The 67,904-nt window shown below is 43.7% G+C and overlaps 4 protein-coding genes across 5 annotated transcripts in view; 2 read left to right on the forward strand and 2 right to left on the reverse strand.

Annotated features, from left to right (window-relative positions):
• serpinf2a (serpin peptidase inhibitor, clade F (alpha-2 antiplasmin, pigment epithelium derived factor), member 2a) overlaps positions 1-8,907 on the forward strand; it is an 8,932-nt gene extending 25 nt beyond the window's left edge. Inside the window, exons 1-9 of the mRNA XM_071894702.2 lie at positions 1-52; positions 1,802-1,872; positions 3,242-3,503; positions 4,703-4,843; positions 5,053-5,095; positions 5,807-5,952; positions 6,417-6,559; positions 7,343-7,547; positions 8,378-8,907. The exon at positions 1-52 is cut by the window's left edge and continues 25 nt beyond it. Of these exons, the coding sequence (XP_071750803.2) occupies positions 1,816-1,872; positions 3,242-3,503; positions 4,703-4,843; positions 5,053-5,095; positions 5,807-5,952; positions 6,417-6,559; positions 7,343-7,547; positions 8,378-8,907 (1,527 nt within the window). The 5' untranslated portion in view covers positions 1-52; positions 1,802-1,815. The remainder of the gene's footprint in view (positions 53-1,801; positions 1,873-3,241; positions 3,504-4,702; positions 4,844-5,052; positions 5,096-5,806; positions 5,953-6,416; positions 6,560-7,342; positions 7,548-8,377) is intronic.
• Positions 8,908-11,151: 2,244 nt separating this feature from the next.
• On the forward strand, positions 11,152-19,897 carry serpinf1 (serpin peptidase inhibitor, clade F (alpha-2 antiplasmin, pigment epithelium derived factor), member 1). 2 transcript variants are annotated; one of them, XM_071894704.2, is made up of 8 exons: positions 11,152-11,244; positions 14,771-14,834; positions 15,093-15,282; positions 15,954-16,109; positions 16,607-16,807; positions 17,055-17,194; positions 17,359-17,569; positions 19,280-19,897. In XM_071894704.2, the coding sequence occupies exons 2-8, from the start codon at positions 14,772-14,774 to the stop codon at positions 19,528-19,530; spliced, it is 1,212 nt and encodes a 403-aa protein (XP_071750805.1). In that variant the 5' UTR covers positions 11,152-11,244; position 14,771; the 3' UTR covers positions 19,531-19,897. The 2 variants fall into 2 exon arrangements, with proteins under 2 accessions (XP_071750805.1, XP_071750806.1); XM_071894705.2 differs by lacking the exons at positions 11,152-11,244; positions 14,771-14,834 and adding an exon at positions 14,855-14,993.
• A 14,137-nt stretch (positions 19,898-34,034) lies between these two features.
• Positions 34,035-60,511, reverse strand: slco2b1 (solute carrier organic anion transporter family, member 2B1). The gene is made up of 10 exons (XM_078286671.1): positions 60,505-60,511; positions 59,790-59,920; positions 51,328-51,406; positions 50,341-50,505; positions 46,909-47,098; positions 46,218-46,365; positions 44,315-44,490; positions 39,604-39,668; positions 38,288-38,408; positions 34,035-36,343 (listed from the first exon to the last, which is right to left on the reverse strand). The coding sequence occupies exons 1-10, from the start codon at positions 60,509-60,511 to the stop codon at positions 36,148-36,150; spliced, it is 1,278 nt and encodes a 425-aa protein (XP_078142797.1). The 3' UTR covers positions 34,035-36,147.
• A 5,161-nt stretch (positions 60,512-65,672) lies between these two features.
• The window catches only part of LOC139908118 (olfactory receptor 1M1-like), an 8,707-nt gene continuing 6,475 nt past the window's right edge, over positions 65,673-67,904 (reverse strand). The window contains exon 5 of the mRNA XM_078286672.1: positions 65,673-65,790. Within this exon, the coding sequence (XP_078142798.1) occupies positions 65,673-65,790 (118 nt within the window). The remainder of the gene's footprint in view (positions 65,791-67,904) is intronic.

A 67,904-nucleotide genomic window follows, 5' to 3' on the forward strand; every position in this document is an offset into this window, starting at 1 on the left:
TTTTTCATCTCATTTTTCCTCATCATCTGCCTCCCCATCAAACGCAGGCCGGGTGAGTTGTGACCGTTTTTGTTTTCACTAAAACCTTCTTTGATCGCATTCTGTGTGTTTTGTTCTCAGGAGAAGAAAAACTGCAATTCTGGCGAGAGAATTTGTAATTCTCCCAGACGGAAAGTTTCTCGTTGCGTTTTGAATCCTGCTGAGAGGGAAGATGGTGTGGCTGCAGGTTCAGACCGCAGCAGAGAGAAGAGCCTCTTCTCTCAGACAGATATAGATTCAGTTCATATAGTTTAGTGTTTTGTGTTTGTGTGTTTTTGGAAATCTAGCTCAGCCAAAAAAAGCATCTGAACTTTAGCAGTGAAACAGTAACCTTTGTTCTGCTGGCAAACACACCGGCCGAGTCTGAAACCTCAGGTGACACTAAACATACTGGATAGATAGATAGATAGATAGATAGATAGATCGATAGATTGATCGATCGATCCCCATTGTGAGTATAATTTATTCACTGTATCCCTGCTTTAATGGAAAAGATGACAATTGTCCTGACAGTTTCCCCCTAAAACACAAAAGTCAGAGTGGAAACAAACTGCTTGATGTTTTTCTTGTTTTCTGTGGTATTGTAGTTGTGTCACATTTTTAGATATTAAAGGAAAATTCCCCCCTAAACCACTTTAACTCTGATGAAAAACAGATATCAGGGCGCCCCGGTGGCTCACTGAGTAGAGAGAGCGTACCGTAAGGCTCGGTCCTTCCCACAGCGACCCGGGTTTGAATCCATCCTGGTCATTTGCTGCATGTCCTCCTCTCTCTCTCTCTCTCCCATACCTTCCTGTCTCTCTCTCACTAACTGTCAAATAAATCTTAAAAAAAAAACAGATATTAGTGATGTACTTTCCATTCCTGGATCCATTTAGTAGTTTGTTGTGTTTTTCTTCTTGGTGGACAACTGGCCAATTGTAGACGAGGTGACGTCACCTCCAGATATTTCCAGCAGCTACGATGGAGTTTGATATGAGAAAGTGTTTCAGTGTAAACGTCAGGTTCGGGTGTCAGTCCTTCAGAAACACAGTGCAGGATTCAGACCTCTCATACAGAGCAGGAGCTACAGTAAAAACTAAAGATACCACTCTACTTCTGAAGAAAAGCCTGTGGAGAGAATCAGGTGAAGCTGTTGAGCCGCAATGAGAAAACGATGAAAATACCATGATGGTTACAACAAACACAAACTATTTTGGTTGCAGTAATTATTAGCAACACTTCCCTCTAACTCTCTTTTCTCCTCCCTCTCTCTCTCTCTCTCTCTCTCTCTAACTCCACAGTGATCCAGCCTCTATCAGTTCATAAATCTTCTCCTCTGTCTGTTCTAAACAGCCGGAGTCTGGTCGCTCTTTCCTGCAGCACAGGAAGTGATGCGTTTTACGTTTTTTCCGGTTTGTTTGGAATCAACAGAAGAAGAACTGGGTAGTTAGCATGAGCAGTGATAGCCACCATGGCTGAACAGACAGAGAGAAGAGAAACTCAAACTGCAGCAACAGAAAATCCAAGCTCCGCCCACACTGTTTGATTGACAGGTGATCTGTGGGAAGAGCAGTGCAGAAACACCACAGTGAGGCTGAGGGACAAAGATGGAGACTAAATTAAAAAAAATGAGGAACTGGATGATTACCTCTTTAAATTTATAGTATATCATGATTAGAATATTTCAACAAGAGCTATGTTTTAAACCTGAAGAGGAGCATGAAGAGACTCCTGGGCTCACCATGCAGCCTGGGTGACTGTCTGTGTCTGTGTGTTTCAGGCTGGTTGTTGGACATGAAGCTGTGTCTGCCTCTTCTCCTGTTGCTTGGTGTCTGCCGCCTGGGAATGACTGTAAGACCGACCCAACATGACATCACTAAAATGATTATTCTGCTCCGTCTTTCACGTGCTTTTTAATTGTATTTTGTACTTTTGTAGATTGGTGTATGTTGTTTGGTCTGCAGGTTTTATGTTTGTGTTGATGCTGCCAGGTTAAAGAAGGCCAACCACACCACTATCTATCTATCTATCTATCTATCTATCTATCTATCTATCTATCTATCTATCTATCTATCTATCTATCGATCGATCTATCACTGCATCCATGCATATCATTATTTTATTTATTTAACACAGAAAAGACAGAAAACAGAAAAGCCGAACACGGCCAATTAATGTCTGTTTTACATCTTAAAGGTCCACATCATGTAAACAGGACTCCCTCTCCTCTGTGATGATAAAGGAGTTGGATGTGTATCTAAACATGGTGAAAGTATCAAAACTAAATCCACACAATCCATATTAGAAAAGCGAGCCTCTAAACGAGCCGTTTGGACTTCCGTAACTTTGTGGCGTCACAAAGGTTCGCTCATTATCATTTCTGTAAGAAATAATAGACTAACAAAGTGTTTTTTTCAAAGCGGTCGAGCGGTCGTCATCGTTTATTACCGGAGAGTTTTCCCTACCTGTAGCCGCCGGGCCGCGGCGTCTCACGTTTCGCTCTCGAAACGGTTAGCCGATCGGAACGGAGGGTCGTGAATATTAATGAGCCTTAAAGACACGGCGACAGAAACGGCCTGTTCTTGGTAAGGCTCAGAGAGATGCTGGAAAATGAACGTGGAGAAATGGATTGAGAGTGTTTTTGGTTCATGACACCACACACACAGCTTTGAATGGAAAATAAAACACTGGGAAGTGGAGAATATGGGAACTTTAAAACATGAAATGCATGACATTTCCTGACCCATTTTCTATACAAACCAGTGCACACAAGGAAATATTATAATTGTATTTATTCCCTTCAAATAACAGCTTTTGGGTCTTCTCTTAGATCCCTAAAATCCACTGGCCTTTCTGCAATTTATTTTTTCCTTCATACCAGGAATCATTTTGCAAGAGCAGGCATCACATTTCCCCAACGATGAAGATCTCCTGTTTGCAAAACCTCTTCAGGTGTGAATCTAGAAGCTAACATCCTCTCCTCCAGCAGGAGAGGATGTTAGCTTCTAGATTCACACAAGGAATCTAATAGTTATAATTTTATTTGTATCCTTCAAAGGATGATTTCTGGTCTTTTCTTACGTCCCTAAAATCCACTGGCCTTTTTAGTGTTAATCAAGGACCTTGAGGTAGAAATCAACAATATTTTTACCTTTATGCAATGTTAAATGATGAATATGTCATGTTCAGAAAGCTAACATCTCGTCCTCCTGTCCTGCAGCAGGAGCCCAGTCTGGCTCCAGTCGCTCCTGATGGCTCCAGTCCCGGGGCGGAGGGGGCGGAGGGGGAGGAGGAGGAGGAGGAGGAGGTGGAGGACTGCAGAGGAGGCCGGGTGTTCGGCCCCGACGCCCGGCGGGCGGCAGGGGGCGCCGTGGAGCGGTTGGGCGTACAGATCCTGCAGAAGCTTCCTATTGGTCCGCAGCAGCCGAACGTCGTCCTATCACCTCTCAGCCTGGCCCTCGCTCTGGCTCAGCTCACCTTAGGTCCGTCTGTCCAGGTGTTTTCTCTTCATGATAATCATATATTCAGGTAGATAATGTATATCAGAGACAGGAAACCAGATCCTCTCTGGCTGAAGGTTCGTCAGTGAAATCAATCAGCAGAGTGTGGATGAAAAGCTGCAGACTCAGCGCTGCATGGCTCATGGTGCATATTCCAGATCTGTATAATAATAAAGCAGTAAAACATCTACATCCCAACACACTTATGCATATATGTATGGGCAGTCTGTAGTTCTAGTTCTACAAACATTTCTGGAGGCAGAGCTGCTCTGGAGGCAGAAATAATCTGATTGGTTGAGTTAAACCTCAGTGGGCGGAGCCAAACAATCAGTTTTTCAGAGCGCAGGTTAGCTAACTGGCAAACTTGAAAGGCAAAGAAGGAACTCTGGTCAAAATATAAATAAAATAAAAATAGCAATGCCTTGTTTATTTCATTCCTTGATGATCATGTCATCATGATGTTGAAGGTCAGCAGCTAGCTAACTAGCTTACCTAGCTAGCTATAGGCTAGTATGGCTAGATGGAACTTGAAGGTCAGCTAGCTAACTAGCTAACTAGATAACTTAGTATAGTAGATTGTATTTTTTCAGTTAGCAGCAGAGCGCTAGGCTTCATAATATTAGCTTCCTCCTCTCTTACCTCTTGTCTTTTTCACTGAGCTTCAGTCTAATGTTACTTAGCCAGAAAAACTGTGGTTCTTTGGCTCCGCCCACTGAGGTTTAACTCAACCAATCAGATTATTTCTGTCTCCGAAAAATGTTAACTAAAACTCCAATCTGTATGGAGTGAATATGGTGCAAATACTATTTATACTTTTTCTAATATTCACAAATGTGAATAAAGTCACGGATCTGCATTTATGCATTAGTCAGTTTCATCCTGTGGATACAAACTGATGCAGAGACACAAATCCTTTTTGCACTATATTATTATCGTGCACTAGTATTCTATTATACACGTGCACAAACCAATCAACACGTGAATTTTGTTTGCTGTGCGCAAATCTTCAGTCACAAGTGTATGAACTTTTTTTTTTCACCTCACAAAAGTTTATTCACGTGTGAATCTTAGAAAACATGTAAATAGTGTTTACTCTACATTCACCCTGTGTGACGGAGGCTGATCGTACTGAAGCTGTTCGTCTTCAGGAAACTCTTTGTTGTGTTTGATTTTCCCGCCAGGCGCTCGCAACGAGACGGAGAAGCTGCTGCTGAACAGCCTTCACGCCCACAGCGTACCGTGTTACCATCACGTCCTGGGGAGCCTGGTGCCGCACAGCAACACGTCCCTGGAGGTGGCAACACGCATGTACCTGAGGCCAGGTGTGTGTGTATGTGTGTGTTTTCACTTGATGCAGCGATGAAGTCTTGAGCTGTAGGTAGAACATCAGAAGTTTGGGGTGCGATTGTAGGAAATACAACTTTTCTACAATCTTTCTCTCACCCCTTATACTTTCCCCTGTCTCTCTCTCTTTCTCTTGTTCTCTCTCTCTCTCTCTCTCTCTCTCTCTCTCTCTCTCTCTCTCTCTCAGGGTTTGAGGTTAAGTTGTCCTTCGTTGAAGACTCTCTGGCCAGGTACAGCTCATTCTGTGCTTGTTCCTCCTGTTTGATATCTGGTGTTTTGAAACTGCTTTCTCATACAGATTTGCATGCTATCTTGACTATCTTCAGTCGTCTATTCAGCATTTCTAGCATCATGTGCTTGACTTATCTGACGAGGTAAGCATCAGTCGTGGCAACCTCTCATATTAATATTAAAGGTTAAATGTGTAATATTTCTGCTTTCTTGAAGCATAATCTGATAATCTGATAATCTGAAAAGCACACATCGGAAAATATTTTGAGACTATTACTAATCGGTAGGGTGTTCTGGTAAATTCGGCATGTATATAATCCTCCAAACAGCTCGAATTTTAACAGACCGGAACATTTATGCTTCACACACAAAACAGCGACTCCTGACCTTCAATATGTTCCAACAGAGTCGTGGTGATGTCAGGGTCCTGATCACAGCAAGGGTCCATCCAATAAAAAAAAAAAAAAGTAAAACATGACAGAAGGTTGATTGTTGTTGGTTGTGAAACAGTCCAACCTGATGGTCTCGCTCTATGGAGGGCAGAGTGTTGTTGTCATGACAACGCTGAACGATAGAGGCCAGAGACCCTTTAATAAAAAAAGTAATAATACATGTATAGCTAAATTTCTCCTTTTGTTCAGTTCTCTAAATAACTGAAGCGCCGTGCGTACTGTGGAAGTGCAGAGTTGTGACAGGTTGTGTTTCCTCAGGTACCGCTCAGAGCCCGCCCCCCTGCTCTCTGTGGAGGAGGTCAACCAGTGGGTGGAGAACGCCACCGACGGCCACATCGCCAACTTCCTGGAAAGTATTTCGCATGACGTGGTGCTCATGCTCATCAACGCCATGTACTTTAAAGGTAAAGCCTTCCACCGATTTAGTTAGTCGTAACAATTATATATATATACAACCCTAACCCTAACCCTAACCCAAGTGAATAAAAATGAATTTATTGAACAATATTAGAGAGACAAACATCTTAACAGCCTAACCACAACCTAACCACACCCTAACTCAAACCTTAACCAAGTTGTTTAGTTTCCTAAAGTTAGCTGTTAGCCAACGTTTAGCTGAAAATGTCGTGTCCAATTTGTGTTTTTGTCACAGAATCCAGTTCATGGTGGAGGAACGTAATACTAAAATAGCACATAATTTGTGTCCACAGCATGTAAATCTGCTTTTCAGACTTAATGCTCAATTCGAAACTTCGTATGAGATCATGATGCATGCGGCTCAACCCCGACACAAACCCTGACTACACAGAGGAACGAGACAGGTCTAATGGCCTAAACTAATGATTTCTTCTTGTTCCCTCTGCGTCAGGTGAATGGCAGACCCGGTTTGACCCCCATGCCACCTCTAAAGGAGTGTTCTACCTGGACCAGCAGAACTCGGTGTCGGTGGACATGATGAAGTCTGCTCAGTACCCGCTCCGCCTGCTGGACGCCCCCGAGCTGGAGGCGCAGGTAACGCCAGCTTGTGGGATTTCAACCAATGAAAACAGTGTGGAAGTGGGGCAAGGTCGTGAAAGTTCACACAAATAGAGACATGGCGACTGATTTTTCAGACATCTGTCGCTTCGTGAGATGATGCACTTTGTCAGATGGCCTGTAGAGGGCGTCTTTGACTGTGAGATGCAGTGTTTCCCATACAGAGGCACAAAATCAAAAGTTGGTCAGTGTATAGAATTTAAGTCGATCTCTAATGCGCCAGATGCACACATCACGTCATGTTTGCCATGTGGAGAAGCACAGACAGCAGACCAGCAGCACTGAACCCAATCCAACAGAGTCTGCCAGTGTGAAAACAAAAGTGAAACTTAACATTCCACAATTTGCTCCAAACTCGCCTGTGTTAGTAACGGGATTTGTAAACAGTAACTCGTCTTCTGCTGCCCTACAAACTTTAATGGTATGTAACGTTATCACCTTGTGGTATTTAAGTAACGTTATGGAATTAGGTCATTTAACCGTGTCGCAGGGCTTCAGTGCAGAGAATTGAACAGACACACCGTGGGTCTGTACAGGATCTGTGCTTGTTTACTAGACAGAGACGTTGCTATTTATTGACACACTTCACTGCCATTTTTGTTTTTGTTTTCTCCCTTTTCCCTCTTTTACCTTTTACCAGTTATGAAGTCTTACAGTGTTGGCTTAATAAGTAGGAAAGAAAGAAAGAAACAAAGACAGAAAAAGAAACAAAGAAAGACCCAAACAAACAAACAACAAATTTGTTTTCTGTCTGTCCAGGTTGCCAGTTTTCCCTTCAAGGGCAACACCAGCTTCCTGGTGGTCATGCCGCTGCCCGGCAGAGGAAACGTGTCGTCGGTTCTTCCCAAGCTCAACATCTCAGACCTTTACAGCCGGCTGCCGCAGGAGAGGACAATGCAGGTCAACCTGCCCAAGGTGAAGCTGCAGTATCGCCAGGAGCTGCAGGAGGCGCTCAGCAGCCTGGGTGAGAAAATCAGCTTCACCGAGCGTTGCTCAAATCCACTGATAGAAAGAGCTTGGGGACAGCGTGCTATCATGTTACTCTGAAAACCTCCACAGGGCGTCAACTCACTAAACACTAAGTTATGGCAAAATCCCTGCATCTAATTTGCCTGGTGTCCAACTCCCATGAATCTCAGTCTTTAGCACTTTTTGAATTTGCATGGTGATTCTTAGTTGGTCTGGTCAAGCCTATCCACCGTCAGTTAATTCAGACAGATACTGCCCGATAAACCTGATTGGATGGTTGATGTAGGCAGGAAAAACCTCCTTATGATGAGCGTTACAACGACCAACATGGCAGCCGGCAAAGGAACTGCATGATAGCAAGCTAGACACTTGTCGTAGGAATTACATAAACTGTCAACTTGATCTTTTCTCACTATTAAAATGATAAAAACTACAAGGTCAATTCAGTCATTTCGACCCACTTAGGCTAAAGTATGGCAAGTGCACAATCTTTGCTCTGCATTAAAGCTGCTCTAGGAGATAACTCATTTTTGACACGCTGCTCTGCTGCAGCATCTCTTTGTGATTTAGACGGGTGAAACGGCTGCAATTTTACATAAAAATCTTGCCCAGTGCAGCTTTAAAATGCAAGTCCAAATGTAAACTCAGATATGGCGACTGCCACACCTTGCCATACCCAGCTGATGCTGCTACAAACCTTTTTCTCTCCCCCTTCACTCGGTCTGTAATGTCTGTCTCCACCCGGTCTACCCCCCCCCACCTCTCTCTCTCTCTCTCTCTCTCTCTCTCTCTCTCTCTCTCTCACTCTCTCTCTCTCTCTCTCAGGTCTGGGCTCTCTGTTTTCGGGGCCGGACCTGTCGGGGATCTCTGACCGGCCTCTGAAGGTGTCAGGCGTTCGTCACGCCAGCAGCGTGGAGCTGAGCGAGGAAGGCGCCGAGGCGTCCGCCACCACCGTCGTTACCACCATGCGCTCCGTCTCCCTCTTCTCCGTCAACTCCCCCTTCCTCTTCGCCCTGGTCGACGACGCCTCCCTGACCCCCCTCTTCCTGGGCGTGGTCACAAACCCCGCCCCCGACGACGACCCCATGCCTAACGACGATCCCCGCGTCAACGGCACCCAGGGCGACCAACCCGTTAAGGACAATGACGGGAAAGTAGAGGTAAATAAGGAACAGAGCGACGACGCGTTTAGCGGCACGGAGCCGATGGGGGAAAACAGAACGCAGGCGTGTGGCGCCGCCGCTGGTGAGAAGCAGCAACAGCAGTCTGTAAATGAACTGGGAGGGAGCAGCGGGACGGAGAAGCAGCAGGGAAACGAAACCTGTCCCAAACCTCCCAACTCAGTACCGGCCTGAAGATTAACAGTCTGACCTGATTCAGCTTCATAATAGATTCTGATGTGCAGCAGGAAGCACCTTGAAGTGTTTTCATTAGGGATGGGACGATATTTTATCTGACGATACGATTTGTTACGCGATATGGGGTTCAGGATTCAATACAACCAGGATACTGGTTGTATACAGGATTCTGTTTATTTCTGAGACACAAATCTTTCCAGCGATGCCATTGGCTGCTAGAATGTAAACAACAATTTAAAAATGTCGTTACAAAGTGACAATAATATAATTTGGATGGAGAGCTTGTGAAACTGTGATGGTCAAGAGTCTCATTAGTGATTACTACAGCAGAATAACATGGAGCTGATATCACCATTCATGTTCCTGACAGCAGAATAACATGGAGCTGATATCACCATTCATGTTCCTGACAGCAGAATAACATGGAGCTGATATCACCATTCATGTTCCTGACAGCAGAATAACATGGAGCTGATATCACCATTCATGTTCCTGACAGCAGAATAACATGGAGCTGATATCACCATTCATGTTCCTGACAGCAGAATAACATGGAGCTGATATCACCATTCATGTTCCTGACCTCCATACCGATTGTCACATTTTGTATTGTGATATATTGAATTTAGATATATCGTCCCATCCCTATTGTTCATAAGGCATTAAAGTGCATCATAGTCACATTAGAAACAAAATGAGTGCATTGTAATCATTGTAATCAGAATATGACATAATATGCAATAGTCTACAATGTGTAATAGTGAAACACTGTTTTATCACATTGATCATGTATTATAATAACTGTCAGGTTTCTGATGTGATGATCATGTTAAAATAAGGTGTTTAGTCGTCTTATAATGCGCCTGTGATGCCTCACAATGCATTTCAAGTTTTCCCGCTGATATAAAGTAAGCTCTGCTGAGTTTCTGTCTGTTCTGGACTCACTGACAGTTTTCTGTGGTTTTACAGCTCAGAGAAATGTTCCAACTATATAAAATATTCCCCAACATAAACCTATCAGACTGTTTCATACAAAAATAACCATATTCTTATAAAATTCTTTAAATTCCTACAGCTGTGCGTTATGTTCAATGTCTTGTGTTTTTTGTTTTGCTTTTTTTTTCTGAATTTTTATCGAAGATGTGAGTATTGTAATTTGATATTGGTCCGGGAAAGTAAAATGGTTAAACTTTTTATTTTTTTTATTTTGGAGTAAATAAGAATTAAGAATTAACCTTTCGTGCAGATTTTTTTCCAAAATAAAATCCCTATTTGCTTTGTACCCTTAATTCACCCTCGGCTGCTTTTACTTTTATTTTACATTTTTATCTTATGCAGAGTGACTTAACAATGAGTGAAACAATAGATTAAGCTTCATTTCCTTGTGTCTTGATAATATGAAATAAATAGAATAAGAGCTAAGGAGCGAGAAACACCCAAAGTGAGGGTTCTTCAAGGGCTCTTTGGTTAGGGTAGCGGTCCTGTATTGAACCATAACTCAAAAAACCTTCATATTTGTTAAAAATAAAAAAGTGTTAAATCAGAGTACAGAACCCAGTGTGGTTCTTAAAAAAGTTCTGCTAGTTTGGAGAACTTTGGAATCATTTCATGGATTCTTAAATGGTTATTTACAGCAACATAAAGGTCCTATGTGGAACCATTTTAGCATGGTTCTGTAGAGCAGTGGTTCTCAAAGTGGGGCCCTAGGGATCCTTGAGGGGGTTCCAGAGGTTCTTGAGGGGGTTCCGGGGGTTCTTGAGGGGTTTCAGGACGTCCCCAGCAAAATGAGGAATAGTTTAATTTCACTAGAATTTAATTCACTAGAAATTATCTAAATTAGAGAATGTATAATGACTATTATAATTTAGATTTCTCTCATACTGTCAGTTCTACAATTCTATACTAAACCAACCAACTACAACCAAAATCTTCCATATGGGATTACATCGTATCAAACGGGGTCACGGGGCTCTCTTTAGGGGGCCGTAGTTTTTACTAAAGAACCTTTCCAGCACCATAAAAGCTTCTGCGCTGGTAAAAGCCTAAATAACCATTTCCTGGTGCTCTACAGATCCCCTTTTATCCCATTTTATCAGGAGTGTAGAGGGAATCTTTTCCGTTTTTGGCTGCTTTGGTTTAATCATGATAGGTTCTGCCTGACTTGCGCGTCCCCGGGGCGCTTTTGGCAACCCGATGCGCGTCGCTGTCGAAGCGCAGCACCGCCAAAGCGCGTCAGAGGGGCGGAGGAGAGGAGAGGGGGGAGAGGAGAGGACAGGAGAGGAGACTCTGCATCTGACTGAAGATCCGAGCGACGTGGACCATCCGAGAGACAAGGTGAGTGCGGTTTGACGCTTTTGTGGGTCATTTTGCGCTTTTACGTGCACAGCTTCTGACTTTTGTTCTGTGAGAGCATCGGGACACGTTGCTCAACTTGCAGCCATACATGGAAATTGTGTTGATATTGTTGATATTGTAATTTACAGTTATAGAATGAATGTTTGAGTTGTTCAGACAGTTCCATGTTTGAGCGAAAGGGTTTTTGGCAGAAACAGAAAATAATAATGTGATGCTTCTCAGTTGGAGGCTCGATGTGAGATAGATTTGATCTGTTGGCATGTTAAGACAAATCCCCATGGCTTGTGCACTGGGCAATAAAAATAGTATTATAGCCTATATCATTTAATATTTTAGTAGTAGATCTATGAGTCTGTTCTATCTGTGGAGACCTGGAGTGGTTTTCCAGTCAGTAGATTCTTCTCTCAACAAACCAAACCTCCAATTCAACTTTTCCATCCCAGCCCTCCACACTGTGCCAAGAACACAGTGAAGCCTAAACCTTCAGTGGCTCAACAGCTTATGTAATTGTTCCAGTTTCTAGTAGGTCAGGGTTCTGCTGATCGATGTGTTGGCTCTACAGAATCAATTTTATTTTATTTTGTCCTGCTTCAAAACTGATTTCCATCCAGAGTTTCACTCTGAAGTGAAGGTGGACTTTAAAACCTGGTCTGATATCACAGAACTGACTCTGAGCCAGCTGTAATGCATACCAGTGAGACGGATCAGACTGGGACAAGTTGCTGCAGGATCCATCTGTTTTCTCTCTTGTTTCATGATGCATCTTTTTTTCCAATTAGCAAACTGCTGCATGAAGAGAGTTAGAGGGAGATTGGGCTTGTTCAGAAGTTATATATGTATATATATAATATGACTTTAACTGTATGAATTCAGAAGGTGAGACCCGGAGGACAGAAGACAGCAGCTGGACAGAATCCATTTGGGATTATTTCAAATTAGAGGAGAGGAATCTTTACTGATTCCTGTGGAGAAACCTTCTGGTGCCATGTGTGCATGTTTTACTCCTTATGACTGAGCTTCTCGTTCATAGTGATCACTTCCCAAGTTTAATGTACCACAGCATTCAAAAACAATGCTTGAATTACTTATGAAGAGTTTCATTCCAAAATAAAATATCCACCATTTAAACCTAAAAGTTATCCAAGTCGTCTGAAGAGTTTCACTTACAAAACAGTTTTAAGAGTTAGAAACATCTTTGTTTTGGAAATATTGACTGGTGAATTCCAGGTACCACATTTTTCCCCCAAATGGTTTTTATAACATTATGGAATAAAACCCTTCATATAGTTTCAGAACAACAGAACTACACATCTTTCCTTTTCTCAGTTATCTGGTGAACTGGGTGTTGCATCTCTCTTTGTTCTCTCTGAGCAGAACATCTGCGGTTTAGCAAAATGTTAGTTAGTGAGTTGTGAATTATTATAATTATAATATTTAACCCCAAAAGGTTCTTTTGACTGTAAACAAAAGAAAAACAAAAACAAAAAAATTATAAGATAGAACCTTATAATTCCAGGCTCAGCAGTTGTGTATTTATGTTTTGGAGACAGAGGGAAGATGGGAGGTTTGTCTGCCAGACGTTTCCCTCTGGACCTGAACTGTCCCGTAGTTTCCCTCTGGACCTGAACTGTCCCGTAGTTTCCCCCTGGACCTGAACTGTCCTGTAGTTTCCCTCTGGACCTGAACTGTCCTGTAGTTTCCCCCTGGACCTGAACTGTCCTGTAGTTTCCCCTCTGGACCTGAACTGTCCTGTAGTTTCCCTCTGGACCTGAACTGTCCTGTAGTTTCCCTCTGGACCTGAACTGTCCCGTAGTTTCCCTCTGGACCTGAACTGTCCTGTAGTTTCCCCCTGGACCTGAACTGTCCTGTAGTTTCCCCCTGGACCTGAACTGTCCTGTAGTTTCCCTCTGGACCTGAACTGTCCTGTAGTTTCCCTCTGGACCTGAACTGTCCTGTAGTTTCCCTCTGGACCTGAACTGTCCCGTAGTTTCCTTCTGGACCTGAACTGTCCTGTAGTTTCCCTCTGGACCTGAACTGTCCTGTAGTTTCCCTCTGGACCTGAACTGTCCTGTAGTTTCCCCCTGGACCTGAACTGTCCTGTAGTTTCCCCCTGGACCTGAACTGTCCTGTAGTTTCAGACAGGCGGTCCTGGTTCACCAAAACACCTCTCGGTCCAGTTTGGCAGACAGCAGGTCAGCCATTTAGAAAAGAAAAATTACACTTTAATTTGAGTTTTAGATGTTGCATTGCAAAATAAGAGATTTTTTTGCAAATTTCCAAATTTCCTTTCTTCTTGTAGGGTATTTTCTCTTGATTGTGTGTCTTGTCTTTTTGTCTTAAAGCACCCTGCCAACTCTGCTTTCAGATAAATAAAATGTATCATGAGTCAAACAACATGAACTCAAACCTGCGAGGCCACCAGAGCAGACAGACGGTTGAAAGACAATTTTATGAACCGCCATCTTGCCGTAACCGTCTCAAACATCAGTTACAGTTTCTTTTTCATGACTTCAGATGATTTTGAAACACTTTTGGAAGCCGATAGAAAAACAAAACAAAACAAAATCCATAATGACAGAGAATGTCCAGACTTGTCTCAGTGCAGAAGGGAAGAAGCGACGGCATCTGGTGAAATCCGAGCGTCTGGGTTTCCCATCAGGCATGAAGAGGGAGGGGGGTGGGGGGGGTGATGTGAGGTTCAAATGAAACGCAATGAAAACCAGATGTCTGTGAAGGAACAAAAGAAAGTGTGTGTGTGTGTGTGTAGGAGAGAGAGAGAGAGAGAGAGAGAGTGGGGTGGGAAAGACTGAACAAGTATGCAACGTGTTTGTGTACATATCTGCTTTAAAAGAAGGTCGAGTGAGGTAGAGAGAGAGAGAGAAAGAGAGAGAGAGAAATGGAAGATTGACATTTACATCTAATTTAATCTAAAGCACTATCTATATTTCATTTATTTTGCACGTTTTGCACCAAAATTACCATCGACCATTTGAAGAAAGTGACACACACTTCTGAAATTATGGTCGGTTTAAATCATTTGATGACAAAATCACATCACTTTTACAGAATGCTTCCATTTTTCTAAACAACTTTTTCTTTGTTTTCTGTCTCTTTTGACAACGTAGAATAAATCTTAGCCAATGATGCACTTTGAACTGAACTGAACTGGATCAGCTGCATGATTGTACAAAACTTGGAGCCTGAAACCAAAATTCACTTTCAATTCAATCCAAACTTTACATCTGCTATTGGCTGATCTTTGGTGCCAGGTGATGTCACCACCTGTTGTACTCAGAGATCAGCGGATGTCAGGCTTTACACAGATTTGGGTTTGGGGTTTAGTTCCTCTTTAAACTGCCAGATTTCTAACTAGTTTCTTTTGTTTCTAATGTCTTTCAGTTGATGTAGGAGGTGTGAGCTGCAGTTACATGTTCCTCTGTCCCAACATTGTTGGGAAAAGTCTGAAAAGTCTGTAAATATTCATAACCACATGTTTCTCTTCCAGGATGAAGCAAACAACTTTCCTGCTGTTTTTTGGAGCCATCTTGTGCTTTTGTCAGGCTCAGTTGGTGAGACCAAATATTTCAAATGTCTTAGACTAATGATTTAAAAAAAAAAAATTAGTTTAAATGAGTTTTAAGTTATTTGAAGTAGTCTCCCTGGTTTTCCGTGGAATTTTTTCGCGGAAAAAGGGGTCGCATCATCACCTGGGCTGACGCAGAAAAATAGTTAAGTCAAGGAATTCTGCAGAAAATCACCAAAAATGTTCAGCAAATCAGTACTGGTGTATTAACACACCGCGTGTTTGTGTCTATTTATCATTCCAGTCGGACACAGAAGAGACGGGAGCGGAGGAGGAACATGTGGAGCTCTTCACCACGCCCACAACAAAGATGGCCGCCGCCACTTCCGACTTCGGCTACAACCTGTTCCGCGCTCTGGCGGGGCGCGACGCCTCCGCTAACGTCTTCCTGGCCCCCATCAGTGTCTCTGCAGTGCTGACGCAGGTGTCCATGGGTCAGTTACTGTTACTCTTCAGGTTCATAATGAAGATTCAAATGAATTCAAATCCCTTTAAAGGCCAAATACAACAAATATGCAGGTTTTTGTCTGGGTGATTTTGGCCCTTTGCAGAAGCAATCCGTGTTGGAAGACTGACAAGTTTGGACCAACAACCAACATGAGCACATATTATATAAGCGCTATTTATAATAACATTTCTATTTGCCTTTTACAATCTTTAAAATAAGAAAGTGTTATCTGATTAGTGCTAAGAAAAAATAGAAATTGTAGTCCAAGTTTGGGGAAGTAACATTACAGTCAAGCTAATGCTTTAGCCTCATGCTGCGTCAGAAGCGGTTTAAGTGTTGTGTATGCTAGCAATCATTCACATACATTTCTTTCTCTAGTCATATTTCATGTTGACTCTTATTTGTAAAGCTATAGCGAGTTAAAAAGAGCAGACTTGACGACTTTGAGATTGATTGAGACTAGAAAATGTAACATAACGGGTCCTCACTGTGATCAAATGTGACACGTAATGTAATCTAGACTAATCCATTCCAATCTAATCTAACATAGACACTGTTAATCTCTTGGGGGGAAACTGGATTGTCTTCAGCAGCATAATAAGATACATCAGAGTGATGATAAAAATATTAAACAATAACACGCCTCCCCCCCACCAGGCGGTTCTGAGCGCGCTCAGAGGCAGCTGTTCCGGGCCCTGAGGTACCACACCCTGCAGGACCCTCAGCTCCACAACACCCTGAGGGACCTGCTGGCCTCCGTCAGGACGCCCGGGAAGGGCCTGAGCACCGCCGCCCGCATCTACCTGGCCCGCCGTGAGTTCACTGCTCTCTGTGTGTGTGTGTGTGTGTGTGTGTGTGTGTGTGTTGTAGACACCTGGCCCCAGTTGTCTAACTGTGTGTGGTTGGCCGATGGGATACATTCATCAGGGATCAGCGAGAGTTTAGTTCTCCAAACATTTCTCAGAGGTGGAGCTGCTCTGGAGGCAGAAGTAATCTCATTGGTTGGGTTAAATCTCAGTGGGCGGAGCCAAAGAACCACACTTCTTTGGAGCGCAAGTTGATATTTACTGTATATATTTTTTCTTGACTGTGAGGACTTATACTATCATTTAAAATGTATTAATGCCCTTCACTTGCACTGAAAAGCTTTGCATCATGCACATTTAGTTTCTTTGTTTAAGGTGGGAAGTCTTTATTATCCCCTTTTTTTAATCTCACCTGCAAAATCTGTGTTTTTTTCCCTCTTCTTTATGCTTGTTCATTAACCTCTCAGCTAGCTAACTGAACCTCCTGTGTGTGACCGTCCTCAGGTCTTCGTCTGAAGCAGGACTTCTTCTCCGTGGTGGAGCAGCAGTACGGGGTTCTGCCCAAAGCTCTGACGGGCGGGGCCAGAGACCTGAAGGAGATCAACAACTGGGTCAAACAGGAGACGGGCGGTAAGGTGGAGCGCTTCCTGTCCAAGCTCCCCCGGAACTCTGCGGTGAACACGGTGGCCGCCGCCTACTTTAAAGGTGAGCCGGAGAGGCGTCCGTGATGCGTTCAAATCACGTAGGAATGAGCGCCGGAACGACCGGAAGGTTCAAACCGACGACTTGGGAGCTTTCACGTGTTTGAAGTTTTCTCTAGAGCTTGGTCACTCATGATAATTATTCTTAGTGACAGATTTATGAGTTCATGTTTTACAGCAAACCAAACATTGCAATGTCAACCACACAAAAAACACACAGCTGGATAAACAGCGACATCGTGTCTGTTCAGGGAAGTGGGTGACTCGGTTCGGTCAGAGCGGAGCGATGGAGGACTTCCAGTTGGATGGCAAAGCGCCCGTTCGCATTCCCATGATGCAACAGGACAACTACCCGCTGAAGATGGGGATCGACTCAGATCTGGGATGCACGGTGAGCGATTTGTACCTCGGCATTAAAAAAAAACCCTCCTCTCCCTTAGCAGGCACTTAGAAAACACACTTCCTGTTTACACTGAGAAGACACTGCAGATTTACAGGAACATCTGGACTAGAGGATTATGGGTAAATGTGTGAAATCTGTCCTCCCTGCCGCAGATCGCTCAGATCCAGATGCAGGATGATGTCAGCATGTTCGTCTTCCTGCCTGATGATGTCACGTCCAACATGACGCTGCTGGAGGAGAGTCTGACGGCGGAGTTCGTGCAGGACCTCTCCATGACCCTTCACCCCGCCCAGGTGGCCCTCGCTTTGCCCGTCCTGAAGCTCAGCGCCGCCGCCGAGCTGCTGCCGCTGCTGGGAGACCTGGGTCAGTCTGCACGCACTCTTCTTCTTCTTCTTCTTCTTCTCTCTCCTCTCCTCCATCCCTCTTCTCTTCTTCTCTTTTCCTCTCTTCGCTTCTTCTCTCTTCTTCTCTTCTCTTCTCTCCTCTCCTCCATCCCCCTTCTCTTCTTCTCTTTTCCTCTCTTCACTCCTCTTCTCTTTTCGTCTCTTCTCTTCTCCTCTCTTCTTCTCTTCTCCTTTTCTCTCTTCTACCCTCTTCTGTTCTCTTCTCCTCTTCCCTTTTCCTCTCTTCTCTTCTCTCCTCTTCTTCCCTCTTCTCTCCTCTCCTCTTCTTCTCTTCTCTTCTTCTCTCTTCTCCCCTCTTCTGATCTCTCCTCTTCTGCTCTTCTCCTTGTTTCTTCTCTTCTTCTCTCCTCTTCGGTTGTCTTTTCTTTTCTCCTCTTCTTCTCTTCTCTGCTCTTCTCTTCTCCTCTCTCCTCTCCTCCATCCCTCTTCTCTTCTTCTCTTTTCCTCTCTTCACTCCTCTTCTCTTTTCGTCTCTTCTCTTCTCCTCTCTTCTTCTCTTCTCCTTTTTTCTCTTCTACCCTCTTCTGTTCTCTTCTCTTCTCCTCTTCCCTTTTCCTCTCTTCTCCTCTTCCCTCTTCTCTCCTCTCCTCTAAGCTTTTCTTATCTCTTCTCCTCTCCTCTCTTCTTCTTCTCTTTTTCTCTCTTCTCCCCTCTTCTGATCTCTCCTCTTCTGCTCTTCTCCTTGTTTCTTCTCTTCTTCTCTTCTCTTCTCTTCTCTTCTCCATCCCTCTTTCTTAATGGATGATATGGCCTGAATTGTATATAATATTTGTTTAGATAGTGGACAGTAACGGTACATGACAGTATATCAGTTTGTCTGGTGATGTCATTTGAAACTCCCGTCACGTGACAAAGTTTGCAGATGATGGTTTTCTATACTTTTCTGTTTTTCTAACCAAACCGTGTTGACTGGATGAGGGATGCCGCCTGTTTTTTTTCTCTTCTTCTTCTTTGTTCTGTTCGTCCGGTCGGACATTAGGAGGAGCTTCACTTTCACTGAAGTTTCGTGTCTCTTATAAACACCTGTACAGCAAAACACCTGTACAGTAAAACACCTGTACAGTGAAACACCTGTACAGTGAAACACCTGTACAGCAAAAACACCTGTACAGCAAAAACACCTGTACAGTGAAACACCTGTACAGCAGAAACACCTGTACAGTGAAACACCTGTACAGTAAAACACCTGTACAGTGAAACACCTGTACAGTGAAACACCTGTACAGCAGAAACACCTGTACAGCAGAAACACCTGTACAGTGAAACACCTGTACAGTAAAACACCTGTACAGTGAAACACCTGTACAGTGAAACACCTGTACAGTGAAACACCTGTACAGCAGAAACACCTGTACAGTGAAACACCTGTACAGCAAAACACCTGTACAGCAAAACACCTGTACAGCAAAACACCTGTACAGTGAAACACCTGTACAGCAAAAACACCTGTACAGTGAAACACCTGTACAGCAAAAACACCTGTACAGTGTGTTTTCAGCAATTTTGCAACTAATGATAAACGCATGGATAACGCTCAACCAAAAATGATTCGTCTGCAGCCTTTCTTCCTCTTCGTTTTCCTTCTCCTCCTCCTCTTCCTTCTCCTCCTCTTCATCTTCCTCCTCCTCCTCTTCCTCCTTCCTCACATCCTCTTCCTGTGCCTCCGCAGGTCTTACTGATTGGCTGGCGGAGCCCGACCTGGAGAAGATCACGGCTCAGCCCGCCAAGCTCAGCAGCGTCAACCACAAGGTCGTCATGGAGACGGCGCCCGAGGGAAACCAGTACGCCACCGCCGCCTCGTCGCCTAGCAACCTGTCGTACCGCGTGGACCGCCCCTTCCTGTTCCTGGTCAGGGACGAGGCGTCGGGGGCGCTGCTGCTCATCGGCCGGGTGCTGGACCCCAAGGACCTGAGGATATAGACACACACACACACACACACGCACACATGCACACACACACACACACACACACACACACACACTCTTAGCAGGTCCTAGGAGGGAATTCAGGTGTTTGCTATGCGTTTGTGGCGCCCAAATGATCAGATGGAAATGATCCAAAATATAAATGAGGATATTTGATTTAGTTCCACATCAGGCCGGCCAGTCGGACTCTCGTCATTTTAGAGGATTTTTTTAATGCTGAAACAGATTAGTGGGATCTTGTTTGTCTAACAGGCTGAAAGACAGACGAGCCTCTGTGCTCACCCAAAGAAAATACTTTTTTTAAAAAGAAATCAAATCTTGTCATTTGTGTTGAAAGAAATAAACATGACAGTGAAAGAAACGAATCTCTCCTCTATTCTGTCCAGTTTATTAAAGGAATATTGCTGCAGCTGTGAAATAACACAAACTGACAATTTGGTGTTTTTATTTTTCTTGCTTGAATTAAAAGCTTCTGTGGGTGTTTGGGCGTCAGGGTTAGAGCCTTGGACCCTTGAAATGTTTTAATAAAATCGATTTTGTATTTACAAAGATATTTCGGCATCGATGAGAAAATACTCAACTATTTCTTGCAGATGTGTTTTTGCCTGACAACAGCAATATTTGAGTGTGAATGAAGCTACAGCATCCCCGTCCTGCACCATCTACACACACACACACACACACACACACACACACACACAACAAACCACACGCAGAGAGAGAGAGATCAACTGTCGTTCTCTCCACAGCTCCACCAGGACTTGCTCTTCCCCGTTCTGTCTGTAGAGCCGTGTGACGTCACTACAGCTGCTGATGTCAGACAAAGACAGCGCTCCTATTGGCTGTCGACAGTGTAACGTTATAAATCACTTCGTTGACCTATCACACACCTTTTGAGCCGAGACCGAAGACTTCAGATAATAATAAACATGTTTGATTCAAGACGAGAAACAGAAACAGACTGCATGAAGACGCTCCGGCTGAGTTGGTGGTCTGAGTTGATGAACACGATCTCTGAAACGATGATTTACGTGCTGTGGACACTTATTATGGGAAAATAACGTTTCTCTTTTCACCACAAACTGAATTACGTTCCCCCGCAACAAATTTAAATACGTTCCCAAAGGTCGGTTAACGGTTAAGTTTAGGCAGCTAAAACAACTTGGTTAAGGTTAGGGAAACGGTTTGGTCGGTTAAATAAGAAAAACGTTTGTTAAAAATTTAAATGTGGCTTACAGTTGAAATGTCTTTTGAAAACGCTGGAAATCGAAACCCGGTCGCCGACATCGAAGGCAAACGTATACGCTCATCCACCACCTTGACCTCCACCTGACCTCCACCTGACCCCCACCTGACCCCCACCCTGACCTCCACCTGACCCCCACCTGACCTCCACCCCGACCTCCACCTGACCTCCACCCCGACCTCCACCCCGACCCCCACCCTGACCCCCACCTTGACCTCCACCCGACCTCCACCTGACCTCCACCTGACCCCCACCTGACCCCCACCCTGACCCCCACCTTGACCTCCACCTGACCCCCACCCTGACCTCCACCCCGACCTCCACCCCGACCCCCACCTGACCCCCACCTGACCCCCACCTGACCCCCACCCTGACCTCCACCTGACCTCCACCTGACCCCCACCTGACCCCCACCTGACCTCCACCCTGACCTCCAGGCCCTTACCACCACCATGTCACACTACCTCCTGTTTACACTCCTGTTTATAGTCGTGTCTCCTTCATGTTTCACGCTGGGAAAACACAATTTAACACTTTAAGTTCCACCAACAGGTAATTTGCTGTCGTGTTCATTTGACGTTTTTCTGTGAGATCCTGAAGGAACGTCCCTCCACAGACCTCAACTCCTCGCTAGCTGTAGCCACTTAGCTAGCTGTAGCCACTTAGCTAGCTGTAGCCACTTAGCTAGCTGGCTACAGTAAAGTTGAATATCAAGTTGAATATTGCGGTTTTCAGAAATCCGATCATGAATTAGATTTGGGCAAAAAGAAATGAACATAGTAAAATACAAAATAGGTCTCCATAAACAAATAATGTAAAACAACATTTTTCTTGTATGGTAAACCCAACGAAACGCCCACAAGCAGCGACTTTGGAGCGAAGCGATGGCAGAAACAACTGCTGCTGAGTTCAGAGCTTCAGGTCAATTCAAACGCTTCCTCACTTCTGTGTGTGTGTGTGTGTACTGTATATGCAAAAGTGGTGTGGGCGTTTGCATACGTCTGTGTATCTGTCACTGCATGTAATGTGTGTTTATGTATTTATGTGTGTCTCTGTGTGCATGAATGTGTGTGTGTATGTGTGTGTGTGACGCACACGTGGCTCTGGTTTGAATTTTCCACACAGTCAGAGATTCCTGCGGTCGCTGTAACTCTTCCCAGAACAAAGCGATGTGTTGTCAGTTGGGCTCGGGCCCGGAGCCTCAGCTGGTCTTTCCAGAACTCTCTTCAGGCTTCCAGCGGATCCCGAAGAGGCTCATGAGGAAAAGTAATAATCTACATTTTCCATCTACCTGGCTGTCTGTTCTGCTCCTCTCTATCTCTATCTCTATCTCTATCTCTATCTGACCACTCTACAGCTGGTGATACACAGGCGTATTTCTGGGCACGTTATGGGCAACGCTTGATGCAATGGGCAATGAGTATAAACGACTGGGGCATGACATATGTATGTAAATTTATATAGTAGTATGTATGATTGGGTGGTTTTTCTATAAGCTCTTAAGGTTTTTTTTTTTTAGATCATTATTGTATACATTTGTTCATATTGTTTTCATTTCCAAGTTGCACAAATAAATAAATTAAAAAAAGTTGTCCTCTTTTTTTTAATAATGAGTTTTGAGTTTCCCTACCTTTGAATAGGTGTGTGTGTGTGTGTGTGTGTGTGTGTGTGTCCCTGTTAAAGAGCTGCTGACACTAAAATAATTTCCTCAGTCTGGTTTCAGTGGAGAGTTTTAGTGTCCCATGATGGTCTCAATGTTTCAGAGGCTTTTCCACCCTGATGATAAGAAAATTCTGGAGGAAACACTGAGTATTTTGAATTTTTGTGCATGAAAATGATCAAATTTACACTAAGCGGTTTTCGACAGAAACCGCCACACATTTTGTAAAAACACAGCAAAACTACTGAGCGACGGAAGCCCTTAAGGACAAACCGTGCATAAATGCTAACAGCTAAAATAACCGTACCTACAGAGAAATATCTCTGGTTACCTGTCTCACTTTGACAGATCTTTGTCCTGCTGAAGGTCACATGACCCACAGTGACAAGTGAACAGGCAGGTAGCAAGTTTACTGGTTTAACAAGTTTATAGTTTAACAAGTTTATAGTTTAACAAGTTTACTGGTTTAACAAGTTTACTAGTTTAACAAGTTTATAGTTTAACAAGTTTACTGGTTTAACAAGTTTACTAGTTTAACAAGTTTATAGTTTAACAAGTTTACTGGTTTAACAAGTTTATAGTTTAACAAGTTTACTGGTTTAACAAGTTTACTAGTTTAACAAGTTTATAGTTTAACAAGTTTACCAGTTTAACAAGTTTATAGTTTAACAAGTTTACTAGTTTAACAAGTTTACTAGTTTAACAAGTTTACCAGTTTAACAAGTTTATAGTTTAACAAGTTTACTAGTTTAACAAGTTTACCAGTTTAACAAGTTTATAGTTTAACAAGTTTACTGGTTTAACAAATTTACCAGTTTAACAAGTTTACTAGTTTAACAAGTTTACTGGTTTAACAAATTTACTAGTTTAACAAGTTTACTAGTTTAACAAATTTACTTGTTTAACAAATTTACTAGTTTAACAAGTTTACTAGTTTAACAAGTTTACTGGTTTAACAAATTTACTAGTTTAACAAGTTTACTAGTTTAACAAGTTTATAGTTTAACAAGTTTACTGGTTTAACAAGTTTATAGTTTAACAAGTTTACTTGTTTAACAAGTTTACTGGTTTAACAAATTTACTAGTTTAACAAGTTTATAGTTTAACAAGTTTATAGTTTAACAAGTTTATAGTTTAACAAGTTTACTGGTTTAACAAGTTTACTGGTTTAACAAGTTTATAGTTTAACAAGTTTATAGTTTAACAAGTTTATAGTTTAACAAGTTTACCGGTTTAACAAATTTACTAGTTTAACAAAAATACCAGTTTAACAAGGTTATAGTTTAACAAGTTTACCGGTTTAACAAATTTACTAGTTTAACAAAAATACCAGTTTAACAAATTTACTAGTTTAACAAATTTACTAGTTTAACAAGTTTACTGGTTTAACAAGTTTACTGGTTTAACAAATTTACTAGTTTAACAAGTTTACTGGTTTAACAAGTTTACTGGTTTAACAAATTTACTAGTTTAACAAGTTTACTGGTTTAACAAGTTTACTGGTTTAACAAATTTACTGGTTTAACAAGTTTACTGGTTTAACAAATTTACTAGTTTAACAGGTTTATAGTTTAACAAGTTTACTGGTTTAACAAGTTTATAGTTTAACAAATTTACTAGTTTAACAGGTTTATAGTTTAACAAGTTTATAGTTTAACAAGTTTACCAGTTTAACAAGTTTACCGGTTTAACAAATTTACTAATTTAACAAAAATACCAGTTTAACAAGTTTATAGTTTAACAAGTTTACTGGTTTAACAAGTTTACTCACTCGCTTCTTCGATTCCACCATTACTAGAATTTTTTTCAGACAGCGAGGGAGGAGACAAACAGGTGAAACAACAACAAGCTGCTGCTGTGTTGTTGTTTGTTTACATCATCACGTCTCACAGAAATCTCCAGGTAGCACACGTTAGCTTCAGGACTGGTTACAGGGTCTGACATCACTTATTGCAGGTTTAAAGATGCTGAATATCGGCACAAAATATCAGCTATTGTGGACGATATCGGTATCAGTATTTGTTTTCACAAACATATTGATCAAACCCTAGAATGTATGACCAACCTCCCAGTCACTGGTGCTGTCTGACAGATATATACTGTATATATCCTTAAGGTTTAACTAGAGGTGGAGACTCGAGTCACATGACTTGGACTCGAGTCACATGACTTGGACTCGAGTCCCAGTTTGAATAGCTTGAGATTTGACTTGCTGCATGAAGAGAAGACTTGAGACTTGACTTGACTTGGGTTCTGGTGACTTGGGACTTGACTCTGACTTGTACTTTGATGACTTGAAAAGGTTTCTAAAGTCTTGACTTGAGATCTTGTGTTTGTGTAAATGACTTAGATTGAAAGTGATGAGATTTGTTCCAGCGGACGACTGAATTTAAATTCTGTTTTCTGAATTTGTATGGAATGATTGAATTTATTGAAGTTGAAACTGATTATAGAAATCAAACTCATGATGCTCTTACCAAGTTTTTATCCTATTAAAACCATATTGCATTGACAAGTCCTAGATATTTAGTTTTCTTTAAGATATTAAATTGATACTGGACTCTTGATTTGTTCTGACTTGACTTGCTGTTCTACATTTAGACTTGGGACTTGACATTAATGACTTGGACTTGTGCCTCAAGACTTGAGACTGACTTGGGACTGGAGCAGACTGGACTTGGTCTCAGCTCTGTCTCAGCACACTGTGTGTCTGCCTCCAGCAGAGGGAAGTAAACAGTTAGGGAAACGCTTCCTGCCTGCTGGTCTCTCTGGAGAGAGAAGCTGCTCCAGTCTGAGAAGAAACTGACAGTTTCCACACTGACAGAGTTTCTGTGAACAAAACATCCCAAACCTTCACATCAGCTGTGCTGAAATCATTAGCCGATTAGTCGATCGACAGAAAATGTATCGATTATGATTTTGATAATCAATTAATCATTTTAGTAATTTATAACATTTGCTGGTTTCAGCTTCACAATGCTAAGATGCTTTTCTCTGTTTCATCTCATTATTAAATGAATCCTTTGTGTTTTTATCTGCTGGTCAGACTGAGGAAGAAATCTGAAGAATCACTTTGGACTCTAAACTGAAATGGACATTTGTCTGAACATTTTATACACTAAATGATTCATCTAAAAAATAATAAATCGATTAATCGATAATGAAAATAATCATTAGTTGCAGATCTATACATCAGATACCAAAACAAGTCTCTCAACAAACCTAGAAGACAAACTGCAGATCTGTTGAACCTGTTTGTAAAACTCCACACACACACGTCTGTCCATAAAGCTCAGCTTCATGTTTCCACACAGAAGGCTCAGTCATCACAACTTCACCCAATCAGCACGCAGCGCTCCAGCTGCAAACACTAACGACTCTGAGGTTTAACTCCCAGTCACATTATTTCTGCCTCCAGAAACGTTTGGAGAACTAAAACTACAATCTGTCTGTTTGCTCAGGGACATTTTATGTAGACACTTGAACCTGCGACCCGCTGCAGAGCACAGAGGAAACACAGCGTGTGTCAGTGAAGTGACTCGTGAATCAGAAAACTGTTTCTGAGGCCGGAGGTCAGAGGTCAAACGGCTCTGAGAGGGCGAGGAATTTAACACTTTGAAGAGTGTTTTGTACATGCGGTCTTGACACACACACACACACACACACACACACACACACACACACAGGAAACACAATGTTTTAGTCTTAAGGACTGTTTCACAATGGGAACATGGGTCAGTCTGCAACCCTAACGGAAAAGAGGAAGTGTGTGTGTGTGTGTGTGTGTGTGTGTGTGTGTGTGTCTGGTTCTGCCTGTGCAGTCTGTTTATCATCACTGTCCTTCACATCAAGAAACTAGTTAATTTTCCCATTCTGTTTTAATTATGGTTTTTTTTGTTGTATTTTTCATTTCAATTTTAATAAAATATGAAAATATAAATTATGTTTTCAACATTTTATGATACTAACTAATATTTTTTCCAGCAGTGTTTCACTTTGTTAATAAAAAGCATTCTGGTTTTTGTTCCCTGGCTTTATTATTATTATTTTTTTTTTAGTAAATTTTTTTTTTATTAATTTCAGATTAAACGAGAAAACAGTGCAGACAGATCGCAGTTAGAAATCCACACTCACTGTAAAACAGAACAACAAAGCAGGGGATTATGGTGCTTTATAGGTAGGAAATAATAATAATAATAACAAGAAACCTCAAATAAAAAGAAAGTAATACAAGAAATATAAAATCCGAGCCGTTGTTCTCGAAGTTGTCTTCTAATTGGATAAGACATCAGATAAGAAAGAGAGAGATGAGGAGACTAAAACTCTGTTTCAACCTGCAGCTCCAGAAAGAACCACAGAAATGAGAAAAATTAACATTAAAAGTGCAGATGAATTCCCTTTAAAACTGACGAGACTTGAACTCAGACTGAACCTCAAACTGTTTCTCTTTACTGGATCAAATTCAACATTTTGTTACAAACTGAGAAAAGTTAGAACAAAATCTGCAAACCTAGACGCAAAATGAGAATTCAAGATGTAAAAGATGATTTTTTGTCACATGATATTGATAATAATACATGATAATAATAATGAATTTATTTATATAGCGCACTTTGAAATACAACAAAATCTCAAGGTGAGGATTGTATGTGAAAATGTTTGGTGCGTCACAACTTGACTTAGAACTGAGTTTGGGTTTGCAAACTCAACTCCGTCAAGTACTTAACTCCCTTTTCTTATTACCAATCAAATTAACATGCACATTAAATGTATAATTAGTTTTAACCTTTAGCATGAATTCTCTCCTTTATAAACCTTATGAAGTGATATAAAGTCACAACAGGGAGTCTGTTGTGACTGACAAATTCCCTGCATTCCTGATCTTTAAAGACGGAGCAGCTCATCAGATCTTTAACCTGCTGGATGGTCAGGAGGAGGAACATGCCGGATGGTCAGGAGGAGGAACATGCCGGATGGTCAGGAGGAGGAGGAGGAACACGCCGGATGGTCAGGAGCAGGAGGAGGAACATGCTGGATGGTCAGGAGGAGGAACATGCCGGATGGTCAGGAGGAGGAACACGCCGGATGGTCAGGAGCAGGAGGAGGAACACGCCGGATGGTCAGGAGCAGGAGGAGGAACATGCCGGATGGTCAGGAACATGCCGGATGGTCAGGAGGAGGAACATGCCGGATGGTCAGGAGCAGGAGGAGGAACATGCCGGATGGTCAGGAGGAGGAACACGCCGGATGGTCAGGAGGAGGAACACGCTGGATGGTCAGGAGCGGGAGGAGGAACATGCCGGATGGTCAGGAGGAGGAACATGCCGGATGGTCAGGAGCGGGAGGAGGAACATGCCGGATGGTCAGGAGGAGGAACACGCCGGATGGTCAGGAGCGGGAGGAGGAACATGCCGGATGGTCAGGAGGAGGAACACGCCGGATGGTCAAGAGCGGGAGGAGGAACATGCCGGATGGTCAGGAGGAGGAACACGCTGGATGGTCAGGAGCAGGGGGAGGAACATGCCGGATGGTCAGGAGGAGGAACATGCTGGATGGTCAGGAGCAGGAGGAGGAACATGCCGGATGGTCAGGAGCAGGAGGAGGAACATGCCGGATGGTCAGGAGGAGGAACATGCCGGATGGTCAGGAGGAGGAACACACTGGATGGTCAGGAGCAGGAGGAGGAACATGCCGGATGGTCAGGAGGAGGAACACGTCGGATGGTCAGGAGGAGGAACACGCCGGATGGTCAGGAGGAGGAACATACTGGATGGTCAGGAGCAGGAGGAGGAACGTGCCGGATGGTCAGGAGGAGGAACATACTGGATGGTCAGGAGCAGGAGGAGGAACGTGCCGGATGGTCAGGAGCGGGAGGAGGAACATGCCGGATGGTCAGGAGCAGGAGGAGGAACACGCCGGATGGTCAGGAGGAGGAACATACTGGATGGTCAGGAGCAGGAGGAGGAACGTGCCGGATGGTCAGGAGCGGGAGGAGGAACATGCCGGATGGTCAGGAGCAGGAGGAGGAACACGCCGGATGGTCAGGAGGAGGAACACGCCGGATGGTCAGGAGGAACACACCGGATGGTCAGGAGGAGGAACACGCCGGATGGTCAGGAGGAGGAACATACCGGATGGTCAGGAGCAGGAGGAGGAACATGCCGGATGGTCAGGAGGAGGAACACGCCGGATGGTCAGGAGGAGGAACACACCGGATGGTCAGGAGGAGGAACACGCCGGATGGTCAGGAGGAGGAACACACTGGATGGTCAGGAGGAGGAACATACCGGATGGTCAGGAGGAGGAACACGCCGGATGGTCAGGAGGAGGAACACGCCGGATGGTCAGGAGGAGGAACATACCGGATGGTCAGGAGGAGGAACACGCCGGATGGTCAGGAGGAGGAACACGCCGGATGGTCAGGAGGAGGAACACACTGGATGGTCAGGAGGAGGATGGTCAGGAGGAGGAACACACTGGATGGTCAGGAGGAGGAACACGCCGGATGGTCAGGAGGAGGAACACGCCGGATGGTCAGGAGGAGGAACACGCCGGATGGTCAGGAGGAGGAACACGCCGGATGGTCAGGAGGAGGAACACGTCGGATGGTCAGGAGGAGGAACATACTGGATGGTCAGGAGGAGGAACATGCCGGATGGTCAGGAGGAGGAACGTGCCGGATGGTCAGGAGCAGGAGGAGGAACATGCCGGATGGTCAGGAGCAGGAACGTGCCGGATGGTCAGGAGGAGGAACGTGCTGGATGGTCAGGAGCAGGAGGAGGAACATGCCGGATGGTCAGGAGCAGGAGGAGGAACATGCCGGATGGTCAGGAACAGGAGGAGGAACATGCCGGATGGTCAGGAGCAGGAGGAGGAACATGCCGGATGGTCAAGAGGAGGAACATGCCGGATGGTCAGGAGGAGGAACATGCCGGACGGTCAGGAGCAGGAGGAGGAACATGCCGGATGGTCAGGAGGAGGAACATGCCGGATGGTCAGGAACAGGAACGTGCTGGATGGTCAGGAGCAGGAGGAGGAACACACCGGATGGTCAGGAGGAGGAACACGCCGGATGGTCAGGAGCAGGAGGAGGAACATGCCGGATGGTCAGGAGCAGGAACGTGCTGGATGGTCAGGAGCAGGAGGAGGAACACACCGGATGGTCAGGAGGAGGAACACACCGGATGGTCAGGAGGAGGAACATGCCGGATGGTCAGGAGCAGGAACGTGCCGGATGGTCAGGAGCAGGAGGAGGAACACGCTGGATGGTCATGAGGAGGAGGAGGAACACGCCGGATGGTCAGGAGGAGGAGGAGGAACATGCTGGATGGTCAGGAACAGGAGGAGGAACATGCCGGATGGTCAGGAGGAGGAGGAGGAACATGCTGGATGGTCAGGAACATGCCGGATGGTCAGGAGCAGGAGGAAGAACATGCCGGATGGTCAGGAGGAGGAGGAACATGCCGGATGGTCAGGAACAGGAGGAGGAACATGCCGGATGGTCAGGAGCAGGAGGAGGAACATGCCGGATGGTCAGGAACAGGAGGAGGAACATGCCGGATGGTCAGGAACAGGAGGAGGAACATGCCGGATGGTCAGGAGGAGGAACATGCCGGATGGTCAGGAGGAGGAGGAACACGCTGAACACTCAACAGAACGAGAAGGGAGTGTTTCTGTTGAAGGGTGTGAAGAGTTTCATTCCAACTTGACATATCCGCTATTTGAAAAGCAAAAACACTTACGCTTACTCTGACAAAATGACTGCCAGCACAAAACGAGGCAGCAAGAATCATGTCATCCCCCCTGTCTCCTTGTTTGTCTCCTTGTTTGTCTCCTTGTTTGTCTCCTTGTTTTGAGCTGTAACTGTAGTTTCCTCTTGGTCCAATCAGTGTCAGTCTGAACGCTGAACGCAGCGGTGAGATGCATCATTTCCCCCCGTTTGTTAAGATCAGATCAGTGGAGTCTGAGGTCGAGACGCATCGCTCCCTGGAGTTTTGTGAAAGTCCGATCAGTAACGGACCGGGCCGATCCACGGTCCGCCCCCTGCTCTCATCATGGGGGAAATTAAACCAAATGACGGCTCTGGATGATTTGCACATATTTAACTAATTACTGCCTCAATTAATGCCTCAGAAATAAATAGACCCTACTATCTTCATAAATATCCACCATCTGACCACTTAATTGTTTTACATAATTTTCTATAAAAAACTAAATTTGCAATTTGAACCATTTCAGTAGAATGACCCATAGAAAGTGTTTTAACCAAGCTCTTCGTCATCTGAAGCCCAACCTGCTGCAGTGCTGCCGACGTGCCGCTGAGCCAGACGGGGTTCAACCTGCTGCAGCGTGCTGCCGACGTGCCGCTGAGCCAGACGGGGTTCAACCTGCTGCAGTGCTGCCGACGTGCCGCTGAGCCAGACGGGGTTCAACCTGCTGCTGTAGTGCTGCCGACGTGCCGCTGAGCCAGACGGGGTTCAACCTGCTGCTGCAGTGCTGCCGACGTGCCGCTGAGCCAGACGGGTTTCAACCTGCTGCAGTGCTGCCGACGTGCCGCTGAGCCAGACGGGGTTCAACCTGCTGCAGCGTGCTGCCGACGTGCCGCTGAGCCAGACGGGGTTCAACCTGCTGCTGCAGTGCTGCCGACGTGCCGCTGAGCCAGACGGGTTTCAACCTGCTGCAGTGCTGCCGACGTGCCGCTGAGCCAGACGGGGTTCAACCTGCTGCTGTAGTGCTGCCGACGTGCCGCTGAGCCAGACGGGGTTCAACCTGCTGCTGCAGTGCTGCCGACGTGCCGCTGAGCCAGACGGGGTTCAACCTGCTGCTGCAGTGCTGCCGACGTGCCGCTGAGCCAGACGGGGTTCAACCTGCTGCTGCAGTGCTGCCGACGTGCCGCTGAGCCAGACGGGGTTCAACCTGCTGCTGCAGTGCTGCCGACGTGCCGCTGAGCCAGACGGGGTTCAACCTGCTGCAGTGCTGCCGACGTGCCGCTGAGCCAGACGGGGTTCAACCTGCTGCAGCGTGTGCTGCCGACGTGCCGCTGAGCCAGACGGGGTTCAACCTGCTGCAGTGCTGCCGACGTGCCGCTGAGCCAGACGGGGTTCAACCTGCTGCAGCGTGCTGCCGACGTGCCGCTGAGCCAGACGGGGTTCAACCTGCTGCTGCAGTGCTGCCGACGTGCCGCTGAGCCAGACGGGGTTCAACCTGCTGCAGTGCTGCCGACGTGCCGCTGAGCCAGACGGGGTTCAACCTGCTGCAGTGCTGCCGACGTGCCGCTGAGCCAGACGGGGTTCAACCTGCTGCAGCGTGCTGCCGACGTGCCGCTGAGCCAGACGGGGTTCAACCTGCTGCTGCAGTGCTGCCGACGTGCCGCTGAGCCAGACGGGGTTCAACCTGCTGCAGTGCTGCCGACGTGCCGCTGAGCCAGACGGGGTTCAACCTGCTGCAGTGCTGCCGACGTGCCGCTGAGCCAGACGGGGTTCAACCTGCTGCAGTGCTGCCGACGTGCCGCTGAGCCAGACGGGGTTCAACCTGCTGCTCTGCCAGTCTGGACCAGTCTGACCAGGCTGCCTCTGCTCAGCCTTTTAACCTTGATTCTTGTTTTTGCTCTATTTTATCTAAAGTAAATTTGTAGTTTATTGAATATATTGTACTTGCAATTCAGCTTTCCGCTGCTATCTGACCTCCGTTTACCTTTGTAAATTACAATAATAAACTTTATTTATTTAACAATAAACCATTACAGGAACAACAGTAATGTTTGTGCAGATGAATTGTGGGTCGAGGTCTCTCTGTGTGTTTAACCTGCCGCCTGCTGTGTAAACCCACAATTCACTGCTGTCAGGGGTGGGGGGGGGGGGGGGCACCATGGGACACTAAAATGACAACAACATAATAATACTACTACTACTACTACTACTACTAATAATAATAAAATGTACTCATGCATACTCTGATCAAAATGTCTCATCAGAAAGAATCAGTTCAGGTTCAGCTCTTCCCACAGGCAACCACTGTACCAACCACTGATCAATTCTGCAATCAATATGAAATCAATCAAACATCAAATCAATGCATCATATCCATCAGATCAGAGGTGGATGACTCTGACCAATCAGCTGTTCCCTCCTCACTCTGCCTGTCTGACAGCAGCAGCCTGCTCAGTGTCTCTGGGCGAGAAACTGGGTGAGAGGTCAGGCTTTACTATCCATGAGTGTGTGTGTGTGTGTGTGTGTGTGTGTGTGTGTGTGTGTGTGTGTGTGTACTTCTACCCTTGGGAGAATCAGTTTGAGTTTTAGACATTTGGAGTGAAAACATTTTGGTCACTCCTCACTTCTTCTGCTTTAAACTTTAAACTTTGTTCAGTTAGATTTAGGGTTAAAATAGAACCAGGCCAGGTTAGAATTAGGACTGTGTTTAGGTTAGGGTTAGGGTTAAGCATGCAGGGGTTAGGGTTTTAGGGTGTGTGTGTGTGTGTGTGTGTGTGTGTGTGTGTGTGTGTGTGTGGGTGCCTGGGTCTCCCAGCACCAGGATGTGTGGGAGAGACCGGATCCCATTTAGTTTTTCTGTTTGAAAACATCAGCTCTTTTTTAATTAAAACTTGCCTTTTTGTAAATCCTCCGTTCAAACCTCAAACTGCCAAACAGTTGCAACACTCCTGATGGAAACTTTGATTCACTGTCTCTCTCTCTTTTTATATAATTTCCTGGCATCTCTCTCTCTCTCTTTCTCTCTCTCTCTCTAATTTCACATAATTTTCAGGCTTCCTCACCGATCATTGAGTTCCTGGACTATCATGGACTTCTGAGAGGTTTATTGCAGACGGGGAAAGTCATGGAATTTGGTAAATTCCCTGTGGAAGTCGGGGGAATTTTTACAAGTTCCACTTTCCAGGAATCCAGCAGAATGAATCCAACACACATTCATTGCATTCGTTCCCAGACTGATAAGCATGAACAAACCAGGGAGGAACATTTCAGGTCATGGAGGTTCTGACTTGGTTAAGGAAAATCCTGAACGATCCACCAGGAGCAGGAACTCTGTTTTCCGTGTGCCGGCTTGTGCTTCACCACAGAGACCAGGACTGATTGTTTTTGCTGTAGCTGATCCAGGATTTTTCAAAACGGAAAAGATGTTCAGATTTGGCCCGCACTTGTCTGGAAGAAACCTGAGTTCACTGCAGTTTGGGAGGCAGGCGGACCGCAGGATGTTTTCATAGATATGAGTTTATTTTTTTTATGTCTGTATACTGTTTAAATCTGTTCTGTTGATTTTATCACGGAGTATTTTCTGCCTGCTTGCTGCCAAACAATTCAAAGAACTTGTTGGTATATTGTGTTTTAATTAAGAAAACCAATCAATCAATCAACAGATCAATGAAAATCTAGATTTAGCAGCACATCAATGAAAGGTAGAAAACGTAACAATTGAATCTATCAGGATTAGAAGTAACTGCTCCAAACTAATGAGTAATGTAATCTTCTGAAATAAAGGAATTTGTAACCTGTAAAGTCCTTATAATGGAATATTAGAAGAACAGTTAAGTCCAGTTTTCAGTCTTCATGAAGAATCAGCGTCAGCCATGTTGGAAGATTGTGTTTAAAGTCTTTTATTAACCTGAGTTCACTCACACTGGCACAAAGTGTTTGGCTCAGAGTTTAATGTACATTCTCTCTCTCCTCAAGCAGACTGGAGTTTAATTAAACATTTTTGGAGGCAGAAATAATCTGATTGGTCGAGTTAAACCTCAGTGGGCGGAGCCAAAGAACCGCAGTAACATCAGACTGAAGCTCAGTGAGAAAGACAAGGTAAGAGAGGAGGAAGCTAATATGAAGCCTAGCGCTCTGCTGCTAACTGAAACAATACAATCTACCAAACTGAGTTATCTAGGTTAGCTAGTTAGCTAGCTGCGGACCTTCAACAACATGAATGAATGAGAAAAAGAAGTCATTGCTATTCATATTTTTATTTAGGTTTTGACTAGAGTTTGTTCTCTTTCGCTAACTTGCACTCCGAAAATCTGTGGTTCTTTGGCTCCGCCCACTGATGTTTTGATTTTCCCGACCAAATCGCAAGTGAAAGCAATGCTGAAGTCCTGGATGTCAGACTTTCCCACCAGCACCTGAACACACCATCAGACTCCAGCCGCCCTCCTCCCAGTGGTTTACATGTTATTGGTTGAGGAGCAGGTATACTGTCGGTGTTCCTGTCTTTTTTTTCCTCAGGAATATGGAGATAAATTTCTGTCTCCCTCAACACAAATCACTAGAAACATTAAAAATAATTCATCATCTTAACATATATGCGAGAACAAAAACACCCAATGTACAGTTGTGTGGCTTTGCCACAGCAGAGCTTTATATTTCAAAGATAATGTGTAAAAGTGAGTATACTGTAATATGGTCAGAAAAAGAGGTGATTGCTGTTTTAGCTCTGTATATACTTGGTATAGCTAAGTAGGTTTTACAGTTTCACCAGTAAAGTGTAAATCTGTACCAAGCAGCTAGAGACAGAGGGACATCAGACAGACGACCTCCAGGCTTCAGGACAGAAGGTCTGACTAGACCGCCAGGCCTCTGGATCAGACTTGGGACTAGGGCTGAACAATTAATCAAAATTTTATCGAAATCGCAATATGGCCTACTGCAATTTTCAAATCGCAGGAGGCGCAATATTTGTTAAAGGCGAAATGTGCGTCAAAATACCGTTTTAAATGGTGGTGCTGCAGAGATGTCCTGCCTACACATCATATTCTACAGACTTCAGAAAACATCTTTGTTTGGTACAGAGCCCCGCAAAAATCACACCATAATCATTTTAATACATTTTTCAATGAAAATGAGAATAATGATGTAAAAATGATCATTCCCTCTAATATCGCAAATTATATCGCAATTGCAATATCAGTCAGAATAATTGCAATTAGATATTTTTTCAAAATTGTACCTCGGACTGATACTAACGATGCTAAAGGTCACTTCAAGCTGCACTAGACAACTTTGCATGTTGGTGGCCCCATAATCAGTGCTTCTCAACCCAATTTTGGCGGGTCATGAGATGATTTATGGGATACGAAAAATATATGTGTATAATGTATTTCTATCATACAAATGCATGATCATGTATATTTTTTCTCTAATTTTTTTTCTCTAACTTTTTCCTTTTTTCAGCCTCTTGGCCTTCTCTGATATCAACATCATTTTTTTTTTTTGTTGTCATTTTTAGGCACCAGAGGCTCAGATGACGAGAAGAGTCACAAGTTCTCACACACAAACACTCTGACAGTTTACACTTAGACCTCAGTGTCATCGTGTCACTTCACATCCAGAGCGATGACATCATCGTCCTGCGGTCAGATAGATCCAGACACTCTGCTGGAATGTTAGTAGAGCGGAAAGTCCCATAAAAAAGCATTTAGAGTATCGGATACAAAAACCCCCTTTAAAAAATCCTTTAGGTGATGCGGCAGATTCTTTGGGCAGGCTGACCCACGCTGAATATCACATAGCAGGGAACACACACACACACACACACACACACACACACACACACACACACTGTGATAGCTCAACATAGCAGTTTCCTCTCAGCTGAAACCGTGAACTCTCTCCCTCTCTCTCTCTCTCTCTCTCTCTTTCCCAGCAGCTTCTCTCTCCCTCGCTCGGCCTCGCAGACTCTTTCCCTCTAGTCGTCCCGTTGTGTTTCCTCAGGCCGGGACGCTCTGCGGCTCTTTGCAGGGAGAGCCGTCCGGACTCTTCACCAGCTCGTACCTTCCTCCTCCTCCTCCTCCTCCACTTCCTGTGCCTTTCTCTGGACTTCCTGTCTGCCGGCGGAGGACGAGCACTGACAGCAGGAAGCAGAGCAGCGCGGCGCAGATGAAGATGGACTGCAGGCCCAGAAACCTGAGACACACACACACACACACACACACACACACACACACACAGGGGATGCATCTGTGTCAGTATGATGTTAGCTGTTGTTTGGGAACCTAAAAAACTCCCATCATGCATTTGGATTCAGTAATACAGGCCCCGTTCCATCAAAAATTCAAGCACGCTCAGTTTTAAATCCTGTTTTGTTTTTTTGTCCCTGCTCATCGCTGCTTCAGCACCTTTCAAGTCATCTGATTTCAGTTTGTTGGACTCATTTCACAGCACCTGGGTTGGTATTTAACACTAAAACAACAGACTGATCTGCTTCAATGACTCAGGCGGCGGCCTCACTGATCCATCAGAAAACAGATAGAATTATTCCTGATAGATGTTGGTTTGTTTTGAGTGTCAACATGGCGGCGAGGCAGAAGAACAGAAGAAGAAACAGACTCTACAGTATAAATTCAATAAGAAACCGAGCTGGAAAACCTTCAGTCATCCCAGCGTTCGGACCGTCGTCTCTGTGTTCGCTGCTAGTTTCTACAAAACAAACGTAGGAAGGCTCTGATTGGCTGAACGGACGCTGACGAATCTGTCCATCCAGAAAAAATTCAGCTGGTTATTGAGCTGGTAAATAACTGTAGATAAAAGATAATAGAATAAGTGACCTTTTTTTTTAAATGGCCACCTCTGTGTTGTGAGGACTGTGGTCTGGTCTCATGGCGTGAACACAGAATCATGATGCATCCATCCATCCATTTCTATTAAATTTTTTTTTTTTAAATTTCTTTGTTGTTTTTGTTTTGGTTTCTCTCCTCCCTTATACCCAACTCCATTCAATTTTGTGTAATTGAGCGTATTTATTCTTATCTAACAGTTCTATTGAAACTCAATGTATATGTCACCATATTGTTATGCTCATAGTTATTTTAATTTGAATTTTTTATACATGTAGTTTGGGTTATGGGTGGGAAGCCTGATGTGAGGGGAGGGAAGGAAAAAAAAAAAAATGAGAGACGAAATATCAGTAACTATATCTGTCCATTGTCATGTTGGTCCCTAATAAAAATAATAAGTGACTATACTTAAACAAAAACCTGTTTTTATTTTTGTAGTTTATTTTATTTTAAGCTAAAAAAAAAATTATTTCCCTGAGATGAAAAGGTTTTATATGCAGAGCGAAACAGTCTGAGGGCCAGTTATGGTGCAAGAAGACCACATTTAGATCCACCACTCCATCAGGCTTTTCAAACCTGAAACTGTGAGAATGGAAACACTGACTCTACTGTCTGAGCTCAGATGCTTCCTCTGTTTGGTCAAACCTGCTGCTGTGTGCAGAACTGAAGTTCTTTAGCAGAAGAGAGAGAAACCGGCCTGGATGGAAAGAACATGTTGCGTAACGTAGCTGCTGGTGTGCAGGCAGCAGAATGCAGCGGAGTTAATGTTGATGCTCTCTCACGATACGATTGGATACGTGATCTGAGGGTCAGGATCCAATACGACCAGGATTCGATGTGATCAATAAAAGTTCAGTGGCAACAAAGTCTGACTGTGCAGAATTCTGTTTATTTCTGAGTCAGAAATCTTTCTTGCGATGCCATTGGCTGTTAGAATGTAAACAATTTTAAAATGTCATTACAAAGTGACAATAATATAATTTGGATGGAGAGCTTGTGAAACTGTGATGGTCAAGAGTCTCATTAGTGATTACTACAGCAGAATAACATGGAGCTGATATCACCATTCATGTTCCTGACAGCAGAATAACATGGAGCTGATATCACCATTCATGTTCCTGACAGCAGAATAACATGGAGCTGATATCACCATTCATGTTCCTGACCTCCATATGGATTGACACATTTTTGTATTGCGATATGTTGAATTTCAATATATCGTCCCATCCCTAATAAAATCCCTTGCCAAGCCAGTCATGTTTTGCACCTGCAGGTTCCAGACTCTCTGACTCACCTCTGTCTGAACAGGTCCAGGTCGTAGTAGTGACAGGAAGTCTTCCTGCCACACTTCCTGCCCCACAGGATGCAGGTACTGTCTATGGCAATGCCATACAACACCGGGCCGGGCATGAAGGCTGAGAGAGAGAGAGAGAGAGAGAGAGATTGATTAAATTATTGATTGATTTTTTTTTTAATCAGAAGACAGACAGTCGGCACAATGCCTCTTCCAAGAACTTTGAATGTTTCGTGTTTTGTTGTTTTGTATGTAAAACCTCAACATTTATTATTTCTAAATTTAAAAACAAACAAAAAGATAAAACACCGTTAGCCATATAGCAGGCAATATATCATGGTATCTGATGTGATGTGATGCAGTGTGCTGTGATGCAGTGTGCTGTGATGTGATGCAGTGTGCTGTGATGCAGTGTGCTGTGATGTGATTCAGTCTGCTGTGATGCAGTGTGCTGTGATGTGATGCAGTGTGCTGTGATGCAGTGTGCTGTGATGTAGTGTGCTGTGAGGTAGTGTGCTGTGATGCAGTGTGCTGTGATGTGATGCAGTGTGCTGTGATGCAGTGTGCTGTGATGTGATTCAGTCTGCTGTGATGCAGTGTGCTGTGATGTGATGCAGTGTGCTGATGTGATGCAGTGTGCTGATGTGATGCAGTGTGCTGTGATGCAGTGTGCTGTGATGTAGTGTGCTGTGATGTAGTGTGCTGTGATGTAGTGTGCTGTGATGTGATTCAGTCTGCTGTGATGTAGTGTGCTGTGATGTGATGCAGTGTGCTGATGTGATGCAGTGTGCTGTGATGTGATGCAGTGTGCTGATGTGATGCAGTGTGCTGTGATGCAGTGTGCTGTGATGTGATGCAGTGTGCTGATGTGATGCAGTGTGCTGTGATGTGATGCAGTGTGCTGATGTGATGCAGTGTGCTGTGATGCAGTGTGCTGTGATGTAGTGTGCTGTGATGTAGTGTGCTGTGATGTGATGCAGTGTGCTGATGTGATGCAGTGTGCTGTGATGCAGTGTGCTGATGTGATGCAGTGTGCTGTGATGCAGTGTGCTGTGATGCAGTGTGCTGTGATGTGATGCAGTGTGCTGTGATGCAGTGTGCTGTGATGTGATGCAGTGTGCTGTGATGCAGTGTGCTGTGATGTGATTCAGTCTGCTGTGATGCAGTGTGCTGTGATATGATGCAGTATGCTGTGATGTGATGCAGTGTGCTGTGATGTGATGCAGTGTGCTGTGATGTGATGCAGTGTGCTGTGATATGATGCAGTGTGCTGTGATGTGATGCAGTGTGCTGTGATGTGATGCAGTGTGTCTCACCCAGGACTCTGAACAGCATGTACTGAACTCCCACTGCGAAGGACTTATCTTCTGGCGGGACCGTCCTGCAGCACACAGGGACACACACAAGAAAAAACATTAAGAAAACATGAGATTAAATTAGAAGGCACTTGAAAGCTCAAACCTCTGCCAGTGCTGAACAATTCTGCAACTTGATGTTACACCAAAACACATCATTCCTGTCACTTAAATTTTAAGTTAAATTGATTTTGTGACTCTGCAAAACAAACCTTGGAACCCAGTCTCTATATCTGTTAGTTTCATAGTTTTGGCTAAAACATGATAATCGTCTAATGGCAGAAATTCCAGATCCAGATCAAAACCAAAATCTAATCAGTTGTTGCTTGGTCCAAAGTTGATCTGTCCACCAAATTTAATGGAAATCTGTTCCTAAGTTTTTGAAATATCCTGCTGACAGACAGATGGACAGACAGACAACCTTCTTGGCGGAGAAAGTAATGTACAAAACCAAAACAAGTCTTTTTAAAAAAGTTTCAAGAAGAGATTTTAAAGATGAAGAGGGAGAGAGAGAGAGAGAGAGAGAGAAGGAGATTTGTGAGTATGTAGTAAAAGGGAGAAAGATAAGTGCACTTGTCCATTTTAATCATTTCTGCGCCTCCCTGCCTTGAAAGTCATCTATCATGTTACACATCAGTACTGAGCTGAAAACAACATACCACACTGATATATCATGCTGCATTCCTCCAGTACAAAAACAAAAACACATTTGTGTATTCATTTTCTGCCAGGTGTGTGTGTGTGTGTGTGTGTGTGTGTGTGTGGTGTGATGGCATGTTGGGACAGGGCAGATGTCTGTGATAACAGCAGCGGTGGCATCAACCCCGTCTTCTGTTTGGAGCTCGCTGACAAACTGCTGGCTGCTCTGGCTGTTTGTTGGGAACATGATTGCTTTTCTATTGATTTCTTAGCATGTTGATATGTTGGCTTGTTAGTGTTTGTATTGTAATATTTTGTGGGATTTATTTTTCCGCAATTTCCTATTAATTTCCTAAAAAAGAGTTGATATCTAACTGTTAATTTCTTAAGAAGTTTCCTGGAAAGAACGGTGACATTATGAACTAATTACAGGGAAAATGGAGGGAGAGTTTGATTGGTGGAGTTGAAGTTTCCAAGGAAGAAACATGAAGTTATGTAGAAAATGGAAGAGGTCAGTTCGGTTAAACTGATGAGAAACTGTTCATTTCTAAAAGAGTTTCCTGGAAATAACTGCAAAATTATAAACTAATCATTGGAAAACTAGAGGCAGAGGGAGATTTAACTCAAGTCATTATTCACTTATGAGGAAATTAGAGGAGGAAGTTATGTCCTGGTATTTGAATAAAGACAGACCTTTGTACCTGTTCTTGTTCTAATGTACCTACTTGAAATAAAGATTTGTATACAGTAGTTATTAAGAGACAATTAATTTGAAATTTTTGCTTCTCAAAGTAAGCCCGATATTTGATCATTTTCAGAAACATGGCTTGACAGTTCTGTGAACGATTCAGAAATAGAATTAGAAAACGACCTAATTATAAGAAAGGACAGAAATCAAAATGGTGGAGGGCTTTGTGTGTTTGTGAGGACGGACATTGATTTCAATTTTCGGGCGGACATTTACCACGAAGAATTAGAGACTGTATGGTTGGATATAATTTTTCCTAAGAGCAAACCAATACTGGTCGGAGTTTGTTACAGGCCTCTGGACCAAAATCATTTCTATGAACTGCTTGAGGACATCTGTGCAAACAATATCACAAACTCTGAGGCTATTATTTTAGGCGACTTGAACACGGACATTCTAAAAAAGGAGACTTCTTTATATAAAGCATATGATAATTTTTGCCGAGTATCTCAGCTGATACATGAACCAACATGTGTTACCTTTGTAGAGAGTCTAAAAAATACAAATCTAAGTACTAGAATGTCAGGATGTTGACAAAGCCTTCAGTCTTTTTAAAACGATGTTTCTAGATATTTTAAATAGGGTGGCTCCAATGAAAACAGTTAGAATTAAACAGAGATCTGAAACATGGATAAACGATGACATACTAAAGGCCATCAGATCACGAAATGCTAGTTATGTAGAGTTTAAGCAGAGCAAAGACCAATCAAGTTTTCAAAAGTTTAAGAGTTTGAGAAATGAGGTATACAGAATGGTCACTAAGGCTAAGAAAGATTTTTTCAGTGAGAAAATCTTAGAATGTAGAAAAGAGCCAAGGAAGCTTTGGAAGTGCCTTAAGGAAGTGGGGTACAGTAAAAGTTTAAAATCTAAAGCAAGCAACATCAGTCTGGATATAGACGGAAATAGCACATCAGACAAAAAGGAAGTGGCTGAACACTTGAATTCACATTTTGCTACAATTGCTAAAAAACTGGTTGACAAACTTCCACAGCTTTCAGGTATATATGATAATAATAGATTTTTATACACAAAAGGGAATCAAGCCAAACTCTTTTGTTTTCTCCAAGGTTTCTGATGCTGCTGTTTTTAGAATGCTTAGTGAATTGAATCCTACTAAAGGCACAGGTTTAGATCACATACCGGCAAGATTTCTTAGAGAGGCTGCAGAAGTCATCACACCTTCTATTGCTTATATAATTAATATGTCTATTCAGTCAGGTAAAGTTCCAGATGAGATAAAAATGGCAAGAGTAATTCCACTACATAAAAAAGGAAGCAAATGCGACCCAAGCAACTACAGACCAGTATCCATTCTAAGTGCTCTTTCAAAGATAATCGAAAGAATTATGCAGGAACAGATAAATGAATATATTTCAAAAAGTAACCTTTTTTATGAGCTGCAATCAGGTTTTAGAAAAACCCATTCTACTGAAACATGCTTGCTGTATCTAACAGACCTTATTAGAAGAGAAGTGGATGGAGGGAACTTTTGTGGTATGGTCATGCTGGATTTGCAGAAAGCAGTTGATACAGTCGATCACAGCATTTTATTAATGAAATTAAGAGCCATGGGTTTCAGTAGGTTGACCCTGAATTGGGTACATTCATACATATCAAATTGTTGATGTTAATGGGACCCTTTCAGAGTCAAGACTCATAGGATGTGGGGTGCCACAGGGTAGTATCCTGGGGCCTCTATTTTTTTTATTATATATAAATGACTTAAAAGCAGCCGCCTCATGCAATCTTTTTTTATATGCTGACGATTCTGTTTTATTGGTAGCACATAAAGATAAAACAGTGGTTGAGAATACTCTCAGTGAGGAACTTCAAAACGTAAGTAGATGGCTATCAGATAATAGATTATCCATTATTTTTGGTTCTAAAATAAAATTAGCAAGTTCAACAGGTTTTAAGGTCAAAGTTGGAGAGTTCCATATAACGGCTAAAGACAATGTAAATTATCTTGGCTGCATTTTAGACAGGTTTTTATCAGGTGAAAATGTGGCGTTAAAAGCCCTCACCAAGATAAATCAAAGAATGAAGTTTCTAGCCAGAAAAGCTGCCTTTCTGGACAGCTCAGCTCTTCACACACTAGCTGGAGCTCTAGTTCAAAGTCATTTTGATTACACTGCCATCTCCTGGTACACCGGATTATCTCAACACCTCAAAAACAAACTACAAAAGGCTCAAAATAAATTGATAACGGTTATATTAAAGGTCCATCCACATGCACATCTTGATCCTGCACATTTTAAAAAGCTTAACTGGTTGACGGTGGGAAAAAGAACCATTTATATTAGGATGCTGCTCACTTACAAAATTGTAAAAAATATGGTACCAAAGTACTTAATCAATTATTTCTCACTACTAAGAGACAAGCATAGCTACTTTACAAGAGGTAGCTCGACAGACTTCATACCGTTTCGATTCAATAGCCTAATGGGCAAAAACACATTTCTGTACAGTGCAGCAGCACAGTGGAATAATCTGCCCACAAATCTGAAATTGAGTGTTTCACAGAGCTCGATTAAAATGGTCTTAAAGAAATGGTTACAAAACACCATGTAGCATATTCAATTTTAATTCTAACTTTTTATGACCATGAAAACATGAGCATGTTGACATAGTTACCCCGCCGCCTGCTATTTAATGATATGTTGATTGTATTGTCTTGGCTTGCTGTCTTGTTGTGCTGTTATCTTGTGGTGTGTTAAGTGTTACACTGGAGGACCGCAGTGGAAATAAGCCTTCTGGCTTTATTGTGTTTTCATCCTCGGTGATTTTTAATGTATGTAATGACTGCAATGCAGTGTTATATGTGTTCCTTAATCATCAAATAAATTAATTCATTAATTCATAAGTCACAAAATAATTGTGTGATGTTTAATGTGTGGAAAGTTGATAGAAACGAGTATGTAAACAGACAGGCTGTCTTTCTGTACGGTTTTAAATTACAGATAACAGATAAATCATTCAACAAATACAAATAACAAATAACTTCCTCCTCTAATTTCCTGGAAACTTTTGCCAAGATACAAACAAAAGATGATATTAGAGACGACAAACGTCTGACTCAGCAGTAAAACCATCAAAACACTGAACCTCCAGCTGAGAGGCTTCAGGACTCCGTCTGCTGATGAGGCTCTGCTGTTAGTCCTGATCCAAACTTTTCAGCCATTTTTATTTTTATTTACCCAGAGAATGTCTGTCTGTCTGTCTGTCTGTCTGCCTGTCTGTCTGTCTGTCTGCCTGTCTGTCTGCCTGTCTGTCTGCCTGTCTCACCTCAGTATCATCATGTATGAGGGGGTCTGGGAGAAGGAGACGATGAAGCAGGTGAGAGCCGACAGCACCATGAAGGGCAGCAGGAGGCGGGAGCAGCCGCTGCCGCAGGTCCCGGGGGAGGCGGAGCCAGCGCCGGGGGAGGCGGAGCCAGGAACGCAGCTGCAATCTGTGTAGTTCTGTTCAGACAGAGAAACACAAACATACTGTCAGAGTCCTGCAGAGTCCTGGAATCCAAGGTGGGAAAGTTTGGTTTTCAGCTGATCTCAGACAGGCAGCTCAAACCTGATGACAGTCTGAACAGAATCACATCCACAGCTGGTTTGAAATGAAAATCCAATCTGACCAATCAGATCGGATTTCAAATGTTTTTTTTTTCAGTCACTCATGGATTTGACAGGTTTGACGTCACGGTTACAACAGTTACTGACAACCAGTGACAACAAGTGTGGAACTAATTACATTTATTCCAGTTACTGTAACTGAGGAGCTTTTTTGTGTACTTGTGCTTTTTTGAGTATTTTTTAAAGTCAGTAATTTGACTTTTCCTTCAGTCCATCTCTCCTGCAGTTTTGTCCTTCAGTCCATTTTAAATCCATCCATCACAGAACAGATTGTGTCTCTCCAGCAGCAACAGAAACTGGATCAACAGAAACTGGATCAACAGAAACTGGATCAACAAAAACTGACAAACTGTGGATCCATTCACAGTGAGAAGAGGAATCTGACTTTACTTTGTTTCTGCACTTTATTTTCTCATTTCTAATGGAAAAGATCACAGCTTTTCTAAAAAGGAACTCAGGAACTTTTACTCTGAGGACATTTTAAATCAGACACTTTTTACTTTTACTGAAGGAGATTTTTACACCAGAACTTTTACTTCAGTCAAATATCAGCAAAGTAACAGAACTTCTACTTGAGCAGGACTTTCCAGTACTGTTCTGTCTCCTAAAGCTTAAAGAAGAAGCGGGCTTGTGAACAAATTTAGGGTGGATTTTCCCTTTAATTTGGGATAATTAACACCACTGAAAGAAGCTGACCCTATTTCAGAAACCAATATAAGAGAAGAGATTGAAACCAAGTCTGGGAAATGACCCAGTTTCTGGAAAATCACACATTAGGGATTAAGGATTACATAAAGACGTTGTTTGGCATCTGCCTTCGTTTCGCTCTGAGAACTCTGATAATCACCCCACCTGTTTTCACTCAAGACCACTTCAACAGAAACTGGCCTGAACGTCATGATGGCACGCAAAAAAGAGAAAGTGTGTGTGCGTGTGTGTGTAGAGATAAGAGTATGTGTGTGGGAGAAAGAGAGACAGTGTTAAACTGAGAGAAAGGGAATGTGTTGTTGGGAGTCTGCAGACCTTCTGCTCTTCTGTCTGAAGCGTCAAAGCAGAAGTGAAGCTGCTTCCTCACCGTCTGCAGCATTGAAGCACACCAGAGGGCACTGACCCAAACAGGATGTGATGTCATGTTCCCCCATACCATGAACTCCTGTGAGGGAACCCGGTGTGGGTGGAGGGAGACTGGATGTGCAGCACGAAATGAAACCAAAGTTTCTCAAACTGCAGCTGGAAAATGAGTTTCCCAGCTGATGGCGCTCTGATTTCCACACTGACACTGGTTAACGGGATCCATGGTGAATGTTTTTTCCTCTCTCCCTAAAAATTCCTGTGTTGTTGTTTTTTTTGTCACCTGTAGCTACAACAAATTCGTAGATGTCCTATATTTTACCTGTATTTTCAAAATTTTGAAACGGATCTCTTAGCGGATAAGAAACAAGCTTTTTATTAACATCATGTCTGATGATTTGTGCGTCTACATGTCGAAGAATAAACTTGCTTACTCAGCAGCTTATCCTAATTCTCCCTTTAAAATTAAATAATAAAATAATTTTTCTTACGCGGACTTTGTGGGTGATGTCGTCCATCTCCATGGCGACGCAGCCGGCGTGGCAGGGAGACCTGAACTCCACGCCGTCCGAACCACAGACCGGGTTAAAGGCCTCCTGAGGACACCGACAGGCAGCGCTGCAGGACAGGGGGTCCTGACTGAACACACACACACACACACACACACACACACACACCACTCAGTAAAAGTGAATAGTGTGATAAGGTGGATTTGGTTACTGTGACACAGTAAACTGTCTTGTCTTTAGCCCTAGTCTCTACTCCAAAACACTCTGAGTTGTAGCTTGAGAAGAGTCAGCTCAGTTAACCTGAACAAACTGTTAGCTAGCTAACTAGCCGGCAAACACACTGATGTTAATGTGAACACGCTAACGCTAGCCGCTACTAGATACGTTAGCTAGTGTGCTAATCAGATGTGTTAACAACAAGACAGTGATGTTAGCTGACCAGATGCTATGGTTAGCTAGCTAACAAGCTGACATTATCTAAACACTAAATCAATCAGATGGATCAGTGATGAAATGATCAGTTCAGTCAGAAACAGACAGAAATTAACCGTCTGTTCAATTCTGTTGAGACGACAGAAACACAGTCAGCTGTTCACAGAGCTGAGGACCTCCAAGATGGCCGCCAGAGGGGGGTTCCTCTGTGTATTTAAACGTAGCGACTGACTGTCTGTACCTGGGGGGAAAGACTCCAGCGACCCTCTGGGTGGGGCAGCCCACCAGCAGCAGCGGCAGCGCGGTGAACAGACACAGCAGGATGGCGGCGGTGCACATCCTGCCGGCTCCGCCCACCGACAGGTTCAGCCTCCGCATCAGAGCTCCGCCCAGAACGATGCCCAGCACCGCCAGAGGGATGTCGACCCCGCCTGAGGAGAGAGAGGTCAGGCCGTCCGGTCACAACCCAGACAGAGACGCAGAAGAAGAAGAAGCCGGCAGGCGGCCATCATCATGAGGCAACAGGAAAGCTTGAAAATACGCTTTTTCCTACTATTTCCTCATTTAACTTACATTAACAAGTTTGATACTAAGCTACTTACTACAATATGAAATATACTATGAATTTACCTCGTAAAGATTTATATCAGCCAAGAAAGGTGGTAAACTCAGGTGGTTTCCCAGCAGCAGTTAACCTGCGAACACGTTCTTTACTCCTCACTGTTGTTTTATAGTCGCTGTTCTAATGTTTAATATAATATTTATTATATTAATAATATTTATTATATTAAGGTATTCGGTATGAGGCACAGCTGAGGTTAACAACAGAAATGAGTGTTGCATTATTTTCTAAAGAGCTACGTAAGAAACAGAAATATTTAGTTTAAATACAGAAAAAAGAAAAGAGAACGGAAAAATATGAAAGAACAAGATTTTTTTTTGTGTTTGCGTTGCTGCGTCTTATCTGTTTCAGTAAAACGCACAGAACCAGTTCAGTTCAGTTCAGTTCAGTTCAGTTCAGTCCAGTTCAGTTCAGTTCAGATCAGTTCAGTTCAGTCCAGTTCAGTTCAGTTCAGATCAGTTCAGTTCAGTTCAGTTCAGTTCAGTTCAGTCCAGTTCAGTTCAGTTCAGATCAGTTCAGTTCAGTTCAGTTCAGATCAGTCCAGTTCAGTTCAGTTCAGTTCAGTTCAGTCCAGTCCAGTCCAGTTCAGTTCAGTCCAGTTCAGTTCAGTTCAGTTCAGTCCAGTTCAGATCAGTTCAGTTCAGTTCAGTTCAGTCCAGTCCAGTCCAGTCCAGTCCAGTTCAGTTCAGTTCAGTCCAGATCAGTTCAGTTCAGTTCAGTTCAGTCCAGTCCAGTCCAGTCCAGTCCAGTCCAGATCAGTTCAGTTCAGTTCAGTTCAGTTCAGTCCAGTCCAGTCCAGTCCAGTCCAGTCCAGATCAGTTCAGTTCAGTTCAGTTCAGTTCAGATCAGATCAGTTCAGTTCAGTTCAGTTCAGTCCAGTCCAGTCCAGTCCAGATCAGTTCAGTTCAGTTCAGTTCAGTTCAGATCAGTTCAGTTCAGTTCAGTTCAGTTCAGTTCAGATCAGTTCAGTCCAGTCCAGTCCAGTCCAGTCCAGTCCAGTCCAGTCCAGATCAGTTCAGTTCAGTTCAGTTCAGTTCAGTTCAGTTCAGTCCAGTCCAGTCCAGTCCAGTCCAGTCCAGATCAGTTCAGTTCAGTTCAGTTCAGTCCAGTCCAGTCCAGTCCAGTCCAGTCCAGTCCAGTTCAGTTCAGTTCAGTCCAGATCAGTTCAGTTCAGTTCAGTCCAGATCAGTTCAGTTCAGTTCAGTTCAGTTCAGTTCAGTTCAGTCCAGTTCAGTTCAGTTCAGTTCAGTCCAGATCAGTTCAGTCCAGTTCAGTTCAGTTCAGTTCAGTCCAGATCAGTTCAGTTCAGTTCAGTCCAGTTCAGTTCAGTTCAGTTCAGTCCAGATCAGTTCAGTTCAGTTCAGTTCAGTTCAGTTCAGTTCAGTTCAGTTCAGTCCAGATCAGTTCAGTTCAGTTCAGTTCAGTCCAGATCAGTTCAGTTCAGTTCAGTTCAGTCCAGATCAGTTCAGTTCAGTTCAGTCCAGATCAGTTCAGTTCAGTTCAGTTCAGTCCAGATCAGTTCAGTTCAGTCCAGTCCAGTCCAGTCCAGTCCAGTCCAGATCAGTTCAGTTCAGTTCAGTTCAGTTCAGTCCAGTCCAGTCCAGTCCAGTCCAGTCCAGTTCAGTTCAGTTCAGTCCAGATCAGTTCAGTTCAGTTCAGTCCAGATCAGTTCAGTTCAGTTCAGTTCAGTTCAGTTCAGTCCAGTTCAGTTCAGTTCAGTTCAGTTCAGTTCAGTCCAGTTCAGTTCAGTTCAGTTCAGTCCAGATCAGTTCAGTTCAGTTCAGTTCAGTTCAGATCAGATCGACATGCTGATCTGTTCTGCAGCAGAAACCAGTTTCACCAGTTCTGCAGAACAGTAAAAGCAGCAGACCAGTTCAGAGTGGAAGCAGCATGGCTCCTGTGCAGGGTGAGGAGCAGCAGGAGGTGAACTGACGGGCCGCTCAACAGAGGAGGCCTTGTTTCGTTTTCCAGTGTTACAACATCTGTGAACGATTACACTCTGTTGACCTTCCATGGAATAATCTGACTACTTTCTGTTTTATTCAGCGTTGGGTCGGTTTCCTCCAGAGAACGCAAAATCATGAATCTGGAATTCATGATTCAATAGTTTTAAAATATTAAGCTTCAAGTGTTAAATAACTTTGTAAAGCCAGAGGTTTCCTGCTATTCTTAAAGTAACACTCCATGGCATTTCCCTCTGTCTGTCTGTCTCTCTCTCTCTCTCTCTCTCTGTCGCTCTCTCTCTCTCTCTCTCTGTCTCTGTCGCTCTCTCTCTCTCTCTCTCTAACTCCACAGTGATCCAGCCTCTATCAGTTCATAAATCTTCTCCTCTGTCTGTTCTAAACAGCCAGAGTCTGGTCGCTCTTTCCCAGTGTTGGGGGTAAAAAGTAAAAAAAAGGGGGTGAAGTTAGTTTGAAGATTGATATTCACCGGTTGATGCGCCTTTTAACATCAATAGCTCCGTGTCGATAGCATAATTTTTCTCAAATTAGGCTTTTTTATAGAGAGGAACACGGAGCCAATGTTTCACAGTGTTGATAAAGTCAAAATCAACTGCGGTTGTGATGCAGACGGCAGAAAGGATCCAGTCCAAACCCCCACTGAGTATTTACTGTGGAACCAGGTGACTGAAAGCTGCTCCATGTTTTCTTTAGACAACAGCAGCTTGTTACTTCAGACTGTGTCCCAGACGTGAAGATTAGTGATGATTTCTGTACATTAAGAGTGATGACATCAGCAGAAGACGTATTTTAAAGGCATGATTTGACGTGGGTAACGTGAAAGTACTCTAACGCACTTTTAATAAAGAATAACTTAGTAATGTAACTAGTTACTATTTTTAGGGCAAGTAACAAAGTAAAGTAACTAGTTAGTTTCAAAAGTAACTTTCCCCAACACTTGCGTTTTAAGTTTCCGGTTTGTTTGGAATCAACAGAAGAAGAAGAACTGGGTAGTTAGCATGAGCAGTGATAGAAACTCAAACTGCATCAACAGGAGATCCAAGCTCCGCCCACACTGTTTGATTGACAGGTGACCAGTCTGCGCTCTCACCTATCATCATGGTGGAGAAAGAGGCGGTCTGGGTGAACTGCCGCTCGATGAACTTGGCGGTGAAGGTGGCGAGGCCGGCCACCAGCGCCGCCAGGAAGACCTGAGCCAGAACCACCAGCAGGAAGACGGGGCTGCGCAGCGTCCGCAGGGCGATGCGAGGGAAACCTGAGGGGGGGGGGGGCAGCGTGAAACCTGGAGTCTAACAATCATCACATCATTCTCAGTACTCCCTTACAATACGACTTAATTCATGCTAAATCCCCTTGAAATTAATTAATGGAGGAGTCTCCATCAAAAACCTCTTAATTTCCTGACTCCTTACTTTCTAATTGAATGTCAAATTCAGGGAGACAGGAACTTTCCCTTAATAACTCATTAATAACCCTTGAAACCATGTATGAAAGGCATGAAAAAACTCTAGTGTCTCTGCACCAATCACGTGTCGTTTAGCAAATCATCTTCATTGCGTTTGGCTTCGGCAAAACCGTTTTACCCAATCCACGAGGTTCTGGATGGATATGATTGCCTTCCGCCCCAGGGACTATGGATGGAAATAACTTACAGCTATATCTGGCACAATATATTTATTGAGCATTGTCAATGTCAAATAAACAAATAAAATAAAAAAATGATGCAAAAGAGGAGAATGCCGGCTACTCTTTATCATAAATGTTGTTCTCGCTCTGAGAAACAATCAAGCCAATCAGTGGCTTTGTGGGCGGGACTAAAGTTTGAACCGTTTGTGTGACAGTTTTTCATCAGCGATTCGGCAGAATAGATTTGTTGAAATCACCTCCTTAACCCCTTATTGTCTTTGCAAAGACAATATTTTTGTCAAAATCTAAAGTAAAATCCGAAGCTGCAGTAGAGTCTTGCTTTAATCCAAGACGCAGTGACAGTGACATCTTGTCCACTTCTGTAATATTCGTTGCCTTTTAGTTCCCTCGGCCCTGAAACAGGAAACAGAAGAGGAAAGAGACGACTTACTTTTGAGGAACTGGAGCAGGGAGAGTTCCTGCAGCGGATCTGTCTTCTCCGGTCGGGACTCTTCGTCTCCCGCGGCGTCCTGGACAGACGTGGAAGCAGAACATCACACACCGGACTTGTTTTCACTGCCGGTTTCGAAACCTCTCTAACCCCCGAAAGTCTGCAGCTCTGTGCAGCTGAAGGCTCTGACATGACTCTGTTTACCTGGACAGCAATAATCTGATATGAACCCGATTAAGACAACAGTCTGAATAACAATTTGCCATGTAAACAGCATTTTCTGATCCCCTTAACCTGAATAGTTGGAGTAAGCAGAATTTCATTAAGACATGTGCAGCATTCTGATCCCAGTCTCATTACTGAAGCGGTTCAGACTGTAAACACCTGGACCAGGACTCTCTATCGGAGGACCGGAGCGGCGATCCGACCGCCTGACGCTCCTCTGCCTTCCAGAGGCTGAACTGGTTTCAGAGGAGAAAGAGACCGACAGCAGGAAACAGAAGGAGAGGCTGAAACTGAGCATGCTCAGGATTTAGAGGGAAACGGAGATCATGAAGTTTTCAGTAAAGTCCGAAAGTGTCCGAGTCTCCGGTGATCCTCCTCTGTCCTGCTGACCGGACTTTGCTCCGCAGCTGGAGACAGGAACATGAAGGGAACAGTTCTATAAGAAACACATGGAGACAGATTAACCTGAATATCGTCTTATTAAGAGTAATAGTCACTGCTGTCCCTCTGGGGCCATGTATGCTACAAACGTCTGCACTCATGCTGTGAGGCACTTTGGATAAAAGCGTCCACCCAACAATTGTTATGAACTTGTTTTAACAGCAGAAGTTTCACATTAAAGCACCAGACTCTGTTCTCTAGCAGCGTTTTCCACAGAAATTTGTCTTGGCGAAGATAAGATGGTGAGGCTTCTGGAGAAAAGGCACGAAGGCCATGTGTGTGTTTCCACTGAAACAAATACAACTGCAGTTCTCCTGGGGATGCTGTAGCTCCTTTGGTGGAGGGTGTGTGTGTGTGTGTGTGTGGGGGTGGGGGGCTTCTGCAAGGGCTTGTGGGAGATCTTGAGTTATTAACCTATTTTACTGCCAGAAAGAGCACAATATGAAACCAAAGTGAATGTATTTATTGGCAACGATATCAATAAAGTGAAAGATCATGAAGCAACAAAGTCTGAGCTTCTCCTACATTCCTGCATCTCTTGAGATCAGACGACCAGCTGGAGGAACTGTCAGGCTCTTTCTCCCAAAAGCAACTTCAACATGTGACGTATTTTCACACAGTGCAAAAAAATAAACTCACCAAACGATTTTATCAAGTACTCATGCTGCCTTCAGGTGCTTCTCAAGCTCGTAAACCTTCCGAGACTGGAAGTCGTAAATACGAGTCGTCACGCGTTCAAGTGCTTTTGCTCAGAAATAAAAAACAAATGGATCTGTGAAAAAAGTTTTTGCTGCCTGATGTTTTTACTTTGGGATCAAGAAAAGCTCAAGTGCTGCGGTGGCTTCAGAGTAAAGAGGAGAAAATCCATGTCAGGCATAACTGATGTTTTAGTTTAATAAAAACAACAAATACGTGACACTAAAAAAGTAAAAAAGTGAAAATAGAAACATTCAACAATACTCGTTATTTATATGGAATGCCAAACAATATTGAAATAAATGACATCATTGTTGCCATCAGTTACTGACATGCTGACGAGCGTCTCATCTCAACAACTGGGGTCTTATACAAACTTCTGACTTTACCTTTCATATTTATCGCCTATTTCAAACAGCGGTTTGTTTGGAATAAATATAAGAAGGTAGAATAAATAGAAGAAGCAGCAGTCTACATTGAGCGACTTTTATTTTTACAGTATTTTGGTTGCTACAGCCGCTGATCACTGAAGGTGTCGTCAAAATCAAGAAAAAGACAAATAGTAAATAAAGACAAATAATCTCACTGGGCGGGGCGTGGCTCAGTAAACTGAAACCGGCTTGATGAAGCTCAGGAGCAGAGAGGATGACTCCATTAGCCGGTGAGTCAGTGTAAACTAATGCAAATTAGTGCCCAGATCCTGACAGAACATTATGAATCACAAACGGCTGTGTAAACTCACTCTTCCACTTTCTCATTCTCACACTTTTTCACATTTCTCCCTCTCTCTCTCTTCTCTCTCTATCATCCCTCTCGTTCCCTCTCTCTGTTCACTGAAAGATGAACCTGCTTTTGACTCTGTTGAACTAACTGTTGTATAAATCTCTCTCTCTCACTTAAAGGACCGCACTGACTTTTTATTAGTTAGGCCCTTTCGTTACTTTACCCAATATACAAGAGGACTGACACCAAAATCCTCTGTGTGGTAGTTAGCTCTGTCTGGTTTAGCATGCTAACGCTTTAGCATACAGCATGCTAAGTAACTGTAGGCGGTTAGCATTATGCAAAGTATGAAGATAAACCTTTTAGTAATCCACAATTGGTTTTGGTTTTTATCCTTTGGCCTGTAGCCTACATAACTTCTGAAAACTAAATCTCATCTTCATCATTAGAGAAATCCATTACGAAGCAACAGAACAAAAGCTTTAGCTGTCTGGCTAACTTCATGAACCAAACCAGTTAGGCTACGCTTTGTCTATTTTTATCAATCCACTAATCATTAAAATAAACTATCAGCCTTTGAGCTGCTGCTGTTCTCATTTTCTCACTTTTAGCATAATGCTAGTCGCCTGCCATTACTTAACATACTGTATGCTAAAGCGTTAGCATGCTAAACCGGACAGAGCGATCTACCAGAGACACAGAAAGGATTTTGTTGCACTGACCTCCCAAAAAAATGTGTCGTAGCTACAAGTATTCTCTCTCTTTCTCTGTCTCTCTCTCTATCTCTCTCTGTCTGTCTCTCTCTTTCTCTGTCTCTCTCCCTCTCTCTCTCTCTCTCTGTCTCTCTCCCTCTCTCTCTCTCTCAAATTCAAATTTGCTTTATTAGCATGAATGTCACAACAACAATATTGCCAAAGCATCAAGAATCAATGAAACAAAACAATATGAACACAACATTAAGATTGATCCATATTAATTATATATATACAGTATATCCTCTGCATGTGTGTGTGTGTGAGTGCTGATGAGGGGTTTATGTTTAGGGAAGGATGAAGGGGGACAGCAGCCATATTGAAATGAATCCCCAGTTAACAGTAATGTTATGGATCCTATAGGAACAGAGTCATTCATTCAGTGACCATCTCCCCAATTACATGTCAACAGATCACATCATACTGTGTGTGTGTGCGTGTGTGTGTGTGTGTGTGTGTGTGTGTGTGTGTGTGTGTCTCGGTCACTCACTGTCCCTCAGGTTGTGGCATGTTGATACATATTGGGCAGCAAGATATGCCCTGTCTCCTTCTCCTAGGAGTATTTTTAATTTTGAGAGGTCATTAAGCTCTTTGAAATCTGAAATTACAGAGTTGAACTCTGTAATTTCTCTCTCTCTCTCTCTCTCTCTCTCTGTCTCTCTCTCTCTCTCTTTCTGTGTTTCTCCCTCTCTCTCTCTCTCTCTGTCTCTCTCTCTCTCTCTCTCTGTGTTTCTCCCCCCTCTCTCTCTCTCTGTCTCTCTCTCTCTCTCTCTCTGTCTCTCTCCGTCTCTCTCTCTCTCTCTCTCTCTGTCTCTCTCTCTCTCTCTTTCTGTGTTTCTCCCTCTCTCTCTCTCTCTGTGTTTCTCCCCCCCCTCTCTCTCTGTCTCTCTCTCTCTCTCTCTCTCTGTCTCTCTCTCTGTGTTTCTCCCCCTCTCTCTCTCTCTGTCTCTCTCTCTCTCTCTTCCTCTCTCTCTCTCTCTCTGTGTTCCCCCCCCTCTCTCTTTCTCTCTCTCTGTGTTTCTCCCCCCCTCTCTCTCTCTGTGTTCCCCCCCCTCTCTCTCTCTCTCTCTCTGTTTCCCCCCCCCCTCTCTCTCTGATGGATGACTCTAATGAAGGATGACTTTAATGAACTCACTAAAGTTACATAACCGTTCGATCATCCCTCACTTCTTCTTCTTATCATAAAGTCTTGAGCTGACTTGCTGATGAAAAATAAAAATTGCAGCTCAAACAGGAATGTTTTCTGCTTATTCTACTTTGTTGGTGCATTGTTGCAAATACATGAATACAAGCTAAATCTACTGTTACACTTACTGTAAATCACTCTGGATTTCAGCCAAATGTCTAAATTGCAGAATGAAAATATATACTGGCGACATAACACTGCAGCAGACCTTAACTTGAAGGTAGAGTTTATACAGTTTGTGACTTGAGGGGAAAGGCAACGACAGTTCAGTCAAATATCTCTTGTGTGAGAGAAAATCGAAAGTTGGATTGAATCTCGGCTGCACTCTGGAGTTAAATGACACGCAAACGTTTGGCTCTGCTGAGTGCTTTAACTGGCATTGATAAATGTGCTTGTGTAAGTGTGTGTGTGTGTGTGTGTGTGGGTGTGTGTGTGTGTAGGCTATGTCTCAACTGAGGGAGTCTCGGTAGATTGAACGCTGCACTCACCCAGTGTCATTTTACAGCATTGAGCAATCCTTGGCAGAGCGCCTGATTTCTCCCATAAAACCTGAGCAGAGTTCAGCTTGTTGTTTCTGTCTGGGCCGGAGCCAAAACCAAGACTGAGACCGGATTCCTTTCTCTGTTGAGGCAACTGTGCCAATACGTACAGAGCACACTTATAAATCTATCTAATGACTTCATATTTATTAATATACTTTATTTACTCAGGGAAGATTTACTGAGGACGTACTGTAGGATCTTTTTCCATTACAGGAAAAGAGCTGCCCAGTGAAACCACAGCCTGCTCCTGTCCACTGCAGCAGCCAGGTGTGCAGCAGCCAGGTGTGCAGCAGCCAGGTGTGCAGCAGCCAGGTGTGCAGCAGCCAGGTGTGCAGGTGTCAGCTGCCTTGCTCAAAGGCATCTAGCAGTCAGGTAGCAGAGCATCAGTATCAGACTGTCGGCCTCTATCAGCCTCTTCACTGCGTTTTCCATCGTTTGGAGGGAAATCTGCTGGATTGCTTTACGGCTCAAAACATGTTGATCCTCTTCAGGGACGGGGGAGGGGGGCATAAAGCAATGGGGCTTATGGGAAATGTAGTCTTAATGTGGAGAAACACTAGAACTAACAATAGTACTGGTGTGAGATCGAGGAGACCAACCGTCTCCAACATGCTCTCATTGGTTTACAGTCATTAGACCAAGACAGCAACTTTAATTTGACAATCCTACTATAAATGAGGAAAACTCCGTCCGTCCGTCTGTCCGCATCCATTTTGCTCCTCAACGGGTTGACCAATCAATCTGAAACTACACATGGACATTGAGCATTGGCATAGGCAGGGACTGACGGAGCAGATTTTTCCATTTTCACAAATTTACGCTGTTTATGCGCCTTTTTGGAAAGTCTGCGCGGAGTTGTGGCGCGCGCATCCCCGGGTAGGGACTAGTTATAGATTGATGTTTAAAACTACTTGACCTCTGCTGCACCTTTAAGGTTTATACTGTTTCACTGAACCTGATCTGGAGGGTAAGATCATCATGACTTCCTGTTTACCAGCACAGGGTGTGATGCAACTCTCCCTCAGGCGGCTAAACCAGCTTGGGCACTTGCAAAGAAACCTTGGATGCCAAGGAAAGGAGAATGGCTAAGAGAGGGTTTGTCAATGCTCCTCCCATCACAGGTATAGCGTATCTATGTTCCCAGGGTCCTATGTTCCCAGGGTCCTAAGTTCCCCAGTTCAATATTCTGTTAACACACATTAACCCTCCTATTGTGTTTGGGTTAAATTTGACCTGTTTCAAGTTAAAATATTTCATAAATATTATCCATTTTTTTTTTATTAGAACAAGGCTTCAAAACAGCTATATAAACACAACAAAACCAATGGTTATCATTTTATTTGATTTTGAAGGTCTCTAAAAAAATGTTTTACATCTGTGGTGTTCCGGGTCAAATCTGACCTGGCAGAGAATATTAAAGACTCTGGTGGTTCTGTGGATAACATTTTACTCAAACTTGACTCAAACTCTTGGGGGAACATCTTTTTCAGGTTCCCATTATGTGCTGTATAGAGCTGGGGAACATAGGACCCTGGGAACATAGGACCCTGGGAACATAGGAATGACTCCGAGGGCTCAACGATAAAATCTGGCACCTAAACATGACCCCAGGGAACCAGGAGCCATGGAGGGAGAGTCTGCAGGTTTTCATTCCAACCAGAGACTCCAGGTGAATTCACTGATTAGCAGCTTCAACCAGACAGGAGGAACCACAGAACTTGAATAGAACAGTCATTCCCATTCAAATCAACGGTCCTGAATGATCGGAGCGGCGGCCATTTTTTATGTGAACCGGACTAGCTTCTGTATAAAGCGACTCTGTATAAACAGCAAGTCACTGAGATGAGAGGTTTTACAGCAGGAACCAAACCAGTGGAAAACTGACACTGCAGCTGAATGGAGTCACTCTGCCTCCGCCAGGTGGAGCTGTGTCACCTGCTGTGTCACCTGCTGTGTCACTCTGCCTCCGCCAGGTGGAGCTCCGTCACCTGCTGTGTCACCTGCTGTGTCGCTCTGCCTCCACCAGGTGGAGCTCCGTCACCTGCTGCTGCGTCTTTTAACTCGGTCAAAAGTTTTGACATCTGTGCAGTTAGTGGAAGTGTTTATAGTTGAGTTAATCTGTTTTAGCTGGTGTCTGTTAGCTGTTTGAAGTTAGCAAATGCTAACTTTTCTTGTCCGCTAAAGGTAGGCTAAGCTATGTTAGTTTATAGCATTTAAGGGGCTGTATTAAGTTAAAGGGACCTGCTTGACTATGCTAATATGCAGATTTTGACTAGAAGAGCTAGAGACAGAAGTAGAGTCTTTGATAAAGCTACGTTAGCCTTGTTGCTAACGTAGCTTTAGCCCAACATGTTGCAAACAGCAGGTTTAAAAGGAAGCGGTAGTGGCTCACCGAGTGGAGCGTGTACCATGGGGCTTGGTCCTTCCCGCAGCTTCGAATCCGGCCCGCGGTCATTTGCTGCTCTCTCTCTCCCATACCTTCCTGTCTCTCTCTAACACTGTCTCTATCAATAAAGCATAAAATGCCTAAAAATAAAAAGATTAAAAAAAATAAAAAAGGAAACGGTAGTGCGTTGAACGTCCTGTTGCAAAGTGTTTGTTATTATGGCAGTTGAGAAGAAATATTTACAATAATTTAAGCTAGATGAAATTACTTATGACAAACATGGTTCTTTATATCCTCAGTGTGCCTCAGGTAAAGCACTTCTACAGTAGATGTGATTGTGAATCCATGGAGCGCTGACTGCTTATGTTTCCAGTCAGCAGTTTGTCTGTCTCTGCTGCTTCAGTGTTTCAGCGTCACACACACACACACACACACACACACACACACACACCTCAGATCAAATGAACCTGCATCTGATTGTGGGCGCGGTCAGTGACTCTGGGGAAACTGACACAGGACAGAGCCGGGCGCCCGTCAGTGAGATCTAGGGAGCGGTGCTCGGTGGACGCCACGGGGTTCGCTTCACCTAGCCAAGCTTAGCTCTGCACTCATATCGGGGGGAGGGTGCCGTCCGCAGTCGGTTAGGGCTGCCGGCGGCGAAGATAGATAGCGTAGGGAGAGACGTTCCAGGGGCAGGAAAAGCGCAGTCAGGCCGGGGATTTTAGGAGTGCCCCGCCGCTCCCTAGTGTGGTGTGGAGGCTCCCTGTGTGCGCCCGGGTGCTTCCGGTTCTGCGCTGGCCCGACGGTTCCCCCGCAGGCTCCCGCTGCAGAAGAGCCGGGTCGGACCAGCGCCAAAGCTCAGACCCCGGGGGAGGGTCTTGTTGGGGTGGGACTCTGTTAGCTGACCGCACAGCCGCAGTCCGTTGATCCCTGTGTGCTCTGAATCACGTGTGTCGCACGTCATTGACTCTGCCTGCCAGTCTAAGCTGTACAGGCCGCCCACGGTTGGTTGTAGTGTGTGCCTGTTTGTAGTGATATATAGTAGTGATATATAGTAGTGATATATCTTTAACACCGAATCTCCTTGTGTGTAGTGGATAACTGGGGTTTGCTTCGCGTGGGGGCGAGGTGTAGTTGGGGCCGGTGTCGTCTCCCATAGTTGTCCGTGCCATTCGCTCTATTTGCTGTACATTATAAATTTCTAATAAAGCATTGTATTTTTCTACATGGTTGTTTTGGATATAACCTCAGAGCTCTGACTCCGGACCACACCGGTTTAAAGGTGGTGGCAGCAAACGCTGCTCGGCTTTACTGAATTGGCCTCAACCCTTATCATAAGGTTTATTACAATATCATATCATATTTTGAACAAGGCCCTGGTTTAATCTTTGGCTGCAGTGCAAACCTGCAGAGAGGTTGCCAGTCCCTGCACCACACCGTCTACACCTCCACTCCTCTAGATTACACCAGAAGCTGAAGAACAGGTTGAAGTAGGACTTGTGAATACACACCTCTTTGGGCATGTTCCTGGGGAAGTAGAGGTAGGGCAGCGAGGTGAGGAACAGGAGGCAGGAGGCCACCAGGAAGCCGAGCCACCAGGCTCCGACCCAGCGCAGGTCCAGAGGGTCCAGAAGGATCTCATCTGGGAACAGCACACAGCACGGGTCAGGCAGGTTATGAATGAATATAGCCATGAATCAGAAACAAAAGGAAATGTAAAAAATAGGCAAGTTAAGTTCTTCCTGGTGGAGGTAACTGCTCATCAATCAACCACCAGTCAGCCTTGATTTGTGTTGCACATTTCATTTATGGTGTACAACTCAAAGTGCTTCACAGTGACAGTAACATGATGAAATAAGACTTTGCAAAGGGACCAAAAAACAAGGAACAACCAAGAGATTCCTGTTAGAAGACCTGAGGATCTCTCAGCAGTGGACCTTATCAGAACATCACTTAGATACACAGGTGCCAAGTCATGGAGAGATTTGTAAACCAATAAAAGGACCAGCTGTAGTGATTTATTGCTCTTTTTGATGAACCGGCAAGTAGTCCAACCGGCTTGTTCTGTGTTTGAGAGAAATGGACGAACTGCTGCAATATTTCTGAGATGTTAGAAAGCTGATTTGGTGAAGTTCTGGATATCTGTTTGTCAGCAAGATATCTCAAAACGTTACAAACAGATTTCGCTGAAATTTGGTGGACAGATCGTCATGAGCTGATTCTGACCTGTCATGCTGCGTTCAAGTGCTGATGGGAAAGTCGGAAATCCGGGACTTCCAAGTCGGCTGCTAAACAGCGCTGCATTCACATGATATTTTGTGGGAAAATCAAACCCTGAAGACAAATGCTAAACAAACTATGCTTTTTTTTTTTTTTTTACTATTTTCTTTTTTCCATTTATTTTATTAATTTTCATCTGTTTTATTTCCACAATTTCTCCTGCAGATCAACAACACAGCGACTGTTCCTGAGTCACACAGACAGAGTGTGTTGTATCTGGCACAAAGACTGAGAACTGACGCAACGATCTCAGGTTTTACTGCAGATCGGTAACACCAAACAGGACACACACACACACACACGCACACACACACACACACACACACACACACATTCTCATTTACGTCACACGGTATAAAGAATGCTTTGGTTTTTGTTCAAACTTGCCTCCGTCAAGCTCCAGTAATCCAGAGGCTTCAACCTGCAGAGTTCAGTTTCATCGTTCCCAGACTCTACTGTGACTCTACTGTGACTCTGCTGTGACTCTACTGTGACTCTACTGTGACTCTACTGTGACTCTACTGTGACTCTGCTGTGACTCTACTGTGACTCTACTGTGACTCTACTGTGACCCTGCTGTGACTCTACTGTGACTCTGCTGTGACTCTACTGTGACTCTGCTGTGACTCTGCTGTGACTCTGCTGTGACTCTACTGTGACTCTACTGTGACTCTACTGTGACTCTACTGTGACTCTGCTGTGACTCTGCTGTGACTCTGCTGTGACTGCTGTGACTCTGCTGTGGCTTCAACCTGCAGAGTTCAGTTTCATCGTTCCCAGACTCTACTGTGACTCTACTGTGACTCTACTGTGACTCTACTGTGACTCTGCTGTGACTCTGCTGTGACTCTACTGTGACTCTACTGTGACTCTACTGTGACTCTGCTGTGACTCTACTGTGACTCTACTGTGACTCTACTGTGACTCTACTGTGACCCTGCTGTGACTCTACTGTGACCCTGCTGTGACTCTACTGTGACTCTACTGTGACTCTCTGTGTGTTCTCTGCATACTATACTACACATTCCCTGTACCAGCGTAGTCTTAAACTTTTGATGAAAATATCCTTTATTTATTTTCTCCTCTCTTTATTTATTCTCTCTTCTTATACACTTTATTATCTCTTTTTATTTGTTTTTTATTTATTTACTATCCTGTATTTCTTATCATATGTATTATATATCTTGTGTAAAGCACTTTGAATTGCATTTGTGTATGAAATGTGCTGTAGAAATAAACTTGCCTTGCCTTTAAATAGAGTCAGATTTTAGTCATGATTGATTTAAAAAACCTGGATAAACTGCCAGTTGTTTTTTTCTTTTTGTCATATTTCCGTCAATAAATGAAATCAAATTATTTCAAATATCGTCATTAGACAGAATATTTACTTGTCATAGTGTTTATTGACAAAACTGCAAAAAGCCTTCGCCAACGAGTGTTTGAGACATTAATGTTGACAGTCTGGCTCTGCCTGTTCCTGCAGTGTTCTGATAACACACTGATACTGAACACACAGTAACACACCTGCAGTGTTCTGATAACACACTGATACTGAACACACAGTAACACACCTGCAGTGTTCTGATAACACACTGATACTGAACACACAGTAACACACCTGCAGTGTGTTCTGATAACACACTGATACTGAACACACAGTAACACACCTGCAGTGTTCTGATAACACACTGATACTGAACACACAGTAACACACCTGCAGTGTTCTGATAACACACTGATACTGAACACACAGTAACACACCTGCAGTGTGTTCTGATAACACACTGATACTGAACACACAGTAACACACCTGCAGTGTTCTGATAACACACTGATACTGAACACACAGTAACACACCTGCAGTGTTCTGATAACACACTGATACTGAACACACAGTAACACACCTGCAGTGTGTTCTGATAACACACTGATACTGAACACACAGTAACACACCTGCAGTGTTCTGATAACACACTGCAGGTGAACACACAGTAACACACCTGCAGCTTTCACTCTGCAGGTTCCTCCACACTGGAGTCTGGTAAAGGGGTTAGGGTTCATGTGTGTGAATATTAGCCTAACATAATAAAGTGTGTAGTTTTTTACAATGTACATCTCCATGCCACAACACTGTGTGTGTGTGTGTGTGTGTGTGTGTGTGTACAGAAATGCCTTCTGTTGACTTGTTAATGTGAATACGATCCATATTTGCACATCATGTATATTTCTGTAAATTCACAAATCAGGTTCCTTCAGTTTCTCATATCATACATTATTGAAGAGTTCATTTGCAAAAACACAAAACTCAATTTTTATTCATTTCTATAAATCCTTTTTTCCAAGTAATATCAATCAAACAATTAAACTAGTAATGTATTACACCAGGCAATAATAATACTAAAGATTTTGTGACAAAATGGGTTTTGATTCAGAAAGTCTGTGAAGCGTTACAGACTGTTCTACTACAGTCTGTTCTATTTTTTCAGGTATGGTGTTTATCTGTTTTTGCAAATGAACTCATATCAGTTCATCGGTCATCAATAGATTTCTGCGCTTCCTTGTTTCCTGATGTGATTAAAATGGAGGAGAAGTTGATTCCAGCCGTTCAGTTTCCCAGTTCTCTACGACTTTTATCTGAAAGACGACAGGAAGAAACGTCTCGTCCATCTGAAGTCGCTTTATTCAGTTTTTCTGTTTATTTGTGATTCATGTTATCTAATGACCTTTGTTATCTGATGTAACGTTATTAAAGGCAAAACCAAAGCAGCAAAAACACGATTTGCCAGTTCAGTTCCAGTTGTAGCTGCAGATGGGAGCTTCTGGCCCCGCCCACAGAGCTTCTGGCCCCGCCCACATAGCTTCTAGTCCCGCCCACAGAGCTTCTAGCCCCGCCCACAATCAGTCTGAATAAAGGAACACAATGTTAAAGTCACTCGCAGTGTGAACGCCCTGTGACTTTCCTAGATTAACAAAATTAGGTCAGGGTGTAAAGTAACTATTTGCTTACACACACACACACACACACACACACACACTAGAGATGATAAAGCCCAGTGGGAGGCTACTAACCTAAACTCATTCATTGTTGAACTTAAAGTAAACACCGGCTTGCAGAATTTCTCAGCAGAGGAACATGAAGTGAAACCAGGTCAGCAGTAATCCTCCAGACTGAGGCTGCCGCTCCGGGTCCGAGGCGTTCAGGACTCGGGGGACAGTCAGAGTCTGGGTTTCTTCTGAATGTTTCTGAATTTGGTATTCAGGACACATTGTGGTCTGTAGCAGCTCAATGTGTAGAGCAAGGCACTAAAACTGCCAGGGTTAAAGGTTCAACTCTCACTGGACCGACCACGCTAAAATATAATGTGACTGCTCAGTGAGACTTTAGATGAAAGCGTCCACCAGTGTTACGTTCTGCAGCCTGTTCTTACATCAAAGTCACTACTGTTATAGTTTGAAAAGCACAGCAGCCGGTCCTGTGAAGGTAGAGTATGAATCTTTTTCATAAGATATCATACGAATGTTGTATGAGAAGACATCGCGCTCTGACACGATCGTTGAACTTTCAGCGAACATTTAGACACTGAGTAGATGTCGAAGTGACGAGCTGCAGCGACGTTGTGAATATCGCACCGAAATGAAAGCTGAGCCGTCTGCCAGCGTCCAGCCGACCGCTCAGGACCAGGATATCTTTCTGATCTGTTCAGAACAGTTGCCAAAGCTGTTTAAACATTAATTTTCACCATGCCATGATATCATAAAATCACCAAATTTTGCACTTGTTTCGGTTGATGTTGAACTGACCGCCTCCCGCAGGTCGCTGTCTGTGAAATAGTTCCTGCTCTCGCCGCCTGTGAGCAGCTTGTTGAATTTCACAGGAGCGGAGCCGAAATAAAAACCAACGGCAACCAGCAGCAGAACCCAGAGCTCAGTCAGGTGACAGAGGTTTACTGGACGATAACAAAGAAAACCCTCTGGGACAGGAAATTAACGTTTTCAGGACAAAGTGTCAGACGGATCCCAGAATCCACCTGCCAAATTCATTATTTCTCCAGCCAACTAAAAACCCTCAACAACAACAGACTGGTTACTGACGGTCACCAGTTGTGAGGTTATTGAAGCTGGAGGAATATAAATATCTCAGACTTACTATTGACACTAAGCTCTGGTGGGACGGCGTTCTCAGGCCACTGCAAAGGAAGGACGACGATTTATTTTCCTTCTCTTTAAGTCTTTTAATGTTGATCTCTTATGGTTTTATTATATAGAGCTTTTAATGAAAGTGTTCTGCACGATGGTCCGGTCTGTTGGGATGGTAACGCTGAGGTGGCAAAACCAGACTGGGCAGGACTGTAAGGACGTGTGGTGAATCACAGGTGAGCAACAGAGAGATGTAGCTCACCTGTACCTGGACCAGACTGAATGAAATGCAGATAAGGTGTGAGATATTTCCCTGCTCCTCACCGGGAGGTTGAGGTTCGAGCGTCTGACGCAGCTGCAGATCTCCACGGTCTAAAACAAGTCAAACCAGGAGCTCGTTCATCCCTTCACACAGTTTTTTTCTTTGAGGTTGCTTGTTTCTACTTTTTTCATTACTACTTGTAAATGATTTATCACATGATGTAGTTAAATATGCTGCTGCATTATGAGGTGTGCACGTCACAGTATGCACTTTATCCGGATATGTACATAGTATTATATGTGCTGTATAGTCTTGCTATGTGAAACTGTATCAGTATTAGTATTATTAGTACTGCACAGTATGCAGAAGGGGATTCCACTTTTACCATGTGATATGAGTGTGTGCTGAATGTTGAAATAAGTGTTGTCTGCTGTAGTTTTTTAAGCTGCAAAACAAATTGCCTCAATGAGGACATTAACGGTTTCTATTCTATTCTATTCTATTCTATTCTATTCTATTCTACTGCAGCTCATCCCCAAAGGGAAGCTGGATGGCATTGATTTGCACGTTTACAAAGCTGCGTTTTAGGAAACCGAAGGGCTTTACTGGATCTTTGATGGTGAAGTCTGCATGACGCTGAGACCTGGAGGGAGGCTGGAGGTTTGACCCACGGAGCCGTTTGGAAACCAAACACAAAAATGAAGCGCTTGGTAGTTTAGTTTTGTGTAGAAGTGTTTGGGACGCCGGTCATGGCACGACCAAAACCATCCAGCGTCCCTCTGGGTCTTGGGGCAGCTCCCGGTGTGAACGTGTTGAGCTGAGCGAGTGTGAAGCTGGGAGAAAACAACATGCACACTCAGCAGAAGCAAAAGATAAAGATAAGCAAACAAAGAAAGCAGTTAATCTAAAACGTGCTCAGTAAAATAAAACAGTCTTATCAACCTGTAGCCGGTTTTACAAGCATGTGGCCTCCAGCCAGTGAGAACTGATCTCCTCCAGACTGGAAATTAACAACAATGCATTTCCTGCTTCCTGGTTTGTTGAGCTGAAGGTTCAGTGGGTCTGATGTCAGATATGAGGCAAAACGTTTTGTACGCATCTTTTCATTAGTATTCAATTATTTGTTGCGATTCTCATTCCTCTGTTAATGAACGGTGTACAGAGACCTACTAACACACACACACACACACACACAGACAGTGAGTGTGTTTACATGCACACTAATAATTCTATCTTAACCCAAATAAGACAATACCACTACTACTAACACTGTTGAAACTGTCATGTAAACTCTTTATCTGAGTCTTTATACTTTTTTAAATATATTTTTCATTGTGGCACATGAACGCCTCAGTCAGGTTTCTTCTGTTTTTTCCAAACTGTCACCAGAGGCAGTAACTTTGCATCTGCACTTTGCACCTGGAAACGCTGTAATGGAAATAATGTCTAAAGCTGATTACTCCCTTTAAAGCTAGGGTAGGCAACTTTTTTTTACTATTATTTGGCCAAAATGTCATATCATTATGTCATATACCTCCCTCTATCTATAATTCAAGCGCTCTGAGAGAAAGCAGGCCTCTGTGTTTGTCCCAGCCTGTTTTCCGAATCGCCAAAATCAGAGCCATTGGCCAAAATCTCACAGCTCACGGTAAGCCTCGACCAATCAGGAGAGCTCTTCCGGGGTGGGAGTCATTACTGCCCCTCATGCGCGTTCCCGGCCGTTGCTTAAAAGCCGACGTGCTAAGCTACAACTTACCAACTGACCGATCAAGGAATAAAAGCAGAACCAACATCGCTGTGGCTTTCCAAAGATGGCGAGAGCTGAGGGATTTGAACGTTTTGAAGACAGACGCCCAGCTTGCTGTATTTCTTCTGGACAGGTAACTAGTTATGTTATTTTGCTATATCATTCTGTTTTCTCTTGTGATGTGACTTATCTATTTTGGTAGTAATAAGTGGAAACTGCATAAACGGGAAGTGTTTGGAACGTCTGCAGGCATTGTGTTTGCACATCAGCACAGTAGCATTGGTTTGCACATTTATTTTGAGAGACTGTGCTCCAGTTTTAATAATGTAAGCAGCTGTGCTACGTCACGGATATCTAGTCGATTGTATGTAAATGTACTTAGAGGCCGCATACCCAGGGCCTAAATATGTTTTGTAGGCAAGCGTAGCGTGGTGCGGTGTTGTGTACTGGTAGAGACTAAGCTAGCAGAGCTAGCACCATAGCTGGTGAGAATATAGTCCTCAAAAGCAAACTCATGAACGCGCACGAGGCTCCTTTGGCGGGAGGCGTTACGAACGAGTGGGCGGGGTTACGGGGCAGAGAGGCTGGGTATGTTCAAATTCTACCTCTGTCTTGATCTTTTCTCGGAAGTTGCCGACCCCAGCTTTAATCGGTCAGTAATTGCTGTGCAGGTGAACATTACTCAGTGATTCAGGGATGGAACCAGATCTGCAGGAAGCGCAGCAGTAATCTGATCCTGAGATGTTTCCACTGAATCACAGTTACTGCTGAGCGGATGTTTTCACTGGATCGTAAAATAAGAAAACGAGCCTGCTGGAGGCCTTGAGTCACTAGAAGAACAAATGAGAACAACATGAACGCTTTTCCTTTTTCTCCACACTGTCTTCTCCGCCTTTTTGGGAACAGCTGGTGTAGGAGCCGATCCATTTTTTATTCTATTTATTTCCAGTATATCCATTTGGAAATAAATGCTATCTGGAAACCATCAGATAATTTTTCATTAACACAGAAGTATCAGAGCTCTGAAGGTAGTTTTATTTAAAGGTCCATATTCTACTGTCCAGAGTTTTATTTTGTGTCTTTCTGTCCATTCAAAGCTGTGTGTGTGGTGTCATGAACCAAAAACACTCTCAATCCATTTCTCCACGTTCATTTTCCAGCATCTCTCTGAGCCTTACCAAGAACAGGCCGTTTCTGTCT

This window comes from Centroberyx gerrardi, chromosome 11 (genome assembly GCF_048128805.1).
Source record: "Centroberyx gerrardi isolate f3 chromosome 11, fCenGer3.hap1.cur.20231027, whole genome shotgun sequence".
In the NCBI taxonomy this organism is placed as follows: Eukaryota; Metazoa; Chordata; class Actinopteri; order Beryciformes; family Berycidae; genus Centroberyx; species Centroberyx gerrardi.

Excerpts from the sequence above, each read along its gene's own strand:
- slco2b1 (XM_078286671.1), bottom strand. Across the intron at positions 47,099-50,340 it reads TTTCTCCACCATGATGATAG|GCGGGGTCGACATCCCTCTG; the intron begins GTGAGAGCGCAG and ends CTCTCTCCTCAG. Across the intron at positions 46,366-46,908 it reads GCTGGAGTCTTTCCCCCCAG|TCAGGACCCCCTGTCCTGCA; the intron begins GTACAGACAGTC and ends GTGTGTGTTCAG.
- serpinf1 (XM_071894704.2), top strand. The coding sequence starts at position 14,772 with ATGAAGCAAACAACTTTCCTGCTGTTTTTTGGAGCCATCTTGTGCTTT. Across the intron at positions 15,283-15,953 it reads GCTGACGCAGGTGTCCATGG|GCGGTTCTGAGCGCGCTCAG; the intron begins GTCAGTTACTGT and ends CCCCCCCACCAG. Across the intron at positions 17,570-19,279 it reads GCCGCTGCTGGGAGACCTGG|GTCTTACTGATTGGCTGGCG; the intron begins GTCAGTCTGCAC and ends GTGCCTCCGCAG.